At 41.3% G+C, this 72,089-nt stretch overlaps 2 protein-coding genes across 3 annotated transcripts; both read right to left on the bottom strand.

The window, feature by feature from the left end:
• Positions 1–7,485: 7,485 nt before the first annotated feature.
• On the bottom strand, positions 7,486–17,444 carry LOC308336504 (extracellular calcium-sensing receptor-like; the record flags this gene model as incomplete). Its single annotated transcript, XM_080793870.1, has 7 exons — positions 7,486–8,396; positions 8,485–8,608; positions 8,697–8,924; positions 11,240–11,460; positions 12,097–12,313; positions 16,953–17,055; positions 17,332–17,444. 7 exons carry the CDS (start codon positions 17,442–17,444, stop codon positions 7,486–7,488), a joined length of 1,917 nt encoding a protein of 638 aa, XP_080649996.1.
• A 17,585-nt stretch (positions 17,445–35,029) lies between these two features.
• LOC308336677 (myosin heavy chain, fast skeletal muscle-like) lies at positions 35,030–60,958 on the bottom strand. 2 transcript variants are annotated; one of them, XM_080794163.1, is made up of 41 exons: positions 60,901–60,954; positions 60,066–60,111; positions 59,726–59,944; positions 59,495–59,638; positions 58,754–58,910; positions 58,634–58,661; positions 57,842–57,953; positions 57,624–57,716; positions 57,473–57,536; positions 57,197–57,295; positions 56,985–57,088; positions 56,605–56,743; positions 55,275–55,393; positions 53,806–53,955; positions 53,520–53,690; positions 52,557–52,860; positions 52,305–52,369; positions 51,904–51,991; positions 50,906–51,023; positions 50,694–50,817; positions 50,419–50,555; positions 49,449–49,704; positions 48,898–49,140; positions 48,561–48,737; positions 48,333–48,478; positions 42,958–43,048; positions 42,293–42,682; positions 42,026–42,152; positions 41,734–41,852; positions 41,444–41,640; positions 39,310–39,493; positions 38,886–39,051; positions 38,506–38,630; positions 38,095–38,403; positions 37,785–37,988; positions 37,247–37,372; positions 36,847–37,017; positions 36,649–36,753; positions 36,458–36,553; positions 35,234–35,362; positions 35,030–35,125 (listed from the first exon to the last, which is right to left on the bottom strand). In XM_080794163.1, the coding sequence occupies exons 3-41, from the start codon at positions 59,930–59,932 to the stop codon at positions 35,105–35,107; spliced, it is 5,805 nt and encodes a 1,934-aa protein (XP_080650289.1). In that variant the 5' UTR covers positions 59,933–59,944; positions 60,066–60,111; positions 60,901–60,954; the 3' UTR covers positions 35,030–35,104. The 2 variants fall into 2 exon arrangements, with proteins under 2 accessions (XP_080650289.1, XP_080650290.1); XM_080794164.1 differs by lacking the exons at positions 35,030–35,125; positions 35,234–35,362; positions 36,458–36,553; ... (1 more) ...; positions 36,847–37,017; positions 37,247–37,372 and adding an exon at positions 37,639–37,658 and having other exon boundaries at positions 37,703–37,988; positions 60,901–60,958.
• Between the last annotated feature and the right edge of the window lie 11,131 nt (positions 60,959–72,089).

The following is a 72,089-nucleotide window of genomic DNA, read 5'->3' as shown; positions in this document are numbered from 1 at the left end:
GGCTGGCACGGCACATTTGACATTCCAGTGACACGTCAGGTTTATTAAACGAGGAGGAGATTGCATATACCGTAACTCCAGAAAGACATTGTTGGCCTGCTGTAGATTAGGCTACAGTACAGTATATAGGCTACCCATGCATGTTGGGACTCTCCGCAGCTGCATTGCACTATAGGCTACTTTCCAACGTCATGGAAATATTCCAGCACAGACAGCCCAAATCCTCGCATGTATGCGCTCATGCAAAACACTGTTTAAATGGCTTAAATCAAGCGCTATTTTATTTGTAAAGTTGGAAAGGTCATATGACACAAAGACACATCTTGTAGGTCTATTCCTTTTTTGTAGCCCATATACATACAGTTTTATATTAACATTTTAGGAGTGAATACATATGTTTCGATGCCTTTGGCAGCCTCTCAGCTGGTCAAACAATGCTGCTCCGCCGTTCTACGACAGAAAAACAAGTGAGGAAAAAGCGTACGCCAGCTCCTGAGCAGACGTTGAAATTGAACTTTGTCAAGGAAATGGTAAATGTCGAAAATGTCGGTAATTTCGGCGTGCACCCATATTTTGGTGTACGCACGGTTGATAAATGAGGGCCTATCTTTATAGTCATGTGTTCAAGACGGATCTGTCCGATATATCATTTTCCATCCTAATTGGCTAACATTGGCTTTCAATATTTGCAGGATTGGACCGTTTTGAACAAAAAGCCTCAAATCATCCAATTGCCATCCAAGGCAAGAAGAAATGGCACGCTTTTCACATTGGCCTATTATAGCGCCACCAGGAGGCCACAACCTGACCTGCCCTGGTGGAGACCTGTGCCGATGGGCACTTTATCTAGTTGTAGATGTTATCTGCATCGGTCTGAAAGGTGAATTTATTGTCTATGGTCGTTCCCAGATATTTAAAGTCACTGACCTGCTCCACTTCCTCCCCACTCATAGTAACAGGCCTAAAGATGGACCCTGGACCCTCTGCTCCTAATACCCCCCCCCCCCCCCCCCTCCCAAAACAAGCGCAGAGGGCATTGAGAGAGGCCATCGCAGCAGCACAGAACGCCTTCCCAACTGCAAGTATCCATGTCCCTTTAGTCAACTACTCAACTAATTTCTCAATAAAGGATAAGGATAACATGAGAGAGCTAAATCGCAATATTTTTACCTATAATTACCTCCCTAAATTGGATGACAGGGAGTTTAAAGTGGTTCCTGATAACGTACATTGGACAACAGAGACAGGCAAAGCAATGCTTGTAAATTGGCTTACTAGTTTAAACTTATAGACCCCATAAACCCAGAAAGGAGGGGGGGCAAGTCAAACATAATTAATCTGTCCCATTACTTCCAGCCAGATCAACACCAGACCGAACTGCTGGAAAAGGGACTTTCCTTTGTCCCGACACTGGATATCTATAAACAACAAACCAACAGGTTAAAGAAAGACCTTTCTCAGTATCACCGCAGATTGAAACTAGCTACACACTTTGGAATGGACCAAGGAACGGAGATACTGCCTTTTCGACCAAAATCAAGCTGGGAACCGTCTGAGAATTTAATCCCAAGCAGTCTTAAACGACTGATGCAGAAGGACATGAATACGGTAACACGCATACCAGGACACATTAAGGAAAAAGATAATCTCACAATAGAACAAACCAGGGCACTTAGGGAACTAATCAACAACAAACAAATCATTATCAAACCAGCAGACAAAGGCTCCTGCATAGTAATTATGGATCGACACCAATACCTTTTAGAAGGTGAGAGACAGCTCAACAATCAGGACCATTATAGGCAATTAGACCAACCCATTTACATGCAGACAGCTACGAAGGCCATAGCCATCATAAACAGTCTTAAGGACAAAAGGCACATAAACGCCAAACAACACCAATACTTAATAGGACAGGATAGCCCACGGGCTAGGATATTTTATCTTTTACCAAAAATACACAAAAGCCCGGATTCATGGACAATACCATATGAAATTCCACCCGGGAGACCAATTGTGTCGGACTGTGGCAGCGAGACGTATCAGACAGCAGAGTTTATTGAATATTTCCTGAACCCACTGTCGATAAAACACCCCAGTTTTATAAAAGACACTTACGATTTTGTGGACAAAATTAAAGCTATTAAAATAGGAAAGGAGGCCCTTTTATTTTCAATAGATATAGACAGCCTCTACACAAACATTGAAACAGAATCAGGACTCCAAGCAGTCAGGGAAGTCTTTAGTAAATACCCAGACACAAGTCGACCAGAGGAGGAAATACTCCAATTACTAGACTTAAATCTAACCCAGAATGATTTTTCCTTTAACAACAAATTCTATTTACAAATCAAAGGCACGGCCATGGGAAAGAGATTTGCACCATCTTATGCAAACATTTACATGAGCATATGGGAACAGACCGCACTAGAAAAATGCAGACTTAAACCGACACATTACTATAGATTTCTAGATGATATATTTGGAATATGGGAACATAGCCAAGAAGAATTCCAGGAATTTATTGATGTTTTAAATAGCCATCATAGATCCATAACGATAAAATATGTGACACACACAGAAAGGATTGACTTTCTTGATGTAACAATCTTCAAGGGCCCAAACTTTAACACAAATGGGAAACTAGACTTAAAAGTATTCTTTAAAGAAACAGACACTCACGCCCTATTACACAAAACGTCATTCCACCCGACACACTCCTACACAGGAATAGTCAAATCACAACTACTAAGATTCCATAGGATTTGCACGCAAAGAAGTGATTTCAAAATAGCTTGTAAAACTCTATTTAATGCCCTCAGACTAAGAGGATACACTAGGACCTTCCTCCGGAAAGCCCAAAAAACCTTCTTAGAAATAAAAGTGCGAGATACAGGCCCCAAATTGGCCCTGATAACCAGTTATTCAACACAGAGCACACTAGCCAACAACAGAATAAAAAGGAATTTTGAGAACCGAACAGACGATCTTCTAAAAGATTATAAAATTATATCGGCCTACAGAAAAAATAAAAACCTTAAAGATTATCTAGTACACAGCAAGCTAAAAGAAATCAACACACCAGCACGCCAGGGACCAGAATACTTCAAACCCAAACAATTAGTAAAAAATAGAACCACAAAACGCGTCTTGGAGATTAAACAACAAATAACAGCCAGAACCAGCAACTGCATTTATTTAATCACATGTGAAAAATGTGGTTTACAATATGTCGGAGAGACAGGTAAAACAATAGGTACTAGGCTGGGACGACACAGATACAATATTAACAATGCCAAAAAGACAACCACAAGATTGGTGCAACATTTTATGGCGCACGGCATTGGAGCTCTAAAATGCGCTGGACTTCAACACAATCCTAACTGGACAGTAGGACAAAGACGTTTTAATGAAAAACAGTGGATTAAGAACCTCAACACGGATTTTCCTCGAGGCTTAAACATGCCTAAAATTAGATCTTGAACACTAAAAAACTTAAACTCAGGATTAAACTGGAGAAATCTAAAAGTGATTGGATCAGACTTCCTTCGGATACATGGCGAATGCATTTATTCCTTGCATTGTGCCTACACATGTCGCGACCTGCGGTCGCGACATGTGTAGGCACAGTGCACTGAAATCTTTTAATTCCCCCCTCCCAAACACAGCTCCTTGGTCTTAGTGACATTAAGGGCAAACCAGGTGACAATACGGTCGATGTGCTGGGAGTAGGAGGGACTGGAAATGTCCTGGCCAAGGCCATGTCATCAGCGTATGTTATGATAGAGAACTCTTTGTTGGTGTATTTCAACTCATTTGTGTATAGGGAAAATATCAGAGGGGATAAAACGCACCCCTGTGTAACCCTATACAGGATCAGTAAGACACCTGATGGCGTACAAGTGTCTTAATAGGCCTATACAGTACCAGTAAGACACCTGAGGCAGTACAGGTGTGTACAGGGTTTGATGAGGGGGGGGGGGGGGGGCAGTTTAAAGGGCCGGGACTTAATTTTCTGACCTGTTGAGAACTCTAGTTTTCGCCGGCTGCCGGCTGCACTAATTCATTTGGGGCAGGCCCTTCTAGATTTTAAATGGACAGGTATCAGTCAAAAGGGAGACATCGAAGAGGAAGGACGGATGGGCAAGGATCAACATATTGAATGTCAGAACAGGTTCTGACATACAGTATATCCATATATTAATATTGATGACATCAGGGATCTCCATATATGGGCTTATTTGCGACAGAAGGTCGCATTTACTATATCCTGATTTACTATCATACCTGATGATGTCATAGTGATGTCACGAGACCTGGGCAGAATATATGGGGGATTTCATGTATGGGGATTTTGAGTACACTGACAGACAAAAAACGCACAATTCCATAGTTAACTTCGAACCATTGACATCTTTGTTAGGCAGAATTTCTTTTAAACAATACTTTTGATTATTATTATCGTGAGAACGATGGCTTCCATTTTCACATTGCAACTTTTCTCGACTAGAAAGCCTGCAGTTTCTATTAGCTTGGATTCCCCATCGATGATGTCACTGGTGGACGGGTTTCTGAACTGCCCACAGCCCTGCTATGAACACAGACAGAGTAGAAAAACATCATGATTATCAACAAGGATTACAGCTTGTATAAAATAGCCGACACTATCTGGGTACACATATGTAAGAACTCAATGGCTAAGTTATAGAATATAAACACAATAAAAAGCAAGACAAGTACTTGTTCTATACACTATGATTTATTAAGTCATTATAGCCAAACGGCATCAGCATGTGAGTCATGTCAATGTCATTACAAAGCACAAATTAAATTAATGAAAGAGTTCAACAAAAATCACCTATGACCAATGTTCAATCTTCACATTTATGAATTAAATAATTGCCAACACTGTCTCCTACACTGTGTCCTACAAAGTGTCCGACACTGTCTCCTACACTGTGTCCTACACTGTCTCCTACACTGTGTCCTACACTGCCTCCTAAACTGTGTCATACACTGTGTCCCAGTACACTCTCTCATACAATGTCTTCTACACTGTGTCCTACATAGGGTTGCCACCTTTGAGATCTTGAAATAAGGAACACTTATACGACCACGCGGCGAAGCAGCGCCGTTATCGGGTTATCGACTAACTGGCCTTGGAAGGCCTCGGGATCCCCCAGGAGAAAGTTACTAATGTTGCTCTGGAGAGGGAAGTCTGGGGCTCTCTGGTGGAGCTGTTTCCCCCGTGACCCGACTACGGATAAGCGGTTGAATCAGGGACGGATTAACCCCCATGAGGGCTCCTGAGCCGGTAATGTGTTGGGGGGGCCCCATAGCGTGCATGCGTGCACATTCTTTGTGTTTTTATGTTTTTATCATCTTTTTGACCTAAATTTAACAAAATGAATGGCCAATTCCAGGGCCTCAGACCCAGTACCATGCGGTCCAGTTTCCTAAAAGGGCCCCTAACAGCCAAGGACCCCTGGGCCCCGGTCACACTGGCCCAATAGCTAATTTGGCCCTGGGATGGATGATTTCACATACCATATTAGCCTTTGGGGTCACTTGGTGGTCACTGTGGTCAGTAAGAAAGCGGTATACTGCCCTGTATTTGTTATGAAGTAGCCTATTCTGTTTATAACAACATAAGAGTTCTGATTCTGAATCTGAATTCTTTAAATGGGCACAATATTTAATTAAATTGATTCATTTATATTAAAACATTATTTATATTTTTTTAATTGTAATATTTATTAGACTTCATTAATAAACAATCCACCATAATAGTCTACTGAAATAGTTTGGCTATTATTCCCACATCAGCAGCCATTGGCTATTGCATGGGCAGGACAATAGACCAAATCGATCTCAGGGGCAGTTTCAGTCATGAAGAACTGTGACACTTCTTGTTGGGTGTTCTGTGATCATACTGTTGATCCCTGAAGCATGCTGTTTGCTATCAAACAGTTCCCCATGCGCCACAGAAAACATACGCCGACATACTTAATCTCCCGTGACGCTGTCAAGCCAGGGGTTTTCCTCTTCCCTGCACTCACGTCTATATTTTTAAGGCGTTTTCTTTTTTGAGACGGTGGAGAATCTGCTGTTGTAGAACTTCTAGTACTAGACATTTTAAACAGCGTGGTGTGGCCGGCCGGCGAGACACGCACTGGATTCGGCACGTCGCCACAGCGCAATTGAGAGCAGAGCACACCGCACACAAGCAGATCAGCAGCCACGGGGAGGTTTTTGTTTATGCTCGTGGGAGGTCCTGTGTGACCCCCGCGCCAGAACAATCGTGCTGTCTTTAATATTTCCTGTTTTATTTTGTTCATTATTGTTAAATTCAGTGATGACGTTGTGTGACAGATCGCGCAGGGGGCATTTAGGAAAATACGGAACAAACCGCGTTCCGTATTGATTCAATACGGGACGCATCATTTAATGCTCAAATAAAGGACGAATCCGTATTTTACGGAACGGGTGGCAACCCTAGTCCTACACTGTCTCCTACACTGTGTCTGACACTGTCTCCATACACTGTGTCCTACACTGTCTCCTACACTGTGTCCTACACTGTCTCCTACACTGTGTCCTACACTGTCTCCTACACTGTGTCCTACACTGCCTCCTAAACTGTGTCATACACTGTGTCCCAGTACACTCTCTCATACACTGTCTCCTACACTGTCTCCTACACCGTGTCCCTCTCAGCTTGCTCCTGAATACCAATACTCAAAATCTCAGCCACTCGCTCACTCACACTCGGTCACACAGTGTTATGGTGAAATTGGTCACCTGCCGAAATATGTGGCAATCGCACGACTTGCCACACCCAAGCCGCGCTACGCATATGCTGAGTTGACGGTGCCAGTGTTCGACACCAGGGGAAGTATGACTGTTGGCTATGGTTGGATCAGTGGAAGTATGACTGTTGGCTATGGTTGGCTCAGTGGAAGTCCGACTGTTGGCTATGGTTGGCTCAGTGGAAGTCCGACTATTGGCTATGATTGGCTCAGTGGAAGTATGACTGTTGGCTATGGTTGGCTCAGCTGAAGTATGATTGTTGTCTATGGTTGGCTCAGTGGAACTATGACTAGATGTAGTTTAATATGGTAGAAAACAGACCATTAATAACAAGGTTATCAGCAATATATATATATATATATATATATCCAATACACGTATTGTAATATCATCTGTATTCCATGCTTTTTGCGCAGTGTGGAGAGCTCCGTAGATTTCGAGTTAGCTTTTTAGTCAGCCTGTATAAAGGGAGGTGAACGGCAGCGAGGATGCGCGATCCGGTCTAGGATCACTAAAGAAGCAAAGGCCAAGCAAAAAAGAAGAAATCAGCGATCCGGTTTGATATCAATAATTAAGCTTATCAGACGGAACGTTAGGCCAATAGCAGTTGCCGGTTGGATTCCAACTGGCGGAACGTTCCGTCACGAGCAGTTAATTGGTTAAAAATGTCTGCTTCTACGTCTTGGTGGCATGACCCATGATGGACTTCTTAGTGTTTCTCTCAGGTTTCAAAATGATTAGATAACACTTTGGTCCAAACAGAGCCACCAAAATGCCCAAACTAGACGCTAAAATAGCAAACACCTCCACTACATCTGCATATTTGCCTGGAGAGCTGATATATGCTGGTATGAACGCTATCCACACGGCACAGAAGATCAACATGCTGAAAGTAATTAACTTAGCTTCATTGAAGTTGTCTGGAAGATTCCTTACCATGAATGCTAGGAGGAAACTGAGGAGTGCTAGTAAGCCAATATAACCTAGTAACACCGCAAAACCAACTGTTGATCCAACATTACACTCATAGACTATCTTTTCAGAATAGTATTGTGTGTTTTTATGAGGAGTTGGTGAGGCAGACACAAGCCAGGCTGTGCAGATTATTGCCTGGATTGAAGTAAGAATCAGAACTGTTCCTCTCTGCTGCATAGGACCAAACCACTTAATGATGTCTGCACCACCAGGCTTGGAGGCCTTGAACACAGCCAGCACCACCATAGTCTTTACCAGGATGCAGGAGACACACAGCACAAAGCTGATCCCAAATATTGCATGCCTCAGCTGACAAGTCCAGAGTCTGGGACGACCAATGAAAAAGAGTGAGCACAAGAAACATAGTTTGAGTGAAATCAAGAGTTGGAAGCTGAGTTCTGAGTTGTTGGCGCGGACCATTGGCGTCTCTTTATGATAAGCAAAGATCCCCAGGACAATAGCACAGACAAATGTTCCTAGCAATGAGATGGTTGTTAAGGAGATACCCAGGGCCTCATGGTAGGACAGGAACTCAATGCTCTTAGGGACACAGTGGTCACGCCGGGGACTGGACCAGAAGTCCTCTGGACAACTGGTGCACTCTGTAGAGTCTAACAAATAGTACAAGATTAAAGGGACACACACGTATCTTCTTATAACCTTCTGTACATATACTGTAGCTACATTATGTAACCCTACCTGTCTCGTTGCTGATCTCTCCCTCAGAACAAGCAATGCAGTCGTAGCAGCAGACAGGTTCTCCTTTCCTTCTGGCCACACGGGTTCCAGGAGAACAGCTCTCACTGCACACCGACCGAGGAGGCTACAGAGGAAAGTAAAAATGATCAGTTTAAATGTAAATTCAATTCACATCATGAGCTCAATTAAAGATTTTAGATAGCTGAAATTACTTTTGCGGATTGAAAGTTCCAGAAGATTCTGTCTTCATCGAGGGTGAATTCTTCATCTCCGGAGGCTGTCATCTTGACTACACCTACGTTGTGAATATTTGTGCTTCCATCAGGGAGCCACGCCCAGTTCAATATATCGTAGATTGGTAAAGCATCACCATTCTCATCAAAGTATACACGATCACCACCAGATGTGGTGAAGTTGACCTTTTCCAGGTAATAGAGAAGCTAGAAATGGTGATGAGCAGAATCATGAAGAGCAAGAGACTTTAAAAACATACTTAAGGGTCCTATTATGTGCCCAAGTCACGCTACACACTATTTGGAGATTTAAGCATTGTGCAAGGGTGTTCCCGTTGCTGAGTTGCTATCTTCCGCCACCAGCCTCATTACTAAAACATGTGCTCTACCCCTTACATTATGCATTGCCTTTGAACAAAACCAAATTCATAATGTCACCCACATTTGTTGAGAATTAGGAGTGAGGAAGACTTCTGCATCTTGTGTGACTATTGCATAATGAAGAGAGGCATGACCACATTTCTAGACAAGGAGACACAGCAGTAAACGCGTATTTTATTTAACATACCACATTCAGAAGAACATTTACCACCTGTCCCCACAGACCACCTTCAGAAGAACATGTAATTTACCACCTGCTCCCTATACAGACCACCTTCAGAAGAACATGTGATTGCCATCTGCCCCTATACAGACCACCTTTAGAAGAACATGTAATTACCACCTGCCCCTATACAGACCACCTTCAGAAGAACATGTGATTGCCACCTGCCCCTATACAGACCACCTTTAGAAGAACATGTAATTACCACCTGCCCCTATACAGACCACCTTTAGAAGAACATGCAATTACCACCTGCCCCCTATACAGACCACCTTCAGAAGAACATGTGATTGCCACCTGCCCCTATACAGACCACCTTTAGAAGAACATGTAATTACCACCTGCCCCTATACAGACCACCTTTAGAAGAACATGCAATTACCACCTGCCCCCTATACAGACCACCTTGAGAAGAACATGTGATTGCCACCTGCCCCCTATACAGACCACCTTTAGAAGAACATGTGATTGCCACCTGCCCCCTATACAGACCACCTTTAGAAGAACATGTGATTGCCACCTGCCCCCTATACAGACCACCTTTAGAAGAACATGTGATTGCCACCTGCCCCCTATACAGACCACCTTTAGAAGAACATGTGATTGCCACCTGCCCCCTATACAGACCACCTTTAGAAGAACATGTGATTGCCACCTGCCCCCTATACAGACCACCTTCAAAAGCCAGCCTCTTCAATGTAGGAGAGAGTGCGAGTGCATTTTCTGGCAGCGTATCTCCCGCGGAACACCAGCGGCAGTGGGTAGTGTTTCTCGGCGGCATCAGTCTAACACTCTACCCCAAACCTTTACCCTAACCATAACCGCAAGCACGACGCAACGCATGTCGGACCAAACGCACTGCCGTAGAAGCGAGCGGCAGTCGAGTGTCATAATCCCCCCAGTTTCCCTGGCAGCTGCCGCCCCTTCTCCCGGCAGTTTACCGGCAGTTGCTGCTAGAAGCGACGGCCACGAGATGGAGCGGCAGTGGAGTGACATAATCCTCCGGTACATGCTGCTCCTCCACCCCCCCGCTCCCCGGCAGCGCCACGGCTGTTACCGGCAGTTGCGGCGGCTGGACCGCGGCTGCCGAACGGACCAGAGCAGCAGAACGGAGCTGTCCTAATCCATCCACCTACTCCGGCTGCTGCCGGTCTCATGCCGTTGCCGGATTATGCACTCTGCAATGTAGGACCAGAGATGAGGGCATGTCTACACAAAACTGAGCTGGCATCCGGGTTCTGTCAAATGTTTCAATGACATTTTCCTTAATATTATTCTATGAGGAATAATTTCATACAATAGTTTTCCTTATTATTCTACATTTGAAAAAGATATAGGCCTACTGTGATCTCATCAAAGTCTTATTCAATAAATAATTGTAAGCTTAGAATCCATTTGATGATCAAATCTAGCAATTAAATGTCTTCCACTCTTACAACTACGGTCATGTTCCGTGACACGTTCTGTATTACTATTTTCCTATGATTTTGTTATATTGTTTTCCTTGTGTCTTAGTTCCAGCTGGAGTTTCCTTTGCACTTGTGTTCTCCTCGTGTATGGATTTTGATGAACAAACCGCCTGCAATTACGACTGCTCTGCCTTTGTCCTGCGTTTGGGTCCTAACCCTCTTGATTCACACCGTGACACCTACACACTACACATACATATTTTTTATGTTGTATTAATATGTATTTTTTTCATTTATACTGTGTAATTCACGTTTGATTGTTTTGATTGTTATAATTTATTTTAAATATGGTGAGATTAACTTTATAAACTGTTATAAACTAGACTGTCTCACCTGCACAACCCAATAATATGTTTTTTTCAAATGTGGTGTTTTTAAATGCGCATATAAACAATAAATAAAAATAATCCTACAGATAATCCTACAGGTTAACTGAATTAATATCCCACCTGCCATGGCTGTATTGTCTGCAAACTGGCACAGCTGTGTCCAGGGAAAGGCCCTCTTCCTGGCACACACTGCAACATGTCATGGAGGGCGTGGGCCAGAGCATACACAGCCTTGTATATATTATATTCTCCCCTGAGGTCAGACACATCCAACAGGGTAGTTTCTGCCGTTCCCAGGTCCTCTTGTCCAGTACACACCCTTCCACCAGCGTCCACCCACTCTGGTGGAAGTGGTGAAAATTTACACTGAAATGTGCGTTCCCAAAACTGCCTCACCTGAAAGAACACAATTAATTCATAAGTAAACCGGTAAATACAATGAATTGATTCATTTCTTGATTATTCACTTAATTCACAGTTTGCAGATAATACAGTGGTACAATTATACAATGGTGCAAAATGTCATAAAGGCTTGTGTCCATTGTGGTCCTGTCTCTCAATATTCAATTCAATGAGACGTGTAACTATAGACATACAATTAAACAAATACTTACTATGTTATCCTCATGGTAATTGTCAGGACGTATTTTTAACAAGAAGTCCTTCAAACCTGGTATCTCTCCACGACGGATGGCAAAACCCAGGGTGCCTCTCAGGTACGGCAGGTAGTGAGGATACTGGAGAGTGCCTCCCCACCAAACTGAAGTGGCAGGTAAGATCCATAGCAGACCTGTCACATTCTGCTTAACCACCTGTTCATCGTTTCGAAAGAAATGAAAGGCTTGTCAATACATTCTCATTTTAGATTCTTCTAATTACGAATCCCTAAATTAACATCCTCCACAGATGTATCGTAACACAAACCTCATCCAAGACATTAAACATATAGGACCCATATCCAAACATAATGACCACACGAGCTGTGGACGTCTTCATCACAGTGACGATCCTCTGGAGTTTATCCAGGTCATTGTGGAAGGGCAGAGCCTCTGAATAAGCCACACAACCCAGACCAGACTGGTCCAGGCCAGACTGGAACAATCGGGCGGCGTCACGGCCAGCATCATCATCACTGAACAACAGTCCTACCCAGGTCCACTCGAACCACCTCATAGTCTGGAGCATAGCTCGCACCTGAGAAGAATGGACGGAAATGTACTTAGGTTAGATCATACAGAACATGGGCAAACGGTGGCCCAGGGGCCACATACGGCCCCCGTGTTCACTTATGTGGCCTGCGGGTTAATATTGTAATACTGTTATATTATTAATTTCAGCTGTTACAATGTTTACAACATGCAAACATGACCCGCTTTAAAGGTATTGTAGACAAGTTTCCAGTGTTTGTACACAGAATTGATTGAGTGTTTCCAAACAAATTAAAATCTAGCTCCACCCCCCTTCCCCCGTCATTCTATTGGCTGAGCCAGGTCACTTCAGGCTATGGGGTTGTTGTTGCTGCTGGGAGGGACGCTATGGATATTGCGCTCGTATGGCTAAATATGACATTAAAAAATTATGAATTTCTATCGATTACATAGTTACAACAATGACATTGAGTTGACATGTTTTTTTAAGGGTAACTGTAGCGTAATCACAATATCACAAGACTGACACGACGAGTCCCGCAAATGAGGAAGTAGGAAGTAGTGGAGGAGACTCACTGGCTCTCAATTCAATTATCTTTCATTTGTAATCGTGCATATAAAACATATTGCCCCTCAAATGCCCCAGCCACTACAGCATCGTTCATGTGAACTACTTTGTCCACGGTTATGATGATCCGCGACGGCTTGTCACCGTTGGCGAGCACGGGTTGAATGCAAGCTTCAAGCCGGCCGGACCACCCAACCATGCGCTATACATAGCGATTCTCATAATTTCAACAGGCATCATAAACATACTATTTCACATGAACAATGGTGAAACTAAGATATGGGGATAATATTATACTTGCAATGAAATCGCATTGCGTTTTCATTATAATACTGCTGGGTCGAACACACAGTCACAGCCTCGCGCTGCAATTGGCTAAAAGTTTAAATCCCCTCTGACGTCCCGAGTAGTAAACTGTAGTGGATATAAACAGTGCATTCAGCCAGAGGGGGCCAAAGGGAGAGTGTGCTGTTGCAGGAGAACACCTCAGCATCATAATAAAGGGAAAGATAGAGGGGAAAAAGGCCAACAAAATACATTCATATATATTTTAAATCTTGGCTGGAAACTTGTCTACACTACCTTTAAATTATATCTATAATGTTCAATATTAGTAGCATAATTACAATTTCAATTGTCTTTTTATGTCCAATGCATTTGAATTTAAGTATGTTTAATTTAAGTTAACATAAGTATAAATAAATGCATAATTATGAAATTAAATAAAAATGTTAGGCCTACTTTTCAGGATTCCAATTAATCTTAGCAAAAATACCAAATAATAATTCAGGAGTCTGTTAAAAAAATAGCTAAAATAGGAGATCCCAAACTCAAAACGTGTCGCAGTGCAACGCGTGTTGAGCTAGAATGGAAATAGAATATTTCTGCCCAACAATATACGCAATGTGGCCCTCTGGAGTCAGTGTGGAAATATAGTGGCCCTCTGGAGTGAGTGTGGAAATATAGTGGCCCTCTGGAGTGAGTGTGGAAATATAGTGGCCCTCTGGAGTGAGTGTAGAAATATAGTGGCCCTCTGGAGTGAGTGTAGAAACATAGTGGCCCTCTGGAGTGAGTTTGGAAATAATGGTGGCCCTCTGGAGTGAGTGTAGAAATATAGTGGCCCTCTGGAGTGAGTGTAGAAATATAGTGGCCCTCTGGAGTGAGTGTGGAAATATAGTGGCCCTCTCCTACATCAAAGTTGCCCACCCCATGGGTTTGATTATTCCAGTTTGTTAAACATGAACTATTTGATACCAACACATCTATTGTTATAGAAGTTCACCTGGAAGACAAAACTTGGCATTGTTCTGAAGAAGGATGGGAACTGAGTCCGGTCGCTCAGACAGGAACAACCAGCCGAGTAACTTATCTGGAAAAACAGAATAAAAACAAATACAAAATATCTATTCTGTAATGTACTAGATCATAGGTATTCAACAGTACGTCTGGTACCCTCAGGGCAGTGCTAATCAACCCGCGGCCCCTGCTTAATGTATCTGCGGCCAACAATGACAATATAATATTAGTTATTTTCACAAGATTTTAGTTATTGTATTGTAAAAAGTTGTATGGCCTGATGTCAACTTAGTATTAACCACTTACTTTGTCACCTGTGATAATCTGTTCATTATATGTTCTCTTCACATTTTGTGAATGAAGCCTCATTTTGGTCTTCAACCAGCCAAAATTCTTCCACGTCTCCCACCTTCTCCGCTCCCTCCATTGGCTCCCGGTCGAGTACAAAACTCTGATGCTGGCATTCAAAGCAAGCAAAGGTATGGCAACCCCATATCTTGCAAGTCTGATCGAACCCGACAAACCATCCCGAGCGCTCAGATCAGCCAACGCAGGGAAGCTGGAAGTACCTTCACTAAAAACGCCGGGACAACGCTCCACACGTCCCAAACTCTTCTGGCTCCAAAACTATATAATGCACTTCCCATTACAATCAGAACTGCAGCCTCACTCCCAATCTTCCGCCGTGGTCTGAAAACCCACCTCTTCAGACTCCATCATGGCACTTAGCACTTGCCCTAGCCCCGACATTTTCTTTTGTAGACTATAGATAGCATTTTATGTAGACTTATAGCATTTTTATGTAGACAGCACTATAGAGCATACATAGTTCCATTATATAGATATTCCACTGTTACGTTCTTAGCTTACGTATGATTCATGATAAGTACTTTTTATGTATGTGATGTATTGCATAATTGCAATGCTTTTTGTTCTTGCTTAATGGCTAAATTGTAAACTTCATTACAATGTTTTTGTTCATTGAGGTTTGGCCTCATAGATGGAAATGTGGCTTTTTACTCTGTGTTTCCTTCATCTTTAGACTAGTCTTGACTTGTGTAGTATGTTCCAAAATACATTTGTAAATGTTTAAAAATAATACAGATATTTTAGCTTGCAGTCTTTGGACTTTTGGAGTGGCCCCTGAGCCATTTCAAGTTGAGTAGCCCTGCCCTAGGGGATCGTCAGGTTTAATTTAGGCCCCAAAATATTTGGGGAGAAGCAAACAGAGCCTGTGCTGTTTCTACTCTGCCATATGATCACAGTGCAGATTGAATACACCTCTATGTCCTTAATAAGACTATACACCATCACTAAACACAGGTATATTTTACCCAATGTAAAATATTACATAACAAATATTTCTCATCAAAATATATTGAAGTACAGCAATACATGCATGGCAACTTGAGCTACCCTTCTTCAATATTCCATCATGACTTTTCACAAAATAAAACAAGAAATTGATTTCATGGGACGGGCCTATCACTGAAAGATTGTCATGATCATGGCCATAACTTTCAATAGCTGCTTTTAACCCTCCACTGTGTGCATTCAGAATGACCAGGTCATAAGCATACATAAGGAGATTTATGATAGTTACCTATAAGACAGCCTGTATTGCACTTATTTAATTCACTAGATAGATCACCCATGTATATGCACAATGTGCTTAGATATGCCACAACCAGCTTCTGAAACAGTTTGGTTTATCCTGTCAAAAGCTCAATAAGTTTAAATGTAACATAGGAAGATAGTGGAAATAGTGGAAATACTGTAGCTGGCATTTCCTTAATTGCAGAAATGCATAACACTGTGCCGGGTTTCTTTTTTAATCTGAACTGGTTATCTGCAGTAAAGACAAACATTTCCAGATGTACAAACATGATACTTTCCAATACTGTGGAGAGGATGCTGGACAGAGAGATTTGGATGTGCTGTTTGAGAACTTTACATGTCCTGCCATTGGCAATTCAGTAGAATGCAGTGCATTGTCAGAAACAGAACAGTTCAGTAGATTGTTAGTGCATTGTCAGAAACAGAACAGTTCAGTAGATTGTCAGTGCATTGTCTTTGATTTTAGTATCAAAGCAGTAGCATTAACATTAGGCTAATCAGTGAATTAAACCTGCAGGGAATACATGCATTTTCAGAAACCTTCAAGAAAAGATCAGTAAAGTGTGAAGAGTTGGAACGGCACATCTGTAGGTCTGTTTAGTTTACCTGCCTTGACTTTAAGGACAGGCTCTAATTGTACAGAGGTGATTGACTCATGAACCAACAGACCTGTAAAACACAGGTCAAGGGCAGTTACTTACCACTTTCACTTAAAACAAAGGGGGGAAAAATAAAGACAGAATAAGAAAGAAAAATAGCAGCCTACAAGCTCAGAACATGTCACACTGTGACCTTGTTGATCGGCTGTGTTTGATACTTTTCTCTAACACTAGCATAATGAAGAAATAGGGAATTAAAAAACATTACAAGTTGAGATATGGAGACAAGGTTTCTTCTCGACAGCAACGATTATGTTCTATGTCTTTCAAACGGCAAAAAGACATTTAATATTTATCATATTATAGATTTTCAAATAGCCAAGTAAGCAAAATTAAATAAAATAGGCTATGATGAAAGGGGATAGGAAACTTACCATGGGCACTCTGTATACACCTAATATTCTAGAGAGGGTAACAGAACTTTTTGAGGTACTAGGACCCACAATTCCAAGTACTGGCGGAGAGCCAACACAGCTCTGATCCAGTGTAAACTGCTCCTCTCTCCCACTTATCAGTGACAACGCTGCAGGGACTGCAACTCCAACCGTAAAACAGGTGTCATAGCAATGGTATCCCAGGGTCACATTGGGGAGCAGGCTGGGGTCTCTGTTGATCTCAGCGATGGCAAAAGCCATGGTCTGTGCCATTCTGAACACCGACATGAAAAAACTAACACACACAATTACACTGTAGCCTTGAATATCATTGCTGTCGGGCAGAAACCTTGTATCTCCATATTTAATCGTTCTGTTTAATAAATTACTTACTTTTTCATACTACAGTGTGACAAAAAAAATGTAACTATCCTAGATCCATCCAATCACTTTTCCACCCGACAGCCTATATCTTTGTAGAAATATACACATCAACTAATCATGTTTCTATACATCAAAACAAGGTTGGTGTTGTCTTTGTGATACTCACCGACTGCAGGAGGGCTTCTGTTTCTTGGACTGTGTGAACGTCAGCTCAGGGAACACAGAGGAGATGTGGAATGGAAACAAACCACCCAGAAGCACATCTCCAGCCTTGTACATTCCTCCATGTTTTAACAGTGCCTGTAACTCACAAGAAGAGGACGAGGATGATGACAAAAAAGAGAAGGAAGAGAACATCATCAAGTATGAAAACAGTTGTATGTCTAAAGAAGCCCTCATGACTGTCCTCCTCTGTCTAACAACCCCTCCCACCTTCTCCATCCAGTGTCCAGTTGTTAGGTTTTATACCCATGCAGTGCCGTCCCCTGTGCCAGATGACGACATTACGTAATCTTCCACAACACCGATCTGGGCCTTTAGGCCCACACAGAGGCAGGGCTTAACGTACATAGGTATCAGTGGTGGAAAGTAACAAAGTAGAGTTACTGAAGTACTGTACATAAGTTAAATTTTGAGGTATTTGTATTTTTAATTTCCAATGCTTTTACTACTCCACTACATCTCAAATCCCAATATTGCACTTTTACTCCTCTACATTTAATTGGAAACTGTAGTTACTTTGTAGATTTTGATTATTATTACAAAACACACATTAACCACTTCAGCCTTATATCCATTTCGGCCATTTGAAAATAGCCGATTGCGACGCATTGTGAGCTTGTAGATCAGCTATTTTTAAAAGATTTTTTAGACATTTGAAATTTGCCATATTCTATATAATGAGTAGGCTACTTATACTTTTGGTACATTAAGTACATTGTGATGCCAATACTTGTGTATGTTACGAGAGACAATGACTTAAATATCCGCAATGAACTTGCAAATCGGTTCGCAACATGTCGGTGGTTAGTGGCAGGTTGGTGGTTAGTGGCAGGTTGGTGGTCAGTGTCAGGTTGGTGGTCAGTCGTGGTTAGAGGCAGGTTGGTGGTCAGTGGTGGTCAGTGGCAGGTTGATGGTCAGTGTCAGGTTGGTGGTCAGTCGTGGTTAGAGGCAGGTTGGTGGTTAGTGGCAGGTTGGTGGTCAGTGGTGGTCAGTGGCAGGTTGATGGTCAGTGGCAGGTTGGTGGTCAGTGGCAGGTTGATGGTTAGTGGCAGGTTGGTGGTCAGTGGTGGTCAGTGGCAGGTTGGTGGTCAGTGGTAGGTTGGTGGTAAGTGGCACGTTGGTGGTCAGTGTCAAACCAAACTCAGCTTCTTCTACACAACGGTAGAGTCTGTTCTCCTATACGGCAGTGAGTGCTGGACCCTGAAGCCTGAAGCCAACTCTGCAGAAGTCTCTAGACGGGTGCTACACCAGAATGCTTCGTGCAGTACTTAACATCGGTAAGAGCACACATGTTACCAACAAGAATCTGTATGATGGAATGCTAAGGATGAGCCAGAAACTAGCAGCCAGGAGAATGATACTTTAGCAGGACACTGCCATAGACACCAAGAGATGCCAGCCAGTAAACTAGTGCTGTGGGAACCAACACGGGCACCGGTCACGACGACGTCCCACATTAACATGTGGATGTACTCAAGAACGACGCAGGAGCGCAAAGCAACAACTAGCTGGCCTGATGTATGGAGAATCGGGATGACTGGAAGCAACGATGGAGGGATCGTCTGAGGACGACATAGGGAGAGAGGCAGGTTGCCGGTCAGTGGCAGATTGCCGGTCAGTGGCCGGTTGGCAGTCAGTGGCACCCGGAAAATGTCGGCACCATAAAAACTGTTCAGCTCTGAAGTTGTTAATCAGAGCAGTGGTCAGTCCTCCCCACTTCTCAGGTGGCCACTCCTGATTACCCCTGAAGTGTGAGGGAAAACAAGAGTAAAGCCCAAGGCATCTTCAACTCACCAGTTGTGTCCCAAATGACAGTCCCTTAGTTGAGTGATGTCATGCATGCACGCACGCGCGTACACACACACACACACACACGCACGCGCACACACACACACACACACACACACACACACACACACACACACACACAAACAATGATGTTATTTAATTAACCCAGACCTTAGAGGCAAATTAAATGACACAAGGTTGAAATATTGCAATAACACCAATTAAATATCACATGGTTCAGTGCCTTAGCAAGGTAGCTGATCTTATCGTTTATTGTTTATTTGACAAGACTGTTAATAGTCTGTCAGACTGTCAATAAAAAGAAAACAATATCTTAGAGCCAATAAAACAAATAGATATCCTATAGTAGTCGTCTGCATCTCAAATATACAGGGTCCAGGGTCGCAGAAGTTTAATTGTAAATAGTCTCATATAAGCATTGTGGTCCAAAAAGCAATCTCCCAGGACCTCCACAAAGAAGTCGGACATGAACTTGACCTTGAACTTGACCTAGGCGTCTGGACCTTGTTTCCAAGTCCAACACCGTGAAATTAAGGTTGACCTTGTTCTGATTGTAATCGAGAGCAGGTTAACTCTAACTCAGTAATACGATCGCTGTGATCAGACAATGCGACCCGTTAGCTTCTCCGCGTGGGAGGCCGTAGTTGTTTTAATGTCTGCCAGCGTGGCCGAGATCGGCTTCAATGACTGTCTTTTTTAAGGGTTGTGGTTAAACGCTTTGTTCCTCTATTAAAACAGTGCAAGGTTTATCCAAGTCAGGAGGTAGAACCTGAGTTTTGTCTTGTGTTGCAGCTGGTAGCCATGATGAGTCCAGACACGGGTTAAAGTTCACAACCTTAGGTGGTCTTTACACGAGAATGGTGTTCATAGAAAACCGCAAAATAAAGTATCTGTCACGGTTGGCAGAGGATAGAACCCAAATGCAGAGGCAGAGTAGTTTCAAAAACAGTTTATTTAAGCAGAAGGCAGCTTAGTTTACAGCAAAGTAAAAAATGCAAAATGCAAGCAGTAACTCAGGAGAGCCAAACGGGAAACTAGGAAATCCAACAAGGTCAAACTAACCAAAAGCACAAAACATAGGAAGTCAAAAACCTTACGAGAACAAGGAAAATCCAGGTACAGGAAAACACCAACATGGAGCACCGGACAATGGATTATGTTCCGACAGTGTGAGGGTGGTTTGAGTCCAGTCTTATAGTGAGCAGGTTGATTGTGGAAGTGTTCACAGGTTTGTATTGTGGGCGTGGCCCTGCTGGGCTGGGGATGGAGTGGGAACAGGTGTGTGACAATGGCTGAGGGTAGGTATGGAGATATACAGTAGGCATGATCAGGTCTGGATACCGGGCCCTACACTCCCTGTGGGGGTGTGGAACGTGTGTTTCAAATTTGAAGTTGGTGGGGCGAACAGTTCTCTAGTTATGTGGATTACAAATGTACATGCAAATGTACGTAAGTATACGTATACGTACAGAGACTTGGTGCATTTATAGTAGGGCAATGCCAAAATGGTAGCATTTTGGCTGATATCGATACCCGATATAATTAATTGCTGTTAAGACCAATAACCGATATTACCGATGTCGATATGATCTCATTCTGTATTGAAGAAATTTGTCCATTCTGATTCTGAAATTCATGTAACAGGCATTGCAGGTTTAGGCAAGTCAGATTTAACTTAAACGTTATATTTAATATTGTGAGCTTGTAGAACTGTTCAAGCTGTTACTTTGGGCTTTTTATCTGTAAAGACAGACCGATTAATGAATCAATCAAACCGATGCTGATTAATCTAAAAACTCGGCCGAGACCGATGTGTTTGTCGATTAATCTCCCTTCACTAATTTATAGATAAGATTATCTCACCCAAACCCGTCCTCACCTGCAAACTTTTAAACATAGTGAAACAGTATTTATTTTGGTTTGGACATGCAGTCATTGAACGCGACAAAAACAGGTTCCCTGTTCCCAGCTGAGTGGTGAACTATTTGTTTAAGATTGTGACTATATACAGACATACAGACTGACTTGTATGCTGAATGGGGGAAAAAAAGAAGAAAAACAAAACAAAAAACAGAACAAATAAAATAAATGCATGGCTTCTTTCTGAAATAATTGTTGAACACTGTTGCTGAACACGGCATGTCTGTGTTTAACATAACGAGCTTCTTCTTCCCATTAAAGCTGATGGGGATGATGATCAGGCTGCAGGAGTTGAGTCAGGACTAGTCTCGTTATTCTGCCATGGATTCCAGCTGGCAGTCAGTCAGTCAGTCAGGCAGGCAGGCAGGCAGGCAGGCAGTCAGTCAGTCAGGCAGGCAGGCAGGCAGGCAGGCAGAAAGGCAGGCAAACAGGCGGGCAGGCAGGAGAGGCCCTTTTTTCCTGGATGACCGACTCGGTAGTCCTTCATTAGCGAGGCTCAGCAACCATAACCCTGCTGTCAAAGTGCTGCTGTGGCCACGGCTGTCCTCAGACACCTCAGACATGTCTAGACATATGGCCTCTCCTCACCCCTGATTTACATGTTCCATGTGTTAGACACAATACGAGAGAGAGAGAGAGAGAGAGAGAGAGATAATATGTGTGAGTTTGTTTTTGCATGAGCCATCTGTCATTTGTGGAATGTACAGTATGTGTTGAGAAGGACATGATTTACAGGCTAGCACACTGGTCACAGCAGGACGCTGGCACTGCCACTGTTATGTTCAAATATAGCATGGTAGCAGGTATGTGTGTGTGTGTGTGTGCGTGCGTGTGTGCGTGCGCGTGCGACGTGCGTGTGTGAGTTCTCATGTATGAAGCCATTTCAGACATGCTCCTAGGCTTCTGATGTGGCAAATGAAAAATAAATCACACCCATGTGAACCGAGTGGTGCAACTCCCCTCTCTCTCTCTCCCCCCCCTCCTCTCTCTCTCTCTCTCTCAGCAGGCAACAGTGCAGTACTACAGCACCCCTACTGGTATATACTGGTGCTCATTAACGTCACATAGGTGCATGACATTGTACAACACATGGGGCCAAATTCACAATGGCGTTTACGATGATAACATGACGTGAAGCTAGCGGAAAGGCATTTACGTGGATTTCCCACATTAATTTTGGAATGGAATTCATGGAAATGGCCGTGAACTTGACGCTCACGTAGGTTGGTCGGAAACTCCGTCAAATCCTACGGGACGTCTTTAGGTGGCGGAGATATTTGCGGAAGCATACACATGCGTATAGATTTATTCAGAAGGCTTTAGTCTTCATGCTGAATCAATAAATTGTTCCCAAATCTCAGATAAAATATGTAGGCATGTGTCCCCAACATATTGGTCGATCAGCACAAAATAAATGATAGCCTATATAATAAAAGCTGAGTGCACTTGTATGCCTAAATGCATGCATTTCCCATACAGAAACTGCCCCTGCAAGGCCGACACCTTTTTATTTATTTATTAGGATATTACTATAGCATGCGCGATTGCGCTTCTCACTTGACAGCTTTCTACTCGCACGTGCAACGCGTTGTGAGCTTGTCTCGCGCATGTTAAAAAACAAACTCACAATTATAATAAGAACATAGGCTTATCTGCATTCTGCACTGTACGAATCCAACATTGTTTAGTGTAGTAATGCCTGCAGTAGGCGGCAGGCCTGTTAAAATTGTTTTGTTACGGAGCTCCTTGAGTCAGTTGACTGTCGGTCGGTGTGTGTGTGTGTGTGTGTGTGCGTGCAGGGTGTGTGTGTGTGTGTGTGTGGGGGGAAGGGGGGCAGACAGCAGCGTGCTGCCGATCCGATTCACATTGGAAAATGAATAGGGCTATATAGCCCTATATAAAAAATAGAAGACCACATTAGCCTAATGAATGGCATCAGCGTGTTTGAAAGTCGACCAGTCATATCATAGTTTTAAGCCAGCTCACCTCCACTCGCGCTTCACAAACATGACGGACAGACTTTATAATAATGTATATTGATATTGATCACATGCATGGATGCCACACACAGAATAGTTTAACTCACTGGATAAACTCACTGGATTATAATTTCTTCAGACAAGAGGATCCCACTCCCAGGCCTACGAGGTGCCTATAATTATTCACTTATGAATGTATAGGCTACTGTTCTTTATCGCGCAAACAGTGTCGAGGGCCCATGCCCCCCTCCCTCTCTCTCTAGCTCTCTCTCAAAAGACGACTTTTGCATTGACATATATCCGATATTTTAAATATCGGATATGTTTTACCTCTGCAAAGGTGTGAGTGAGCACCCGCCTTGGTCCCGAACTTAATTAAATAAATTATAATTATATTGCTTCAGCGGAGCACGCACCGTTGTAAACTTGGAAATCTTTTAATTTCATTTGGTGTCCATATATAGTAGCCTACAGTGGTAATATACAATGGTGCAAAAACGACATAACATAAAAGCCCTAACTGTCCTGCTCCTACATGTGTAGAATTATTAAATGAATAGAGTGCGGGCTATATTCATAGCAGTGACCGCGGCTTTTATTTCTTTCCAGCAATCATTTTTTGCGTAATTTGTGAAGCCGCTGCCCGCTATATAGTGGTGCAAAGCCTTTTATTTTTTTGACAGACCAAACTGCTGTCTGCTGAGTCATGCTTGAAGCCTTTTATGGTGCGATATGGGGCGTGGATCTATGCAGATGAGGTTGTGCTTTTCCGATCACTTTGCACTCGCTGCATTCAGTATGACATACACCTGCGATACGCCTGCTTACCTGTGGTACACGCCACTCTCTGAATAACACGTCATCTCAACGTAGCTTGATCGGACGGATAAATACAATATCTGTTTCCGCCACAGTGTAACGGTGGCGTATTTCTTTTTAATGAATCAGGCCCATGGACACGGACATTGCTGTTCCTTGGAGTGGTTGCACCACTCAAAAACCCTTCAGAAAATGACCCTGATGGCATTTTTGAGGAAAGTTACTTAATGTGCTGTGTCTATATGATTTTGCTGTGCTGAATCCATTTGTGCCGTATGCCGAGTGATACGTGTAAGAGAAGTTTTGAAATGAGAATACTATCCACCTGTTGGTTGTCCGTCAGAGGACCTATTCTTACAGGAGGCCAATGTCTGACCATGTTTGACCACTACTGACCACACCTTCAATGTATTCTCTGCTCTCATGTGTGTATAAAGGAGAGCAATGTAAAGGGCTCAGGAGGCTTGCCTGAGAGCACCTCCCTGGGCTGGTGATCCCTTGTATTAAACAGTATCATTGTTTCATGCCACTCTCTGCCCTGTGTATTTCTTAATGACTCTGATTTGAGTTCTAAAAATATCTTTGACAATTATGGCGCTGTGTGAGCACGGTTTTTCCACTGTCCGTCAGCATTCTCTTTTTCAGGATATAGCGCTGTAGATATGAATCTGAGTTGCTGATCGACGGGGATAACACCAAAACGGACTTTGGGGTAAGAGTGGTTTGACTCAATGTTTAATTTAGGGTTTCGTATTTTAAAGCTGTGTCATTACAGATACAACCGTACAAGATACTAGCACTCTAAGGTGACATTTCCGTTATCAATTTATTTGGTACACATGTCTTGGCTATAAGGCCATGTGGTAGTAGTAATCCACTCTAAGGTGACATTTCCGTTATCAAGTTATTTGGTACACATGTCTGGCTCAAGGCCGTATGGTATTAATAGTCCATACTAAAAGGGTGACATTTCCCTTATCAATTATATTGGTAAATATGTTTGGTGACATTTCCTTTATCAAGTATTTTGATAATATATGTCTTGGCGATAAGGCCATGTGGTAGTAGTAGTCCACTCCAAGGGTGACATTTCCCTTATCAATTGTATTGGTAAATATGTTTTTGGCTATAAGGCCATGTGGTATTAATAATCCACTCTAGGTTAGAAGTCCTTTATCAGTATATCACTGGCATAAATAAATAGGCTAGAAGTCCTTTATCAGTATATCACTGGCATAAATAAATAGGCTAGAAGTCCTTTATCAGTATGTCACTGGCATAAATAAATAGGCTAGAAGTCCTTTATCAGCATATCACTGGGATAAGTAAGCAGGTTATAATCCTTTATCGGTATATGGCTGGTATAAATCAACTGAAGTCCATAGTTATATGTTGCGCATATAATCGATATGCCGATGTAACATCTCGATCATTAAAACAGGGACACAGGAAAATAGGCGTGATATTGAACTACACGTTTAAATAATTATCTTCACATTACAGACGATATAATTAATACGTTAGCAGTAATGTAAAGTGAATATAATTGCAGATGTCGGAGCCCGTAAAATAGAACAGGATCAAAAACGTTGTCCAGTAGCAAGCGAAAAATGAAGCCCGTATAGTTAGGCATTTATATAAAAGAAAACTAGATAAAATGTCAATGGGATGGAGCAAGTATAGGAATATCATACAAATAGCGTCCACTGAAATTCTCTTTCATTTCTCTCCGTGTGGGAACGACAAGCTCACCGGGGAGGTCAAAGGAGAATTGTGAGACAGCAAATTGTATGAGATTAATTCATAGGTTCTGTGCGTAAGACTCGAGCAGCTGAGTATGAATGTGCAATGTAGAATGTACACCTACATATGGATGAACGGAAATACTATTTTGTAAAAATCAATCATGATCTTATAGTATTGGTTGTGGCATTTTGAACAAAATAGTATAAAGAATGTATTCCTGGTAGTCAGCCAGGAATAGCACTTTCCATGGTGTCACCACGAAGAGTGAAGGGACAGCAGTGTAACCTTGTTGACATGTGTCAAGCAGGATAGCAGAGCAGTAGGTAGGAAATGGTTAAAATTCAAGTATTCAAAGTAATTGACTAACAGCAACATGATTAACTAATTATTTTGGCCATATAGTATGCTATTAGTCTTATCATAAATGTAATGACAGTATAGCAATGTTCCAGTGCTATGGCAAGGGGAAAAAAATAATAATAATATATATGTATATGTATATATATATGTATGTATATATAGAGTAATTGTGCTTTGTCGCTTCCTATATTTGGACTAAATCGATAGGCAAGATTATACTCTAAGCATAAAAAAATATATATATAGGTAGATTATAGTATTCCATATAGAATAAGGTAATGTGTGTAACTATCATCATATTTTTTACCTAGTCAAGACAGGAACCCATGTGTGTTTTTCCTGGGAGATTTCCCGTTTTGTTTTGTTACTATACAGAATATATCATTGTGCATTTTTGAGAAATACTAGAAGGTCCTCAGGGAACCTAAGGTCAGATTTAGCTAAATGGACATTAGTCAGGATAGGCAGTGTTCACCCCCATCCTCCATAGCAGCTGTCCTGAGTGGCCACACACCAGATGAGATGAGGCAAGCAAGGAGGATTTTTGGGTGAGTGTTAATGAGTCTAGTATTAAGTTCAGTGTTACAGTATTACAGGAGAAAGTTTCTAAAAATGTATTACGTAATCGCTATAGGTATACTCTGTAACAAGTGATTGTAGAATTCAAACATGGGCTTACTTGAGTAAATTGATATTAGTTGTGGCTATATTTAAGAAACCTTTTCAATTTAGCAAATCAACAAGCTCACAAAAGTGTGCCCATGTAGGACAGATATTCCGACATGGCTAAAATGTATGAAGGGCTGAAGTATGTGGGTTGGGACTATTTAATTGAGCGCGAGACGCAGTCCCACCTAAATATACTAATAGGTCCATCCATTAGGGATAATGAAATTGGAATTGTGTTGGTCATATATGAACAAGCAGAAACTTGAGTTACCACATTGGAGCATTGAGTAATGGTATTATATGGACCTAAAGTGAAACGTGTGGAACTCTTACATGAGTCTTATTAGCAGAGTTGATTTACCAAACATAGAAATGAATAGTACTGTGTTTTTGCGTAACCTGTTTATTGTTGAACCACTGATAACACTACCTATCACATCGCACAGTTGCTAAAGAGAGGTCAATACGAGCCACATGCACAGTCAGTAGACTGTCCGGTACTCGGATTTCTGAACAATGTCTGCACTCTGCATGTGTTGGTTTGGGGCCCAACACGGCAGGAAATGGCAGGAAATGACATTTTGGGAACAAGGACATGTGAGTGACAGCGAGCACTCGGACAGATGAACAATGGACCATGGGCTTGATGAACTAATGATTTTCTTTTTCTTTTCATGTGATTGAACACTGGGCATCTCTGAGGCGATGTGCTGATTGTGATGGTGGGGTGTCGGATGATTTCACAATGAGTGGGTGAGTAAAAGTGGCTTATGAGCTTGAGTACTAGGCCTAAATTAAGCAGTTTCGAGACACAGGTAACAAGACACTCTCCTTCAAGGGGGGGGGGTCATTGAGCTTGTGAGCTGAGGTGACCGTATAGTTTTATATACTGGTACTTCTGGTAGTAGGCTTACACTAGCTGGGCATTTGACATTTTTAGGGAATATACTTTTGATTCAATGTGGAGTATGTAGTACTGGCTTGTAAATATGACCATACCATTTTCCTATAGTCAATAATCTAATCAGACAATGGAATTAAAGTTTTAGGACTCACTAGTCTCATAGTGAATTGATCCTGATGTGAATGAATATCAAGGAACAAATAGTTTTAAAAGGCATAATGATTTCTTGAGAGGAACCAAAAATGTAGGGGCCTATATAAGATTACGCTCAAATCAGGAACCCCTACAGCCCAAAAGGGGATGTAATTTTGTACAGAGTGGTCAATTGCCACTCAGATGTAACATGCAAATAGTGGTCTGTAGTCAGAGGCAAGTTCGACTCTACAGATTGACTTGAGTATAGGTAGAGTAGAAATGCGTAAACAATATTGTACCCTTAAATAAAATAGATAATGTACAACGGTATAGATTAAGAGATATGTCATTTGTGGGATACGAAAGATTTAAAATCGTCTGCAGACTAGAGTATTCCTATTTAAGTGGCCTTGCCGAGCCATGAGGCCCATAGAAGAGCCCATCTCCTGTTTCTGTAGCGTGAGGCAACTTGATGTATAAGTACACCCCCTGGACATGACACTAGTATGTCGCAGGGATTGAACCCCAGTCCAGCCCTTGATGCTGAGTGTCAAGCAGGGCGGCACTGGGTCCCATTTTTAGAATCTTTGATTGACCTGGCCGGGGGTCGACGAGCTGCGACCTCCCAGTCTCAGGGCGGTCAGCCGGACACTTTGTCCACAAGGCCACTGAGCTGGTCATTGTTTTAGTTTTTAGGTAACTGGTTTTAAATTACGTGAGAGGCTCATAGCATGTCACTTAAGTAACAGGTGTCCGTGCTGGACACCCCGGTGATTCAGTCTGTAAGATGCGACTCCTTATAAGTCAAAGGGATTTATGAGTCCCACTTCAACAACAAGGCGTTCTAGAAGTCACCTCAGGTGTTAGATTTAACAGTCGCTGTTGCATTGCAATCAGTCTGTGACTGTCATGTTGATCAGTTCATTAAGACACATACACATTTGTAGGATAAGCTATGAGGCTCAATTTGAATTGGGTGTCTAGCTGATCAGATAATTTGTCCCAGGAGGCCAAAGGTTTAGTTATGGATAATATCACTTATATTATCTATATAGAAAGCAGTAAATGGCCATTTATGATGATGTACAATAGAACACCCCTCATTTCGCAGGTGTGGTTTTTGTATTTTCTACTTGCTAGTTGGAAGTTATGGTTTATGCAAGTTACGAGTCATGTAAATACTAGCATTTATTTTATCAATGAGAACATTAGAGGTGCCAACTTTCACAACCCACATGAGTGTGTGCAAAGTCTTTTGGTGTCATTAACGGTGTCAATTTTATAACTTTCGTTGTGACATTGTGACAGCATTGACCAGGTTGTTGACCATGGCTCCCTGTAGGCCTCAAACTCAAGGCCCGGGGCCAAATTAGGCCCATGAAGGAATTATCTTTGGGCCGTAGGATGATATTTAATTAGTATTAGAACTGGGCCTGTGGTATATTGCATGGACCACCATAATATTACAAGTCCCACAATGCACTGCGAGTGCATTGTCACGTATCGAGGGCCCACAAGCGCAATCATGCGTCTTCTCTTCACTATTGATCAGCAGTGAAAGTATATCACTTGTGGTCAACTTTCAGCTACCCCTCTCCCCAAAGATGGGCCGTGTGTTGAAACACAGTCCGGCCCTCGACTTGTACCAATTTTACCAATTTTGGGCCCACTGTGTCAAGCTGTGAGGTTGCAATCTTGTAGATTTGTAAAGTCTTGTAAAGTTGATGATCTTGAGTGAGTTGATGATTTACGCAAATGAGGGGGGTGGAGGCAATCCGGTTTTAGTAAGTATTTTGTATTTTGGCCTGCAGGTCTGATCTACGGGAGGGAACTGGCAGATCAGCTATTTTCAATAAGCGAGTTTTAACGGTTAAAAAAACCACCAAATCTACATTGTATTATATTTTGTTGATTTTTCTGAATTTATTCCTAGATGTTATCTTTCCGATTTGTTATTTTCTAGATAATGTGAGATGAGTTTATTTGAAGTTAGGGAAAGAATTATGTAAATTAACAGTATCGGCTTAACGGCAGTCCTAAATATGTTTTAACATCCCATTAAAGTGGGATGACCAGATCCTGGGCATGCCATTAGAGGCGGATAAGGCCGCACCTTTCCAGCATGATGTATAATCTAGGAATGGCCCATTTTAGCTTATTAAAACTCGCTCAGAATTGAGTGCGTCGGTAGAAAGGACAGGATTTTTAGAAAAAGCAGATCCCAACTACAGGGCCAGATACGTTTGTGCATTATTGTGTATATATTATATATATCCATTGAGTGTCTTTCCTCACCAATGTGTTTAGTCATGCAGCTGTCAATCAAACAGCTGACTTGACTCCTTCACACTGTCATGTAAACTGACACTTTGAGGGCATTCCCAGAGTGGAGAATAAGGAGAAAGTTACAGTTAGTGGTAATAGGTTGGTGGTGTTTTAAATAGCTTGATAATATTATCCCTAGCGATTGTGAGCAGTTCTCTCTGTCTGAATCAGAAATAAATGCTCACAAGGGGGGAACGCATAGGCTAATTTAATTCATTGCATAGGCTAGGTAATTTGAGTCAACGCATAGGCTAATTTAATTCATTGCATAGGCTAGGTAATTTGAGTCATTTGATAGGTATTGGAACATATAGGTAATTTAATTAATTTGATAGGCAGTGGAACATTTAAATTTAATTCATTTTAAGTATTTGTAAATATTTTAATTATTTGTAAGTAAATTGGAGTGACTAGTGAAATAATTCATCATGTTTGATTTATTTGTAGCTTTGTACATGAGTAATTAGTAAACAGCAACATTAACTTGGGGAGTTGGTTTTGGTGGTGTCAATGGCACCTGGCCAAAAAGTAAGCTGAGTCTGTGACTGAGGTCATGTCCTATTGGTTAGGCCACATGAGTTAGCTATGAGTGTGATCAAGGATGAATGACCCGGGTATGTTTGTGTGGTGTGTGATGTTTATTGAATAGGCTTATAAGTGTTAAAATGTAAAATGTATCACTATGTATAACATGTTATCTTTAGATAAAATCATTGTAATGTAATGAAAATTGTTCTTTCCTACTTTCCAGGAAGTCACTGTTAATTCAATTGTTCCTGGGTGGCGAGGATGGCTGATGTAACAATCAGAGATGGCTCTAAATGTGTGACAATTTAATGAATATTATCTTTTTCCCATTGTGCACGGCATGGTTAATATGGTAATATTGACTAACTCACTAAAACCTTAGATTAACTTGTCTAGGAAGAGTTTGTGGTATTGTGATAAAAAAATGCAATTGCAGGAGGACATTACAAGGGAGAAATGAGTATCTGTCTAACACATTACGTCGACAAGGTAAGAAACCAATCCCACAAAAGAGACACGAATGTGTTACAGATCTCAGACATTATTGAAATATTCGGATTGGCATACTGAACTAGAAGTATAGTGTAATAATCTGATGAAATACTGTGTAAAGATTCAACAATGTGCAACATGTCTATAAAGTTAATAACTATAAAGGAGAGTTTTAACCAGAAATTGGACAACCATGATCAAGATAGGTCTTAAATAATTAGGAATTACCATCCGAGAAATTTATAGAACAAATGTTTTAGTATAGAGTGTAGGGTTTGTTTTGTTTTTTCCAGCTCTGAAATCCAGAGAAACATATCAGGAGATGTGTTTAAAAAAGGGAAAAAAACCCAAATGGAAACAAGGAGAACGCAATATGGGTTTGTATGTTGGGTAAATATACACATACATTGACATTAGTCTACTGTTTTATGAAAACAATTAATGTAAAAATAAAGAATAATAATGAAATGAATTCTATATAACCACCTTTTTAATCATGGTGGAAATAATTCAAGTGAACAAATAATGTGCACAAGGTGTTTTTTTCCCCTCTATAGTTCTGAGGTACCTGACAGATATAAATATGGCACATGGGCTAGTGACACCCATGCGTGAAGTCACATCATCATGTCCATCCTACAAGGCTCCCAAGGCCGAAGGCCCACTCACATTCAACCCCGGTCACCCCCCAGTGACAGATGTGAGGAGAGCCAGATAAAGAAGGGATGCTGTGCCAACCATGGGGAAAAAGACTAGATGCCATGAAGCTACAACTTGTGACACAACGAACATTTGTGTGGAGGAAAACCATGCAACCACTATACACTTGAAGTGCTGGCTATATGAAGTGATCGCTCACAAAAGACAAATCGAGGATCGTAGGATTGGAATTTTCGCCCAAGAGAATGGGTTTTCGCCCCTACCAGCCATCAGAAGTGTCCTGAGTGTAATAAAACAAATGATCGTGTGACATTGGATACACTTGAATGTAAACCTTGCTCATTCCAGGATATAGTCCATATATGAAAGTCATCTTTTTGTAGTAAATTTGCATAGAGTATAGTATTTCATGTTCTTTGGTGTCAATTAATATTCATATTCATATAAATTAATATTCAAATTCATTGACAAAAAACTAAAAGGATGGAATGTAAGAGAAGTTTTGAAATGAGAATACTATCCACCTGTTGGTTGTCCGTCAGAGGACCTATTCTTACAGGAGGCCAATGTCTGACCATGTTTGACCACTACTGACCACACCTTCAATGTATTCTCTGCTCTCATGTGTGTATAAAGGAGAGCAATGTAAAGGGCTCAGGAGGCTTGCCTGAGAGCACCTCCCTGGGCTGGTGATCCCTTGTATTAAACAGTATCATTGTTTCATGCCACTCTCTGCCCTGTGTATTTCTTAATGACTCTGATTTGAGTTCTAAAAATATCTTTGACATACGTCACACACCGTTTAGTCAGAAATTGAGTAATTAGCATAATTAATCACTATGAAAACTGGAAATGGCTATAATTCTGATAAATAATTGTACATAATGTGTTGTTTCTATATGATTTGTATGTGCTGAATCCATTTCTGCCGTATGCCGAGTGGTACAACTTACAAGTCACCATTTCGTATTAAGTAATTAGCATAATGAAATGCTAAAAACTGGAAATAGATATCATTTTGATAAATAAATCTTATAAAGGCCCTGTGCGCCGGGTTTCCAGAGTAATTTGCAGCGTTCCATGATTTATTTTGTCACGGAACACATCAGGCTGGGAAACATAGAGCCCTGGGGCTCTGGTGGAGATTGTTGCTGTCCATCGACAAACTGAAACCCTCAGCCCAGTGCTCTTGTGGAGAGAGTCCAGACACACATGCAGCTGTTGTGGTTCCAAAGAACTGGAACCCTCACTAGAGCCCTGGCACTCTGTTGGAGAGTAGACTCCAGCCACACATACTGTACGGTAATGTTGTTGTTGTGCTTCTCAGGAGCCATGACGTTCTGTTGACTCCTGCCATTCACACAGAGTGAGAAATAGACCTCGAAGACACGTCAATTCATCTAAAGGTAGCCATCTCTCTCTCTCTCTGTTTCTGGCAAACAGCGCCCCTACTGTTACTCAGTTATACTCGTGCTCATTAATACATACATACATAGGTGAACACATAGGTGTACACGGACATTGCTGTTCCTTGGAGTGGTTGCACCACTCAAAAACTGGGACCCTTATTTCACCGGCATACAGTGAGTGGATTCTTATTTGGGATACATTAACCTTTAAAAAAATGCTAAATACTAAATGCAAATTACTACATTTTTGACTAAACAGTGACTCGTAGCACTCAGCATAGGCCTACAGCATAAATGGATTCAGTACATAAAAATCTTATAAAAACAACAAATTAAGTACAATCTATCAGAATTATAGCCAATTGACACAATACGTTTTAAGATGGGGGTCTGCAGCCAAATGCATATGAATTTGGTGGTCCTTGACATGAAAAAGGTTACTGAGCATCACTGTTATAAACTTGTATAGGCTTTAGATTGACCTTATTATTATTTCTGAGGGGTTTTTTCCACTATTGTTCCGTGGAAAAGGGAATAGGAACTTTCCAGCAGATGAAGCCAGATGGTCAGATTCCACGTTGCTCACACACACCGTTCTCATTCTGCTTGGCACAACATTTAGGAGGAGTGGTAACTGGAAAGATACATTAGGAACTATAGTGAAGAAACAAGGCCAGGTAGCACAACATTTAGATACTAATACTATAGGAACCATAGTGAAGAAACAAGGCCAGCTAGCACAACATTTAGATACTATAGAGCGTCGCAGTCCCTCCCCCTTTCAGAACAACGAGTGGCCCAGGAAATTAATCGCAATGCATTTTGACCATAGGCATTTCTTAAATTATTCATTTAAAGACCTTTTAAGCGTCGTACGAAGCCAACTCTTGTCGTGACAAATCATGACAACACACACAATATTTTGGACCAAACAAAGAATTAGAAAGTAGAAAAAAACGGCATGTTACAACACTTTTTTTGTTGTTGTTCTTCTTTGTAATTATTACCTTCAACCAAGGTTCATGTTTTAGATTATTAGAGAAAGTAAAAGATAAGTGTTCCTTTTTTTTTTCATTTGCTGCTTGCTTTCATTTAGTGATTTTTGACAGGGGGATCACAGGATCTACTTGTGTGGAGGTAGAGGTACGTACTGGGGCTCCCAAAAAGGTTTGTCACCTCCTCCTTCACACCAATAGTTCCCATAATCTTTTGTGGCCAGATGTAATTTCCTGGGGTCTAGTAGGACTATAGTAAATAAAAAAAGAAATCGACATACAATGTTGTATTTATCACCATGTTCGAATGCCCCTGCCCCCCTGTCAAAAATAGTTAAGATCGCTAAAACTAAAGTAGCAAATGGAGAATTTTTTTTTAACGCTCCAATTACTTTCTCTAATAACTTAAAACATAGACCTTGGTTGAACACCCCCCCCCCCCCCCCCGCCCCCCACACCACCACCACCCCACAAATGGGTCCTAACCCAGTAGGGAACCAGTGCTCTAGTCTAGATATGCAATCGTAAATCTAAATCTGAGCATTTCAATGTGTTTCTAATGACTAAAAAAAAAGAAATAGACACCAAGTTTGCCATAAATGACAAAAGTTAAAGGACCTATTATATGATATGATATATAAGATAGGTTGAAAAGTGGTGAAGTGGTCCTTTAATTTGTTTTCACATTGAAAATTAGGCTTCCAGACACACCCAATCATAATAAGCATTCCAATGTGTTTGTAATGGTCAAATAGCATACAATAGACACACCATTGACAATAACAAGTGATTGTTGAAGTAATGAATACAAGAAACTACACAATTATTTTGTTGCTACCTTTATTGAATATGATTTGGCCCTATTATGCATGTCTTAAGTACTATAGGTCTTAGACCTGGTACTTAAGACAATAGGGCCCAATGGGTCATATTTTATGACTTTTTATGGTGACTTCAATTGGAGAACTTATTCAGCAGCTTCCTTTCCCTGTAAAAAAAATAGGAATATACTATTAGATATTCAACATATTTTTTGTTTTGCTAGTTAAAGATAATCATCTTAATAAACCTTGGCATTGCACATGTATGTATTTACCTTGGAGTCACGAGTTTTAGCTCTCATCTTGTTGACCTGGGATTCAGCAATGTCAGCACGCTCCTCTGCCTCCTCAAGCTCATGTTGAACCTTTCTGCACTTGGTCAAGTTAGAGTTGGCAGCTTCCTCCTATAATATGATAGAGATGGTTTAAACTTAAAGCTTCAATATGTGAAAAGAGCATCTTAAAAATATAGTCCAAAAAGACAATTTTAGGAAATTGTAAAGGGTGTTTGTGGCTAATGCAGTAGCCCATGCATCATGTTCATATGTTCACGAATGCCTTGGATGAATGAGCCTTGACAGGTCCTCATTGGAATGGCACAATCATGACCGTGTTCTTGTTCGGCGCTTTGAGCGAAAACTCCCAAATAAAGCCCTAACCACACCAAAGGTTCTCCATGCAACTCCTTAGGTCCAAACGGTTGCAAGCAGTTGCATGGTGACCCTTTGGTGTGGTTTGGGCCATTGAATTCCATGTGTTGAATCACTTGGGACGACATGCGTCAACGTGCAACAGGACATATCGCACCGCTGGGACAACGCTAAAACCGTCTAGACCCTTTGGTGTGGTTAGGGCTTTAGAGGGAATACAATCTATAGCTTTCCGTAGTCCATTTGGGAAACGTTCTACCATTATGCCTGAAACACACTGCCTACGTCTGCAGCATCTGTGCATTGCTGTGGAACAGGTTGCCCTTTTCAGAACCTGTGTTGTAGTGCTTCTGCGTGTGTGCGGTGCAGTGCCGCTGTGTGTGTTTCATACTGCAGAAGCATGGCAAGCTTGTGCAAGCATGTGCTGATCTGGGAAAGCAGCAAGATGGACACTGAACAATACTCTGCATAATTGCATTACATAACTGATTCCTATTATTCCTTTAGTTATTCCATTATCATACTATAATTCAGTCAATGTCTGTCTGAATGTGTGTCTGTCTGTCTGTCTGTGTGTCAGAAACACCGCCGTAGCTCCTCACTGCCTGCACCAATCGCTCCCACTTTTCACACATGTATTGACCATAATAATATGGAGGTCTTAACGAAGCCCTTTTTCCAATTTAACACATTATAAATTATTAATGAATTTAAATGCGAAAACGCACCCAGGGCGCAGTACCCCCCGCGGCCACAAGGGGGGAATATCTTACAACGGGTAAGGGCTAGTTAGTAAATCTATGACAACAAGCCCATGGCAACCACAACTAAAGATAATTTTTGTCTTACCGCTTCCTCAGATTGCCTCTTGTAGCCCTTGACCTTCATCTGTAGCTTGTCCACCAGATCCTGAAGCCTGGCAAGATTCTTCTTGTCCTCTTCAGTCTGAAGTGACAGTGAATTTATTTTGTTAGTTGTATGCAATCTGTTCATTTTGTCAGAGGCATATTGGTTATTAGAGTGAACATGGTATACGTTACCTGGTATGTCAGCTCCTTCACTCTCCTCTCGTACTTGCGGACACCTTTAATTGCATCTACTCCACCTCTCTGTGCAGATTCAACCTCTGCCTCCAGCTCACGCACCTTCACAGTTGAATTATTCATTATGAGGTTATTTCTTCTTATATCATAAATTGTCTAGTACTGTAGCCTGTGTTAAAGTAAATTACATCTTACCCTAGACTCCAGTTTCTGGAGCTGCTTCTTGCCTCCCTTCATAGCCAGGTTCTCAGCCTCATCCAGACGGTGCTGCAGGTCCTTCACTGTGACCTCCAGGTTCTTCTTCATCCTCTCCAGGTGAGAGCTGGTGTCCTGCTCTTTCTTCAGCTCCTCGGCCATCATAGCAGCCTGGAAAGTCATTTGTGTATTATATGTTAATATGGTTGCTATTTTTGAAATTCAATCCTGAAAGGTAAATAGTTTTGGACATATGAGGTTACCACCCGACATAGACGTTATGAAGCATGACATGAAGATATCTAATAGATAAGGTTATTGTGTGTTAATATGAATGACATGAGGATATAGCATATTATGCTAATAGTAGTCTAGATAAGGGTATGGCATCCTAACTTACATCAGTGATGGCCTTCTTTGCCTTGTCTTCAGCATTCCTTGCTTCTTGAATACTGTCGTCCACTTCACCTTGGACTTGGGTCAGGTCAGCCTCAAGCTTCTTCTTGCTGTTCAAAAGGCTTGTGTTCTAAAATCAACATTCAGTTTGTAAATATACATTACTGGTGAATATTATTTTATTCTACATATTGAAAGTTTGTATTGACTTACCTGCAGTGGTCTGAAGGAACTAAGTATACATTTACTATTTTCAATCATTTTGCTTTCTGCAAATTATTTTCTTTCTATTATTATTTTTATTACAAAACAGCTTCAGACCTACCATATAATTTGGCAATTTGAAAATAGCTGCTCTACCAGCTCACAACACATTTTATACATATATGAAAACTTCTGCATAATGTGTATTTATACTTTAGGTACTTATAAGTATATTCTGATACCAATTATTTGGTACTTTTACTCAAGTAAATGTTTAATAATTTTCTATTGATACTTTTAATTAAGTAAAATGGAGTACTTCTTCCATCAGTGCTTACCTGAGAGTGCAACAGTGAACCTCGTTCACTGGCATCCACCAGCTCCTGTTCAGCCACTTTGCGGCCTCTCTCTGTCTGTTCCAGAGCCACTCTCAGCTCTTCAATCTCTGCCACCATGAGGCCGTTCCTACGCTCCACCATGGCCGCTTGTTCCTTCAGGTCTTCTTGACCTCTGAGAGCATCATCAAGGTGCAGTTGAGCATCCTAAAAATAAACACACATTTCAGGTGGTCATGTCGAGAGAAACATCATAATGTGACTTAGAGCAGTTCCTCTGTTTGGATATGTGCCTAACTACTATGTCCTGCACCTTAAGCTGTCCCTGGATGTTCCTCAGTTGCTTCTGGGACTCAGAAGCCTGGCGGTTGGCGTGGCTCAGCTGAACCTCCATCTCGTTCAGGTCTGACTCCATCTTCTTCTTGATCCTCAGGGCATCATTTCTGCTCCTGACCTCAGCGTCCAGAGTGTTCTGCATGGAGTCCATCACCCTCTGGCTGTTCCTTTTGATCTGCTCCATCTCTTCATCCTTCTCTGCCAGCTTCCTGTCCACCTCACCCTTGATCTGGTTGAGTTCCAGCTGGACACGAAGAATCTTGGACTCCTCGTGCTCCAGAGTACCCTAAAATGTAACGCAGGATCAAAAGGTAGAACGGACCTATGCATGTAATATGTATTACTCCAGTTTTTTAATGTCATTGGATGTACAAGCTAATAGTCTTACCTCGGCTTCCTCAAGGGCGGTCTGGATCTCTGCCTTCTCTGTCTCCACAAGCTTCTTGTTCTTCTCCAGCTCATGGATGTTCTTTCCAGTCTCACCGATCTGTTCAGTCAGGTCTGAGATCTCCTCTGCAATTGATTGAAAATAAAGGTTCAATTAGAAGAAAAAAATATTTTACATTTGAAAAAACAAAATAAATAAATGGGTGTAGCCTAATCCACAATCAATCTTGAACTTGAGAAATGTAAAGGCATATTTATATTTACTTTGAATATTACACACATGAAGCCTTCCCATTAAACACACGTGAACTTTGAGATTAAACATTGGCAAAAACCATTGAAGCAAAAACGTATATTGAATGTATGTAGAGAAAGACTCACGTTGCAGGTTCTTGTTCTCACGCTTCATGGTCTCCAGTTGGTCAAGAGACTCCTCGTAGGAGTTCTTCATCTTAAACACCTCAGTGCTGAGAGAGCGAGCCTCTTTCTGTGCTCCTTCCAACTCTGCCTGTCCCTCTTCAAATTTCTGCTTCCATTCTGCCAGGATCTGCACAGCATTTGTAATAACATGTGTAATTTACCTCACTTTATGGAGGCTAAAATGATTATGTTTCAAAGTAATCAGGATTCACTTGTAATTCCGACGCCCATTAGTTCGACAACGTGGCTCTGTGTGAGGTTAGGGACAGGGCTAGTAATGGGGCGAGTCGGACCAACACGTTGTCAAAATAAGGCGCCGTCGGATTAATATGACGTCGTAATAATGACGCAAATGACACAAATGATCAACTGTATGTCAAAGCACCTTATCAAAGTTCCTCTGTTTCTTGTCAAGGTTGGCAGCCAAACCATTGGCCCTCTCTACATCAACCATGAGGTCTTCCACTTCACCTTGGAGTCTCTGTTTGGTCTTCTCCAGAGAGGCGCACTTGGAATTCACAGCCTCAATTTGTTCCTCAGCATCCTGAAGACGCTGGGCGAGCTTCTTCCTGTTTATCATTGTTGAATGGAATCAAATCATTGTGGGTAGTGTGTGTGTGTATATATTAGGGCCGGGACTTTAACGCGTTAATCGAGATTAATTAACTACAGAAAAATGTATCGTGATTAACTACAGATAAATGAATCGCACCTTTTTGTTTCCCCCATAATAAAGTTGTTTTTATTTGTTTTCTCATGCCCAGCCATGTAAAGCACATTTGAGTATTCATATACACACTGAAGACACTTTATATAGGCACTTACTGCCTATATATCACTGTTGGGATAAAACGCATTTTTCTATGGAGATGTGTGCACTGGAAATAATAAAAAGTCCCCCCATTCTGTGTTGCCTATAGAACTGGAGGTCTGAAAAAAAACAGTAACATTATGAAGTAAATTTTTGTGATGTCACTGAGATGTACTTCATAATGTTACTGATTTTTTTTCAGACCTCCAGTTCTAGGCAACACAGAATGGGGGGGACTTTCTTATTATATCCACACAACAACTCTAAGGTATATTAATGACAGTAAAATGTTGAAAATGAGTGGAATCCCGTAGTCACTATTCACTGGGATACCAAAAACATTTGAAAAAAAGGTTTCTCACTGTTCTCAGGTTAAATATTGATATGCGATTAAAATGCGATTAATCGAGATTAATTAACTCCAAAGCCTCTGATTAATTAGATTTTTTTTAATCGAGTCCCAGCTCTAGTATATATATATATATATATATATATATATGTATATGTGTATATATATATATATATATATGTATATGTGTATATATATATATATATATAGGCCTATATATATATATTGTGGGGTCTCGAGAGCGACACCCCGCGATGGTAAGTGCGTTGCCAGGGCAACCAGACACGCTGTCAGACAGAAGAAGCCTCGGGCCGTTAGGAACGCCCTCGGCCGTGTGATAGGGAATGTATACGTCCCGAATCTCCTCCTCCGCCAGCTGGAGCTGATGGATCGACCGCACCCAAATCAGCAAGCGGCCACACCCGTCATATAAAAAGGAAGACTCAGTCTACGTCTGACAGCGGCTGGTTCACACATATGCTCACGGAGGCACGCACGGCACACCGTCGGGGGGTAAGACGACACACACACCTCCACCGAACACACATTCATGTGAATAGCTCTGCATGTCTTAACTGTCATTCTCCTCTCATCACAGGCTTTTAGGAACGGTCCAGGGAATGTCCGAGGGACAGAGACAATCGGACTGTATGACTAAAATATAGAGACGGGAGTTCCAAGTCCGCGTATCGCGCGGCGGGAGGGTGGCAGCCCCGCCACAGTGACAGCGACAAGGACACTACCCAAAATAAGGTCGGAAAGAAACCTATCATTCTTGATAATCCATTGAGTCCTGTCTGGCAAACAGGCGCTCATTATATACGCCGGAGTGGCTGACGGCTAGTGCTCTCTCGGAGCTGGACAACGCTAGGGGAGAAGACCCACTACAGTTAAAGATAAAGACCGATGACGTCACGAAGCAAGGCAGCGCCGTCACATCTTATCGTTATTAAAACCACAGCCCTCCAGGGAGGAGCGAGCTATCATAGACTGTACAAACCTGAGTTGAAATCTAATCTTCTGTTCTCATCCTTCTCCAGGCTGGCGACGACGCCTGTGAAACTTAAATTGTATGGAATATAATGTATGCTGAACCTATGTGGGGTTTCTCCTGCATGCATCTGTATACTTTGCTGCTAAACAAATAAAGAGCCGTTTGAAACTGCTGCAATCCCCTGTTCCGCCTGCTCCTTGACCACTGAGACTCCACAATATATATATGTCTTAAAAGTCCTTAAATTGACACTTCACTATAGTTCACTGTCATGTGGAAGTAAGTTTTAGCGTTAACTCCTTGCAACCGTTTGGACCCAAGGAGTTGCATGGTGACCCATTAGTGTGGTTAAGTCTAAAACTTACTTAGCTTCCTCCAGCTCCTCGGTGCGTTGGACAGCATCAGTCTCATACTTGCTCCTCCACTGACACACCTCAGCGTTGGCCTTGGACATTCCTCGCTGCAGCTCCGCCTTTGCCTCTTGCTCCTCTTCAAACTGCTCTCTCAGAAGGTCACAGTCATGGCGAGCTGATTGCACAGCATGGGCAAGAGCATTCTTTGCCTGTAAAAATAAAATTGCCAAAATAATGTCAACTGAATATGACACAAAAATATAATCCAAGGACTATTTGTCTAAATAAGAAATCCTCCTCACCTTGACCTCCTCTTCAACGTGTCTCTTCAACTCCTCAATCTGTTGGGTGAAGGCCTGCTTGCCTCTGGTAAGCTGTGAGACAAGAGCTTCCTTCTCCTCCAGTTGACGAGTAAACTCACCTAGTTAGAAAGTGAAATATTGTTCAAAAATGTTCTATCATCTTTCTTTGATACATATTCGTAAAATGCCTGGGATAACTGTTAATCAAAACTTCATCTCTAAATATGGAATTAGGTGAGGTACCTTTTTATAAACCATGTCAACTCAAGTATACTTTACAAAGCACATTTACCATTTTCTGTCAACAGTCGTGCTCTCTGAGCTCCAACATCATTAATCTGACGAACATTCTCATCATTCTTGGCCTTGATTTCACTAAGTTGGTCCTCAAGGGTGCGGCACATCTTCTCAAGATTTCCCTGTTGATTAACAATAGACATGGTCAATTAACTGTGTGAACGACATTTATTATGTCATGTTCCTTTTTACAGTAGTTCAATATTCTAATTGTCAAGTACTTTAGTATTATCTCAAGAACTATCCACAGACATTCTATTACCTTTGCCTTAGCAACAGCTTCCATGTTGCTGGACAGGTCATCGATCTCCATCTTGTATTCACTTTTCTCCTTTTCAAGTTTCTGCTTGACACGCTGGAGGTTGTCGATCTGCTCGCCCAGCTCTGCGACGCTGTCGGCCTGTTTCTTACGGAGAGCAGAAGCGGTGGCCTCGTGCTGCAGCGTGGACTCTTCGAGGTCACGACGAAGCTTCTGGAACTCAGCCTCCCGCTTCTTGTTCATCTCCAGCTGAGCAGCGGTCGCTCCACCGGCCTCCTCCAGCCTCTCGCTGATCTCCTCCAGTTCCCTGGAAAGATCGGCTCGCTGCTTCTCAACCTTGGCACGAGCAGCACGCTCCGCCTCAATCTCTTCCTCCAGTTCTTCAATACGAGCCTTTTCAAATGAATTATATTTATTTCAATCAACATTTACTCTTATTTAGAAGATGTATCCACATCAATACCAATCACCTCGCACCAGGCAAACCAGGCATACTTGAAATGGTGGGCGTGTCCACACAAAAACGACATTTTAACAAATACTGTACACTTATTTTTTTGGAAAAAGATCTTCCTCCTTATATAATAATAATACCTGATCATGTTTTACGGTGGGGAAAAATCACAGCACTCAATCTTTAAACTTTAGATTTGAAAGAAATTAAATACCTGGAGTTCTTTGATCTTCTTCTGCAGCTGAGCCCCCATAGATTGTTCATCCTCAATCTTACTAAGAAGCTGGCTTACTTCAAATTCCTTCCTGTTTTGATAAATGATAATGAATGTATTTAAATTAAAAATGTCAGACATACCGTAGTCACAAAGTGCTTTACAGAACATGATACATGCATCGTATTTTAATGTCATTCTGCAGGTGGTTTTCATATTGTTGATATTATTTGTTTCTCCTTCTTCTTAATATTATTATTATTATTATTATTATTAATGAGCATTTGTGCCTGTCGTAGACATGCGCAGAGCAAGTTCAGTCAGGGAACCTCACTCAGCCAATCACAGCTCACCCCATCTCTCATACCGGCTACTTGAACCAGAGGTTTGCATTCCTCTGCCTTCTTGCTTGCCCACTGCCGATGTATCAGCGTGCTGCTGTACATCCTTTGCCGTCTTGCTGGCTGCGCTCAATTCTGCTTGCTGCTTTCTATTGTATACTCTACGCTGCGGTATACAAGTGCGCAATTCTACTGCTGCTAATGCCACCATGCAGTCTCGCCGTCTGGGCGATTATGCACTAAACGTTGCTTTCACGTTTTTATTACAATCCTGGTAAGCCAGTAAGTTTAATTGTTTGGAAGAACGTGCACTGCTTTTGTTCATCGACGGAAATAACCTAGATCAAGTTGAAGCTGCTGCTTAAATGTTCTCTTCTGTTGACATTCTATCGTCGTGCCTCGATCACACCGAGATCGCTTTTGTTAGCCAATGAATTTCACGTCGGGTCCTGTCCTGCTCACAACACTAGTCAAGGAAGCAGCTTACCTGCCGTCCGCCCTGCTTTCCGCCGTTCTTCTCATGTAAATCCAGGCCAAGTTTTATAATCAGTTTATGACAGTGGTCACGCTTGGTGCGCATTCTTGTTTTGGCTGCGTAGTAGTAGGCTACTGTCAATATGTGGACGTAATATAGAGTCAAGGCAGCAGGATTAAAAGTATACACTGCGACTAGTTTGTCCACAGTGTAGAGTAGGAGAGTGGTGACACGCTGGTATAGTTCCAAACATTGTTCCTGGCTGGAACTATCCCATTGAGATAGAACTAGCACTTCCGCATTCCATTGTTGCCAAGGGAGTCAAACACTAGTGTCGCCACCATTACTAGATTGCTCTGAGAGTATGTCCGCATCGCGTCTGTCAGGCATGTTGCCACGTCTGCACATTATAAGCGTCTTGGGCTTGTTATTTAAGTCACTTGCCAGGTGAACGTTGTTGTTTAAACCCGCGGTTCATTTGAAGCACCCTCAGTTTAATGATGATAAACTTATTTGACGTTGTTGGCTTGTTTTCATAATGATTCAAGATAGATTTTGTGGCTTGTTTTCGCGGACCTGGCTGCTTGTCTCTTCCAATATGGCAACACAAGTTCTCTGATCAGAAATGAAAACGTCCAATGCAGCATCAGTCAGAATTAAATGGAGTTGACCAGAGCAACTGAGGGAGCAGTGAGGTTGCTCTTGGTTGCATAGGCCCACATGGCACCTGGGTCCCAAGGAATATTTCAGGGTGAATTGTACCGTATCATGCATCTAGTGTTGGGCAGAGCTATGCTGGATATTTATTTTTGGCTGGAGGAATCAATATCATGTAAATTGATTCATGCTAACTATCTATAAACTAATTGATCCTGCTGTTTAAGTAAATGATTTACCCGGCTATAAGGTGGATGCTTGCACATTCAGGAATCTCAACAATTATTTTAAGTGGTAGGCTATTATGACAGCACAGTGCGCTCAGTGCGCTATTTCCGAACGTGCCATTGTGTCAATGGGTGCTTCAGGCCTCAAGCTCGCCCGACTCGATGTGGAGTTTGAATACATTGTTTTCAACGAGGGCGGTGCAAATAAGAGCTATTTAGGCATGTGTGCAACATGACAAATGTTTTAAAAGTATTATTCAGTGACTATACTAAAGTCTCTGTAATGTGTTTGTCGTACGATTACTGCAAACAATCTAAACTAATGGATTTAAGAATACTAAAGCTGGGCTGTTGCCTGGGTCCATGCATTTCTGCCTACTTCTGTCCTTCTACCCATTTGTAGAAGAAGAGCCGCGCCATTGAACTGGCCCCATGAAGTGAACGGAGTTTTCGTAACTCTGTCTTACTCTATGGGTCTGTTTTACAGGTAAGTACATATGGTGCGCCAGGGAAGTGTTTAACATTAAATAAAACGCACAGTCTGTCTTTAAAGATAGGCATTGGCTCATTGCTAATATTTCTGCATGCTTAGCCCAGGAACAGAGGCGTGGTGTTTCTCCTATGCTCAGCCCAGGAAAGAGGTATGGTGTTACTGCGTTGCTAACACTGCTACTAAATGATTGATTTGAATTATATCAACGTACGGCTTAGATGATACTATAATGTGACTGAAGCTAACTCGCTTAAACGTCAACTTTAGCTATATCCATGTCATTTTAAAGCGATTCATAGCCTGTTCTCATACTGCTTCTGTTTCCATTTCCTGAGTGACAGCCCTTCATAGTGATCATACTGACGAGATGAACCTTGGATGCTGGGAAGGTCCTCCCTGTGGTTTGCCGCATAGTCACATAGTCTTCATCGCAGCTGCAGCCATTATCGGATACGCTCACATTGGTGGCATACGTGGATCTGCTGCTACTGAAACCACGAGGCAGGTCCTCAGTTAATCAATCTGCATCTTCACCTAGGCTGCATTTGTTTCTTTAAGTTCTTAATTCTATATTCACATGCAGTCGCTCAGCCACTTAAGTAGTGTTTTGGTTTGCCAAATCATCTTAAAACCTACAACTCTGCAGGGTCCTATTCATCTTCTAAGTGCTTCTGTGTATCCTATCATAGTAGTGCTTTTAGTTAACTGTTTTAAATCTCAAGGCATTATAACTGGCGTTCAGCTGCACTCCAGATCCTTCAGTGAGTAATCTACTGGCAATCTATAATCGTGTTTCGTACTTTCTATGTGGTAAATCCTATGCATGACATTTCCACTTCTGACTTTGCTTGGTTGCCCACCATAAAATCACTCAAAACAACTAATTTCATTAAGGTATATCTGTGACAGCAACTAACACTGGTCTTTGTCCTTTCTCTTCCATGCCTCGTTTTCTGCCATGCTGTCCATCCGCAAATGTCATGAGCCCCTATTCACGGCGGATTCCGGAAGCATTGGCCAGTTCTTGGTTCTGCAAAAGCTGCTTCTTCTGTGTCAAGGCTGTGGGCTGCCTCCTAATCGCTACACGTCACACTCTTTAGGATCGGCACAGCAGCACCAAAAGTTCCAAATGCTACACTCTACAAGCTCTGGGCCGGTGGTCTTCTGCAGCTGTTGGAAGCTACGCTCTGCTAAACTCGGATGCATTTTTTCAGGCTCAGAACTAATGAGCTCTGAATTATGTTGGTTACCTTGCTGCTGCTACATATATTCATTATTTTGCTCTTTTGCTGCAGGATATTATCAATACTCTTAAAACTGTTTTCTGCATGTTCTTTCTGTTTCTCAGGCCGGCGGTCCTCTGCAGCTGACGAAAGCTATGCTCCGCTAAACACGGATGCATTTTTCAGGCTCAGAACTAATGAGCTCTGAATTATGTTGGTTAAAAAAAAAAAAAAAAAAATGCACTGTGGCAGAACTTGCAGCAGCAGCGTTGCCGCATCATGATCATGCATGCGATCATGTTGCAGCTAAAAGCTCCAGGTGGTAGACTACTGGGTACTGATTTCAGATATTAATGATAATGATAGAATGTCCTTTTCGGTATGTCCTGGTTGGGTTGGTATAGTACAGGTGGCATCTGTACAGTTGGTATTGCATTGCAGCAAGCAAACCAGGACACCATTTAGGACTCCTGAATAATGAATTTCAGGGATCAACAGGCGCTGTACTGTTGAACACATTGACTAGTCATCACATAATTCTAGCATGACCTATGTCTGATCCAAGCCCACACTTTTCCCTGTGGAAGGATATCGGTATGGTTGTCCTGTTTCAGGAAACAACAGGTGCTCTGGTTGTACACATTGACTATAGTCATCACATAATTCTAGCATGTCCTTTTCGGTATGTCCTGGTTGGGTTGGTATAGTACAGGTGGCATCTGTACAGTTGGTATTGCATTGCAGCAAGCAAACCAGGACACCATTTAGGACTCCTGAATAATGAATTTCAGGGATCAACAGGCGCTGTACTGTTGAACACATTGACTAGTCATCACATAATTCTAGCATGACCTATGTCTGATCCAAGCCCACACTTTTCCCTGTGGAAGGATATCGGTATGGTTGTCCTGTTTCAGGAAACAACAGGTGCTCTGGTTGTACACATTGACTATAGTCATCACATAATTCTAGCATGTCCTTTTCGGTATGTCCTGGTTGGGTTGGTATAGTACAGGTGGCATCTGTACAGTTGGTATTGCATTGCAGCAAGCAAACCAGGACACCATTTAGGACTCCTGAATAATGAATTTCAGGGATCAACAGGCGCTGTACTGTTGAACACATTGACTAGTCATCACATAATTCTAGCATGACCTATGTCTGATCCAAGCCCACACTTTTCCCTGTGGAAGGATATCGGTATGGTTTTCCTGTTTCAGGAAACAACAGGTGCTCTGTTGTACACATAGCTTAAAGTTTGGTGTTGGATGATCTGCTTTTTGGGGGATTCGGATGTTTTGCGCTGTTGGGGGATTCAGAGTCCCTATGGTCGGGACTGATGCGCTTGATCCTGAGTACCTAAAAAGCAGATCCAATACATCGCCAAACCATAATAAATATATTGCATTGATTATCTTATATTCAATAAATATATATATTACATCCTCCTTGAGTTGTCTGACTGAAATGAGCATTTGTGCCTGTCGTAGACATGCGCAGAGCAAGTTCAGTCAGGGAACCTCACTCAGCCAATCACAGCTCACCCCATCTCTCATACCGGCTACTTGAACCAGAGGTTTGCATTCCTCTGCCTTCTTGCTTGCCCACTGCCGATGTATCAGCGTGCTGCTGTACATCCTTTGCCGTCTTGCTGGCTGCGCTCAATTCTGCTTGCTGCTTTCTATTGTATACTCTACGCTGCGGTATACAAGTGCGCACCCACCTCCACCCCAGCTACCACCTGTCATTTTGGATCTACTGTTTTAGGTACGGGGGGATTCAGAGTCCCTATGGTCGGGACTGATGCGCTTGATCCTGAGTACCTAAAAAGCAGATCCAATACATCGCCAAACCATAATAAATATATTGCATTGATTATCTTATATTCAATAAATATATATATTACATCCTCCTTGAGTTGTCTGACTGAATTATTATTATTATTATTTTCCACATTACTTTTTTATCTTTTCGTCTGACTGCTGCTTGTCATTTTCCAGGTCCATGATGGATTCCTGGGCCAGTTTCAGATCACCCTCAAGCTTTCTCTTGGCTCTCTCCAGGTCCATGCGGAGCTTCTTCTCTTGCTCCAGAGACCCCTCCAGCTGCACAATGATTCATTATTTGTACACCATTGTTCAGTGAAACAATAAACAGAACATCCCGATACACTTTTGTAAAACTCACGTCGTCAACTTGCTGCTCCAGCTTGGTCTTGGCCTTGGTCAGAGTGTTGACTTTGTCCTCCTCTGCCTGCAGGTCATCCAGGGTCTGCTGGTGGGCCTCCTGGAGCGCCTTCTTCTCCTTGGTCAGCTTAGCAAGACCCTCGTCCATAGAGGCCATCTCCTCGGTCAGGTTCTTCACCTGATATGCAGTAAGCAGAACAAGCAGAGCAGGAATGGATCAGTGCTTTACAAAGTGAATTCCAGGGACTAGGGTGTATTAATCTTGAATTACAGTAGAATCGATAGTATATAGATTATAGAAACGTGCCACTGAAAACAGTATACAGTATATTCTATACCTTGTTTTCAGTGGCATGTTTCTCCTTCTCCACTTTGGCCAAGGTGAGCTCCAGGTCATCAATGTCCTTCTTAAGCTCAGAACATTCATCCTCCAGCTTCCTCTTCTTGGCAGTCAGTTCAGCATTGATCTCCTCCTCGTCCTCCAGTCTCTCAGTCGTCTCTTTGAGCTTCGCCTCCAACTGGATCTTACTTTTAATAAGACCTTCACATCTCTCCTCTGCATCATTCAGAGCCTCGTCTCCCTGGTTGTCAATGAAGAAGAAAAAAACTTAAGGGAGCAAACATTTGTTCTGGTCGAAATATACTTTTGCAGTTGCCTGTTGGGGGAGCACAGACTTCTTTTTTAAAGATTTGTTTTTGGGGCAATAGTCAGACAGGAAAGGGGGAGAGAGATGGGGAGTGACTTGCGGCAAAGGCCGTCAGGCTCGGGAGTTGAACCCGTGGCACGCCATACGGCTGGTTTGGCAGCCTAGGTGCCCAGACGGTTGAGCTAACCGTTCAGGCCAGAGCACAGTCTTTTAGGGATCAGAGGGAGTTAAAATGTACTTACTGATGCTGCTGACATGGCAAGGTTATTTTTCTCCTGCACCAGAGCCACCAGCTTCTCCTCTAGTTCCTTCTTCTTGGCCAAGGCAGTAGCAAGGTCAATCTTCATCTTCTCGTAATTTTCCTTCATGTTCATCAGCTCCTTCTCAGTCTCAGCACTCTGCAGGAGAGGCTTGATCTTGTAGTACAGCTTCATCCATGGCCAGTGTTTCACATTGCAGAATGCGCGCACGTTGAACTGGATGGTGAAAACGGCATCTCTGAGGGAACACAGTTGCAGTCATGATTGATTTGATTTTGGTCACAGTATAAATTAAAACCAGGATATACACATACAAGCCACACCAATGTGGTCCTGCAACATAAATAAAAATAGCTAATTTAAATTACATGGCACCAATAAATTGCATAAGTCGAATAAAATTACATAGCACCAATAAATTACATAGCACACGTCACATGAAGTCACAAAATTCAAAACCACTGAAAACCTAAAATCCCCAGCACAGCCTGTGTAACAGTATTTTCACGCTGTTGTATAGGAGAGTTTAGAATGAGACTGCTTGATATACAGCTCATTCCAGACAATAATATCTGTGAATATAAAATAACACTTTCCACAACCTTGACTCATAATGTATGGTTCGCCCCTAGTTTCATACTCATGTACAATCAACTTAGCATTACTTTTTGTGGATTGTGAACCCCCAGCTGCAGATCGAGGGTTTCCTTGCAGGTTGTTATAGCTGCTTTTATAATGTTATTATGTCCGTTATTATTGCTGTTGGTATTATTGTCCCCCTGACAAGGCAGATGGCGGCAACCCACAATGGAGCCTGGTTCTGCTCGAGGGTTCTTCCCTCGTTTATATACGCTACGAAGCTTTTATTATAGTGAATTGACACTATAAAAATGTGTGTTGAACAGCAATGAAAATTGTACTAAATATTGAATAAAGTGTGTTTTCAAAGTACCTTCTTGCCATCATCTGGACAAACTCCCGCCTCATGAGGAAACCTCGTGAGAGAGCCTGAGTCATGGTGACCAGAGCAAACAGCTTTTCATCTCGCATCTCCTCCAGTGTCCCCAGCAGACCAGCTTTGAAGAACACCTGAATACAGTGTTACAAACACTGTAACAACACTGTAACAACTGAATACAACTTAATACAATGTTACCAACACTGTAATATAACAACTGTAAACATAAACCTTTATAGTCCTCTGTCCATAATGTTAAGCAAGATTACCTTGGTGTGTCCAAACTTGTACTCAGCAACAGGGACATCAATGGACCCAAGCAGCTTCTCAGAGGCTTTCTTGTTGTCCATGAACGCACCTTCGGGACATGCGCTGGCATTCAGTACTTTGTACCTGTTTTGTGGAAGTTCATGGTCATTTTGCATACTTCTTGTTAAATAGAGGTGGAACTAAAAGCTGCTGGAAAAAGGAATGGGTATACCTCTGCTTGAAGTCAGCATAAGGGATTCTGCTGGGATAGCCCTTTCTACAGATTCTGATGCCCTCCAGAACACCGTTACACCTCAGCTGGTGGATGACCAGGAAGTTCTCCATCAAACCTGTAAAGATTATTATTATTATTAGGACACATTAGTGGCAATCATTGTTTAAATGTGTATGGTCTGTTTCAAATATTTGTATTGAGGACAGGTAAATGGAAAATGGTGCATTTATATAGCGCATTTATCCAAGGCGCTTTACATAGATTGTGCATTACATTCACCCATTCACACACACATTCATACACCGATTGCAGAGGAAGCCATGCAAGGTACCAACCAGCACATCGGGAGCAATTTGGGGTTCAGTGTCTTGCCCAAGGACACTTTGACATGTAGACAGATTTGAACCGCCGACCCATGGATCATTGGACAACCTGCTCTACCTCTTGAGCCACAGTCGCCAAGCCAAATAAGTATTTGAAGAAAAAAAAGAAAAACCCCTGATAACACGCACCCCACCACCTCAGCCATATATATTCCTTATTCAATTACAAAAAATCAGAAAGCCTTTTCCAAATCCAGGCTTAGCACTACAAGGTCTACACTACAACCTTCCCCGTGTTTCTTCACTCGTCCGATCCAGAAGAATGCAGTTTGCCGGCCACTGCTACAGAGCTGACAATGAGGTTATATCTTCCCTTCTTCTCTAGAGTCCTGCCTCAGGGCAGACCAGAGGTAGAAAGCTGTCGTTCCCTGATGTCATCGCTAGGGACACATGCTTCAGTAGACAGGAACTGGGGGTGGCAATAAAGGACCGGTGCTTCAGTAGGCAGGAACTGGGGGTGGCAATGAAGGACCAGGAAGTCTGGCGTAGCATTGTGGAATCCATGATCTCGACCGTGGTCGAAAAATGATGATGATGACTAGGTCTTAGTTAGGGCCTCTAGGAGAGCGTATTACATTGAAATGGCGCCAAATGTTTATGTTCTGTGTTTACCTGGAGTCTTGGACTCGTTGGGAATCAGGCAACGCACAAAGTGTGGATGAGTGCTTCTCAAGTTGGTCATCAGCACCCCCAAGTTCGCCTATTGAGAATAAGACTTATTAGTAGTAAGAAGTGATACAATATTGTACTTTTTTCCTCCACTACAATTATTTGAAATCTTTACTAGTTACTTTGCAGATTTAGATTTTTCTAAAACATTCATTAACCACTTAAGCCCAATTTAAAACTTCAGCCATTTGATCTACAAGCTCATATGTGATACAGTCAGAAATTGTTTAACTCCAACATGACATGCCGTGCATGCCTATTTATTACATGTGGATATAATGTTGATAATAATAATGCCTCATTTTTAGAGGAATATAATGTTGATAATGAATAAATATTCTTACCCTGAAAGCACTAGACACAGTCTGCATGGAACCACCCTTCTTCTTTCCTCCCTTCTTTGTGTTATCTGTTTATATGAGTTAGAATCATTAGTTATACAGAATGAAAATGCTTCCCTTATAGATTCGGAAGTGTTTATAGTATTAATAAACATACCTTCAGGCTCAGGTGGGGATACAACATTATATTATATTTTATTATATGATCTAGCATACCTTCAGTGGGGATACAACACATTATATTAATAAACATACCTTCAGGCTCAGGTGCGGGATATAACTCATGGAGCAGTTTAACTGAAGACTTCTGGTACAATTGCACCACAGAGTCGTTCAACGGGTCTTTATTCTTCTCCAGCCAGCCTGTGATACTGTAATCCACAGTTCCAGCGTAGTGGACCAGGGAGAAGTGGGCCTCACCCTTGCCTTTGGCAGGCTTGGGCTTCTCAAAGGCTTTACACTTTCCAAGATGCGTGCCCATCAACTTGTCAATGAACGTTTTGTCTGAAGCCTTTGGGAACATGCACTCCTCTTCAAGGATGGAGAAGATGCCCAAGGGCTTTGTGGAGCAGACACAAGAAACAAGTCACCAAAAGCAAAAACATAATGTAAAACACAAAATAAAAATAATTATACTCTTTTTTTATTATCTTTTATCCCACAATTTTGTAACCCATTTTTCCACCCCTGTGTCAATGTTCTAATGTGATCCTGGGCTCTACACACCCTCCGCCAACCTGGGGAGAGCAACGGACTTGAACTCATGCTTCCTTCATGCATGAGTGTCCAAGTCGCTCCTTTACACCTGACGGGGGAGTTTCCCTAGTTGGACGTAGCACGTGGAAGGAACGCACTATTCCAACCAGTTCCTTTCCCCTTCATCAGGCGCCTCGGCTGGCCAGGGGGAGGCAGTTTAGAGACCAGGATTACTGCATGCTTTTTGTGAGGGTACATACCCTAGGGGACACGGGGAGAACATGCAAACTCCACACAGAAAGGCCCTTTCGCCAACCCTGCCTCGGGTATGGCCACTGATGATGCAGAGGAGGGAACACGCCCACAGCGTCCCCAGCGGGAATCAAACCCAGGACCTTCTAGCAGGCGACAACACTACCGACTGTGCCACCGTGCCCCCATAATTATACATTTTCAATGAGCTCAATGCAGACAGCCAAGTCCATGATAATATATTAATATAATATAATAAGAATTGTATACCTTCTCAATGAGCTCAATGCAGACAGCCAGGTCCATGCCGAAGTCAATAGTATCCCAGGGTATGCCTTCTTTTTTGTATTCCTCTTGTTCCAGAACAAACATGGTGTGATTGAAAAACTGTTGCAGTTTCTCATTGGTGAAGTTGATGCACAGCTGCTCCAGGGTGTTGAACTGTGAGTGGAAATATCATTAGCCTGCAGTTTCTTAAAATCTCTGTTACAAAAATGCACTGTATCCCACTTAAAACAAGTCCAATACCACTTAAAACAATTAAGTTCATGCTTACATTAAATATTTCAAAACCAGCAATGTCCAGCACACCAATGTAGTAGTTTCTCTGCTGCTTGGTGTCCAGCATCTCGTTGATCCTAATGACCATCCACAAGAACTCTTTCTCATATATGGACTTGGCCAAGGCACCGACAGAGTTCATTACCTAAGGAAATAGTTATTTGTAGCGTTATTAGTATGGGCGTGTGAATTACACAATTTACAATTTAGGCACTAAACATAGCAATTTACAATAAGCAATGAAAAAAGCCAAATGTCATTGGAATTTTGTCCTCAGCCTAATATGAATGTGCGTGCAGAATTTCATGGAAATTGCACACTCTTGCAGCATTTTGTACAAAACGGAGCACTCTTGCAAACTTTGGAAGTCAATCATAGCCAATCAGGGCGGAATATGACACATCTGTTTAGTTTAATAACTAGACAGATCTACTGTACTGATTTGTGTGATGTTTGGACAAAACCTTTTTGTGCAAAAGTCAACCTCCTGGTGGCGAGCCATTAGGCCTGGCTGAGACAATAATGTTGGAGGATCATTTTAATTACAGAAGATACGTGGCAGCCTTAAATGTGTTGATTTTTAGCAATATAAACAAGAAATTCTCAAAGAAAAACCTAGAATTGTAATCAATGGCTCTGAAATTTGCCAGGTTCCACATACTAAATTATTGGGTGTCATTAGATGAACATTTAAATTGGAAACATATTGATACTGTATGTATGAAGTCTATGAAGATGCTTGGTATATTGAGAACAATCTGCCCATTTGTTCTTCCTTCATGTCATTTAACACAGCTTAATTTTCCCTCATATTAATTACTGTAATATTGTCTGGGCTGCTACATATTCTTCAACATACAGTATCTCACTAAATTACTGATCATTCAAAAAAGTTTACTGAGAATGATTTCACATTCAAATAGGTATGAGCCATCGCTCTTTATTAAATATTCAATATTACCCATTGACAAAGTAAACATGATTTTGAATTACCCTATTGTCGCACTTCCAAACATCAATCATTCATCAAATTTAGAGGCCCTCATCTATGGAATTACCTGGATGCTACACTTAAATCCTCACTATCCTTGCCAATATTCAAGAAATATCTGATTTATTCCTCTGTAGATTACATGATTTACTTTTGTGTGTTTGTTGTTGTATTGTTTATGTCCCCTTTTTGTGCAGTCTCTGTGTTTCTATTTCTTTATTGCACAGCTTTGCCAACTTTTAGACTTCTGTAATGTTCTTGATGATGAACTTTTAATCTGCTTTATCAATGACCTCTTCCATACAGGAAAGTATTCCAAATAAGCCAGCTGGATTCTTCCTTTCCTTGCATTGTGTTTTTTTTTCTTTGATATGTATTGTCTATTTTTTTTGTTATATTTTTATGTGCTAAATAAATAAACCTAAAAACCTAAAACCTTAAATCAGATCATGGAAATAATGGAATTTACTCACCTGTGGCACAGTTTGGCCCTTCGTGACGTACTCGTTTCCGACTTTCACTTTGGGGTAGCAATATGCATTAAGCATCGCTGCTGAGTTTATGCCCAACAGGTAGGCAATCTTGTCAGCCACTGAAATCATGATACAATTTGTACATTTACAATTTAGGCAATTAGCACATGCTCGTAATCCAGAGAGTGACTTAAACTCTGACAATAAGCAAGGTAACACAAGGTAATATGTCAAATGCATAGAGATGGTAATCTAGGATCATAGTTTAGACCAGTCTTTGGTAAGACAGTCATTATTCCGACATCGACAACATATCTCTACCCCAGGGTTCCACAATAGAATTTCCTCAAGGGCCATATTTTGACTAGCGTACCAGGCTGGGGGCCAAGTCCGCACGCGCGAGGTCGAGGTCTTGCCCTAAAATCCCATTAAACCAAATAACTAGAGTCTAAATTATGAAAATAAATATTGGAAATAGCTTAGTTCACTCAGAATATAGATAAGTCACAATAATGAAAAGTAACTGCAATACTTATGACAAAGAGTGCATTATTTTCCTTAATTCCTTAATTGAAGATGCCTTGATCCTAACCCGACATGTGTTGCCAACTTGCCAGTTAGTTAAAAATCACCCGTGGCTTCCCTGTGAGGTTATTGTCCCGACCCCATCGCGTGATCTGAAATTGAGGCCGATCACGTCATTCTCTACTGATTAGAATCTGATTGGGAGCAAAAAAACATGAATATTATATCCATATCATTAGACTGGATATTGTCTGTCATTTTGGATATTGTTCTATAAAAAATATCAATCTCAGATAACGAACAATCGGTATCGGCAGACACTCAAATTCAAATGATCGGAATCGGATCGGGAGTAAAAAAGTGTGATCGGGACATCCCTAGTTTAGGTTTAGGGTGTTGCATTAATGTGGAAACATGGCTGACGCCGGTGCCTGAAAATGCACTCGCTTTCTCTCACAGCTCACCCTCCGTGATAATGACAAGTAAGACACACGAACGCGGGAAGCGAACACCGCTTGTAAATTGCAATAACAACAATTAGAATAAATTACGTACTTTTTTTTTTTTTTACGTTTCCTTTTTTTTTAAGTTTTCTACTGTGTGTGTGTGTGTGTGTGTGTGTGTGTGTGTGTGTGTGTGTGTGTGTGTGTTTGTGTGTGTGTGTGATACAGCTGCGCCCTCTGGTGGCGGGCGGGTGATGTCACAGCGTGACACACGTACAGACAGACAGACAGTTTTGCCTAGCTTCCATAGTAAGCTGCTCATTGCATTCGCAATAAATAATAATAGTAAAGATGCAGCTCACCCTCCGTGCTGTCTGGCTCCGCCTGTTCCTCACGTTGCTTCTGTTTGAACGTCAGGACCCCATGATGCATCACTGCACCGGTTAACTTGTAGATTAACTGTTTCTCCTCACCGTTGAAGCCCAGGATGTCAATAGCTTCCTGATGTCAATAAGATGTGTTCAAAATATTGAGATTAAGCATAACAAACATCCCTTAAAACTGGGTACAACTCAACAGTAAACCAACATACAGTAATTTATATATATATATATATATATATATATATATATATATATATATCTGCCCATTTCTAAAGTGACTTTTAAGACCTTTTAATACCTATACAAAAGATATACGGGTTAGAAAGTAAAATAGTATAAATAGTTAAATAGTAACTGACGTCGGTGGCGTCCAACTCGGCATTGTCGTCAATGCTGGCCACAACGATCACACCCATGCTGATCAGCGGGAAGTCGTAGGGGTTGTTGGTGATCAGACACATTTCTGAAAAGGGATTAAACAAAGGGTGAACCTTTGTTTTCATTCATTCATGTTTGTTCTTCTCACTGAATCATCAGTACCAATTTAACAATAATAATAATAACCAATTACCAATAATCTCAGGTTTGTGGTTGGTCATCATCTGGAAAAAGATGTGGTAACCTCTCTCTGCGGAAAGCTGGTAGGTTACTCTGGACTTCTCCAGCAGATCTAGAGTATATGGGTTGAACATAACTCATAATATTAATAATAATTATGATCTATATGGGAATCTGGGATGTGCATAACTATTATTATTATTATTATTTATATTGGTTGTACGGAACTCAAAATGTAATCCTCAAATTAATGCCTGTATAATGTATTATCTGTGGACCTCATACTTACATGTCTCAATATCAGCACTGGACAGTTTACCCGATGTGTTGAAATGGATTCTGATGAATTTACCCTGTTTGATATAGCACAATTTGTTGCATCCCTCTACATTGTGGAATTATTGCGGGTATTCTCATAAAATGCCATTATTTACACTTACAAAGCGAGAGGAGTTGTCATTCCTCACAGTCTTGGCATTACCATAGGCCTCCAGCAAGGGATTGGCTGCAATAATCTGATCCTCCAGTGACCCCTGAATGTTTTAGACATCGCCCAATTTAAAACTTGGTTAGAATGATTTTAAAATGAATTGCTACATTTCATATAAATGCTTTATGTTCAAAAACATGTATTTGTTAAAAAACCTGCACATTATACCTGGATTTTGCCACTACTGCCTGAGGGTTTTTCTCCAGTAGAAGAAGCAGCTGTTGCAAAGTACTGGATGACACGTTTGGTGTTCACAGTCTTCCCGGCACCGGATTCTCCACTGGTTATAAATGCATACATTCAGAGAAATGCAATTTGTGAATTTGTGTACAACGTAGGACAGGAATTTCAGGGATGCCACAAAGGCTATCCACACTTTTCCTGGGCTGTGTGTGCTCCAGTTCCTGTCGATTTGATCCAATGAAAGCCAATGAAACTGGTCAGATGACCAATGGTATCCAATGAAATCAACAGGAACTGGAGCACACACAGCCCAGGAAATGTGTCGATAGCCGTCGTTGCCCATCAGTTTGGCCTTGTGCCCCTCAAAACATGCCATGCCCTGAAGCCTATAATTCCCCAGCTGACTGTACCACTTTCTCCATGTCTGTTTCTTGTCATGTAGACACCAGTGTCTTTTGTTGAGATTCTAAATTCTTAGCTTCCCTGATTCCCCATCTTTAAACCAATCCAGTGACTTTGGTGCAGGGCTGAGCATGGATCAGATTGTAAATGCCATTATTTATTTCACTGCAGATAGTCTACATATAATCAAAATCCGTAACACTTACATTCAATTAATTATTTCAATGGACTAAAATCGTTTTATTTGATGGCCTTCCTGCCCTGGCATTTGACCTTAATTTGTGCAACAAAGGCCAAGTGGCCTTGCCCCTAAAATGACAAAATTCCAGGCCTGGTACAATATTCTTTTTTAATGCCTAGTAATGGGTAACGTACGTGATCAGGACAGACTGGTTCTCTCTATCTGTAAAAAAGTAAAACAAATATTTAAGTCTTGGATACAGCATAAAACAATTATAGTTAAATATTGTTTACGTTGTCCTGACTAGTACGTACCCATCAGCATGAACTGAAAGGCGTTGTCAGAGACAGAGAAGATGTGGGGTGGAGCTTCAATACGCTTCTTGCCTCTGTAGGCATTTACAACCTCCTGGTCGTACACTGGGAGCCACTTATAGGGGTTCACAGTTGCACAGAACAAGCCAGAGTAGGTCTGCAGGGGAGAAGAGAGAGAACATTAACATCATACAACACATAGACATACTGTAGAGTAGACATTAAAAGGTAGACGCCTCCTCCGGATCTGGGGTATGTGTATCGTATGGTGGCCGACATATTGAGCTCCAAAATGGCGAAGGCACAGCACGCTGCCACTCAAAGTGACTACTGGCCAAACACACACGCAACTAAGTGGCATCAACTAATGGGAAAGTTCGCCCGGGCCGCTGTTGTAGCGATTCATGGCACCATAGGCACCAGCCTGACAGCGGGTTCGAGTTCCGATCCCAGTGACCTTTGCTGCGTGTCACTGCCCATCTCTCTCCCCATTTCCTGTCAGTCTACTATCCTATAAATAAATGCATACCCCCCCACCACCACCCCCCCCCCCCCCCACACACACACACACACAAACACAACTAATGAACAAGTTAACATCAGAACCATGAGTTTGTTTGAATTTGTTATTCTATGCCATGGTTTTCACTTGATGTTATCATTGCATTTTTTCATCATATTTTTCTTTCTCTGCCATCGAGAGGTGCAATACTGTACTGCTCTGTGTGTAGAAAAGCTTACATAGATCATCCATGCTGCATAACGCTCTTTGAGGTTATACAGGACAGTGGCTTCACTGAGGTGGGTCATCATGGCCATGTCCTCAATTTTGTCATACTTGGGAGGGTTCATAGGGTGGATGAGATCCTCCTTTACAGTTCTTTCCTAAAAATAAAAACAACTTCAGAATGTCTTTCGATTACAGTTGTACTGTGTCACTATTTCAATTTAGATCCACCTCCACCTACGTACCTCCTTTGTGTCAAGCACTTCCACAGTGACTTTGTCACCGTCCTTCTTTGTAATTTTACACTTGAGGTACAGCTCCTTAACGTCGGCCACATATGCTGCAGTTTTGGCATCAAAGGGCGCAGCTTGTGCTTCCATTCTCTCCCTCTCTGGTTTACGGAGGTAAATGGCGGCCTTGCCGTACTGCTCCATCTCTGCGTCCGTACTCATGGTGGCGACTGTCTGTAGACCGACAAATAGATGGTGTTAATGCTTTTGCTGACTTGAGATCTGAGCCGATACCTGTAGTACTATTATGTTTGTAGCTTAGTGTAAGTTTAATAGAAAAAATATGAACACTCACTTTTCCCCTCTACCAGTAGCTGTGGAACCTTGTGCAACCCTCAAGTCTTTAAGAAACACATTGGGAGGACATTAACATGAGTTGAACGATTTTATACAATTTCTAATCATTAACTAAATTAGCTTATGTGAATCATAATGTCCGTTCTTGCCACACACCACTTCATAAGACATTTTATATTATGACCTGCATTGCATTTAAATTAAATTATGCTTGCCCATTAAGTTATCTTCATTTCTTTGTTCATTTGCTTATTCCTAACTTCATCAAGTTATTTTTGTCATTACAGCCATGTTTCTTTTTTTGTTTGTTTGTTTGTTTGTTATTCCTTCTTTTTTCTTTTTTTAAATACTGAAGCAGTGCTAGATTAACTGTTTTCCTTCTTTCGAATACACTTTAAGGTTACAAGAATGAAGGTTACATTCAGAGGTAAAACATATTGCTACTTTAAAATAATAATAACTCTAGTAGATGTAAAAGTACATGCAATGCTAAGTATGATTTAAACAATCATTACATAATTGACATATCTAAATAGAAATGAATGGACAAAATCAAGTTCCAATCTATTATTAATAAAAATAATAAGAATGAGAATGCACAATCAATCATTTTAGTCTGTAGCCTCCAATATAACAACTACAGTATGCTGTCCACTCATTATTCTGCCTTGGGCCATGTAAGTATCTATGTGGCACTATGTACGGAGCCATGTTAAAGATTAATAGCCAGCATGTCTAATAGATTTATATCACTATGATTAGCTAACGTCTCTAAAACATTTATATGATGTCATATAAATGTGACTATGAAGGACAGATGAAGTCTCACTCACCAATGCAACTCTGAACTCCTCAGCAATGGGTGTCTGTCTCAGCATGCTTATATCAGTTGATAATTGCATGCTATGCAGAAAGTAAAAGTAGGAATGTCCTTCCAATGTCCTTTCCTTCATATTGACATTGCAATAGCATCCTTATTGCCAAATCATTCCATGATACTTGATAGCCAGTGCTTGTGGTTTATGTACATGCCATATCTATGGTAGATAAAAATAGCATAATTGGCTGGCATCACAGCATGTTTTGCCAAATAAAGTATTTTAATATTGAGTGAGGAAAATAAATAAGTAAATAGTGTACTTGAGTATAATTGTCATTTTACTTGAGTATTTCCCTACAGAAGGGGATTCACATTTTTTACTTAAATAAAAGTATCAATAACACAATGTAGAAATACGTGTAGATCTATTTTCCAAGGATTTGAATACATACCTTGTTAAATGGGACCTTCTGCATAATGAATACTTTTGATGCCAAAACTTTTGGACTTTTATTCAAGCAACTTTTGAATACCGAACTTGTACTTGTATTCCTACAATAGGTCATTGATACTTGGAACAAACACTTTCTACAATAGGGTATTGACATTTACAATGCAATGCAAATTAGCATCTCTGTCTAAATAAATAAATAAATAGTAGAATCACTGATCAACTCTATAACATTATAATGTACAGTACATTTACTTTAGTACTGTAGTACTGTATACTAAAGTAAAATGTTCAGGTGTCTTTTATTGTCTTATTCCCCATTTTAAAATGTCCCTTTATACTCCATCTCAGAGGCAAATATTGTACTTTTACTACGCAACAATAATTTGACGTCTTTATTACTAGGTACTTTGCATTTGGATTATTATTACATAACATACATTCACCACTTCAGCAGATCCACAGATACATATTGTGAAAATAGCTGATACACAAGCTCACAACGCCTCACGTTTATTGTCTCTTTCATATCATTTGACAATTTGGCCAATGTTTGACCAGTTTTTTTGTTTTGTTTGTTGATTACTTTTGACACAGTTTCCGTTTTATTTATTGTTTAGGTATTAAAGTCTTAAAAGTCCTTAATTGTCAATGCACTGTCACCTGGGGACCCCCCCAAAAATGTGGGGATCTCTCCGGGGGTCCTGCAGGCTGAGATCCACTGAATTAGACACAGCTGTGGGCAAAACCAGAGGATGTAAAAGTAACATTGCAGGTTCCAGATCCGGTCTGTGTGCCTGAACGTGTTAATGTTTGCAAATTACAGAGCCAGTAAAGTGGGCTCCTTCAGACCGGATCTGAGCACCGATATACCACCCTATGGTGCATTATGGTCCGGGAGTGGATGCTAATTCCCGGGAGACTTCCAGAGGCGGGATATCAGCAGTATAGTTAATGCACGGCTATTTACCTGTTACACTGAATCTCAAACAAAGCACGATATTTATTCATTCATTGATTTAATATTGTATTAGTCAGAAATGTAGACAGCACGTATACAGGATAATACAAATTAGTCCTGGGGATTGTTTCCATTGTGGTCCTATGTACTGTAACACAGTTGAAGGCAACAGGCAATTGGCTTCGTAAAGGTCCATATAGTCATTAGCACAGATTCGGCCTCTCTTCTTGCAGTGTGTTAAATTGTTTACGTGATTCATTACCATTCAAGAAGTACTTTTCCCATGAATTTACTTTACGGTAGATGTTTCAAGAAATCTGGTAACACTTAATCCCATGAAGCTCATTTCTACAATAACAATGTATAATAGGGCATGCAAACCTCACACTTTTGGTATTCGGGGCGTGCGCCATTTTGAAGGTGATAAGTCACTATACCTGGCCAACGGATAGGCATATATATAGCAGAATAGCAGAACAACAGTGCATCAAGCCAACAATGTTACGAGCAAGCATCAAAAACATTTGAAAGTGTATTTTATTTGAAGACAAGGCACATTTATATGTTACTGTACAAGGAACACGCCCTAATATTTATTATATAAAACTAGTCGCTACAGCTAGAGCATAACCTCATTGTCTGTTATGCTGTATGCAGGGGAAAAAGCAGCCGGTTCAATCATCATAGCACATGGATTCTGAGATGTGCACACCATAGGCTACCTTAAGATCTTAATGATAACCAATATAACATTTTAACTCTTCTGTGCTAAAATATGTATAAAAGAGTCACTTTCACTCTCTTACAAGTGGATGTATATGACCATTATGACTTCCAGTGCTGTATTTAACCTTTTGATCACTTTTGCAAAGTAATTAGTACATTTACTCAAGTAAACTATACAATAGTGCTTAAAATGCACAGTACAATGAGGCACTTTTACTTTAATTTCATTCGTGTTACTTCTATTCTACTACAATTACAGAATTTGACAGCTTTAGTTAAGTGTTACGTTGCAGGTTGTATATTTTTAATTCAAAACCTAGATTGATCACTTTGGCTATTTGTAAAAAGCTCATCTACATTGTGTTGTGAGTTTGTAGATCTTCTGTTTTCTTGGGGGCTCTTTTTTGTTCTTTTTTAAAGCTTAACGATATTTGGAAAACATGAGTACTTTTACCTTGGTACTCTTATAAGTATATTTTAATGACAATAACGCCCTTCACCCCATACCGCCTCTCACCCACCACCCCACCTCATGACTTGACACTGCACTATAGTATCAATTTAGCCATGAAACTATTTAAAGTCTAATAATAAGACACATCAAGGAACTGTAATTGATACTACCAATGTTCACCCCTTACTTGGTATGACGTGAATGAGGTGAACTTGCTCCTTGGTAATGTCAGCCAATAAAAAAGTGTCCCACATAATGTTATTTTCATCCCTTGTACTCATGCACATTTCATTTCAGATTTATAGGCCTGTCAGTGTGAAATGATTAATTAACAGACTATATTTATTGCACACTCAGCCTCTCTCACACAGTCCAAGAAGCTTTCATGAATATACACTATTGTCAGGCATAACCTCTGACTGTACTGTACTGTTAATTGTGTTAAAGTATTAAATCAATCAAAAAGGGCTGAGCACAAGCTGTACTATACGTTCATAGGTTCGGCATTTGTGGAAACTCCCACCAAACCATTGCGTGTTATGTCTGAAGCTGTCCTAATCCGGGCGCGCACGCACGCACGCACGCACGCACGCACGCACGCACACACACACACACACACACACACACACGTACAGTTCTGCCATATCTTTTATTGCCATTTTGACCAGGCTCCTTATGTATATATTTGACATTGCTTGTAGTTGAGGTCTTTGGGTAAACCCCAGTCCCGAAAATACCCGGGATCCAAGTCATCCAACCCATACACAAGAAGTGACTCCGGGTCGGGTAATAACCGATCAATAATATCAATAATAATCCACCACTCAATGGAGGGGGGAGAGAGAGCTACAGATCTCGCATGGAAGAGAGTTTGTGACTGGAGTGAAGGGACTTTTTTCTTTCTTTTTTTACCCACTTGACCTGTGCAACCAAAGTGAAGCGTTGACGCAACTGGAAACAAATACTGTACATGATCTTCAGGTCTGAACTCATATAGAGCGCCGCAGTCCCTCCCCCTTTCAGAAAAACGAGTGGCCCAGGAAATGAAAACCCAATGCATTCTCCCATCAGCACTTCTTATTTAATTTATTTAAAGACGGTTACGCCGCGGACAAAGCCAACTCGGATCGTGACAAATCATGACAATGAACACAATGTTTTGGGCCGATCAAATAATTTATAAGACGAAAAACAAAACAAATAGTGTTGTCTCCTGACTTTCTTTTCTTCTTTCTAATGATTTGATCGGCCCAAAACATTGTGTTCATTGTCATGATTTGTCAAGATCCGAGTTGGCTTTGTCCGCGGCATAACCGTCTTTAAATAAATTAAATAAGAAGTGCCGATGGGAGAATGCATTGGGTTTTCATTTCCTGGGCCACTCGTTTTTCTGAAAGGGGGAGGGACTGCGGCGCTCTATAGTCGGGATACGTTAGGCTCCGGTATCTGACCTTTCTTTCTTTCGTTCTCGCCATGCTGGCTTGTGGTGGACATTTTTGTCAAAATTCAGTGACAAATCGATGGGACCAAGCTAATAGAAACAGCAGGATTTGTATTCCTGGAAATTTAGCATGCTATAATGGAAGCCATTATTCTCGTGGTAATAAAAATCTATAAAATAAATGTAATGAAAATAGCTGGTCTGCAAGCTCACAACGCGTCACGTCAGCAACACGTGAGCTTGTAGATCAACTATTTTCAGCACGCGGAAATATGCAGGATGTGAGACGTTCCGAAACTTTTGCCTTTACAATAAAAGCTGATCTGATAAAATCAGATTTCACAAGTTCATTTTCACATGGCAAATATAAAGACAGAAGCAAAGTGGATTAGGCCTACTGAGTCGGTGGAATTTCACATTGCAAAAGGGTGCAGGAGGAGTGGGCACCTAAACGTTGTGGGTACCTCAGTGTTAAATTGGCTATTTTTTACAAAATGTAAAAGAATAAGGAATTTATTTGGTTGATGGTAATGGACATATTGTAAAAGTTGTCACTTTATTAAAGTGTTTTTTAAGGTTTGGACTTTATTCCCAGGAGGCAATCATTTTGAAAATACCTCGCAGCAATGTATTGGGGGGGAAAATGAACTAAAAATAACTAAAGTTCATTTTTGGAAACATGAACTTTAAAATATATATAATGAACTATGAACTGAACTAGTTCGTTTTTACATTTGTGAACTATGAACTGAACTATAGAAAGTGAACTTTCCCAAGACTGGGGTTAACATACAGTATATTAATATGGACCCTATAAACAATTTAAGATAGGTATGGCTTTTTGTAATTATGAAATCTTGTCTGGCTCATGCCTGCAGTCTTTGTATTTGTTTTAAGGCATGGTTGACATGACTGGCTGGCGATAAAGGTTTGGCCTTGGCCCCGATAAATGTCATCCCATAATAAAACGGCTCAAATAATGTTATTGTAATCCCTTGTAGTCTACTCATCACATTTCATTTCAGCATTACATGTCAGCATGAAATGATTAATTAACTATTAACTATTAACTATTAACTATATTTATTGCACACTCAGCCCCTCTCACACAGCTGATACAGTCCAAGATTGTCACAGCTAGCTTGCATATCAATTGGGTCAATACATAACTAAATCAATCAAAAGGGGCTTAGCACAGAGCTTTGACCATTGTCCAAGATTACCCTCAGGACAGCTGCCATTTTATGGCCCTAGCTCCCTCTACGCAGGCATGCGCGCACACATACACATACACATACGCACGCATGCACGCACACACGTACACATGCGCAGTTTTGCGCGCACACACACACACACACACACACACACACACACACACACACACACACACACACACAATATGACATATAAATATGTCATATTTATATATATATATATTTATATATATCCCATATTCCGTTTGTCCGGACATTTATGACCCATATGTTAACTCACATGGGAGAGAAGCCATACTCTTGTCCCATATGCCTTCGCAGGTGGCTCGTTCCCACCACCTCTCTGGTCACATGGCCAGATGTCGCTGAGTTATTGCTGGAGTACAGAGTCAGGCCTGAGTTCTACATGATGTATGTAGGAGCTCATGTTAGTCAATGACTTTCCCATGTTTTACTGACTGCCATGAGTTGGTGAAAGTTGTGCTCACTGCTTAGCGCTGGAAATAATGGTTCAACATGACAACAAAGACTTTCTTAAGCTGTAATACTCTACGGAATTAATGGAAATAATAATTGAATTACCTCTTATTTATGCATGGCCATTTGTGTCACCCATTATCCCATGGCCTTTACAGTATGTGTATTCAGGGCAGTGGTGAGGGCCTCATGACACGAGGCAGAGTATGATTGAGACTTGAGGAGATGGTACACTGTAGCTAAATAAACATTACAACATTATATTGTATGTTGTTTTTTATATGTAACCTTGTGTAACATAATTATTTGATTAATGCATGGAACTGAATGCACTGTGCGCCGAAATTATTCCACTTGTTAAAGTCATCACTATAGATGCAAAATGTTTTGAATTTATGCATTATAATTAACAGCAATTCTACATTACCTGTTCTAACAGTTGGCTGGCTGACTGTATCAATGATGAATGATAAGAAATGGTATTAACAGGGATTGCCGTTTCAGTTCCACTGCAGATTAATCTTAAATGTCCAATTTGTCTCATGAAGAAAGTGAAATAGTACTTAAGGCAGGCATGTATTCAGTGTTTTATTTGTCCCCAAGTAAATAAATATAAATGTATGAAGGATATATTTTGATTGATATTGGTGAATTTGTTCTATTTTGTATTATAATAAGATAATGTAGGTAATGTCTACAGTTTAGGGATGAGATTACATGCCCTACTACTCATTGAACATTTAGAATCCATCAAGTTGGATTTGTTTAGTTATACAGAAAAGTATTGTCTGATAGTATAGCCAATTGCAGACACCCGGGTAGCTCAGATTATAAACATAGACACAGCTACAGTTAATGAGGGATATTATATTGTGGTCTATAGCTGGCTCCATGCTTCCTGGATAGACCAATGAGAGAACTTTGATGTCTGTAACTACACAGTCAAATGCAGTGTTAATCGATATTCTGAGAGTATAAACAATTACCTTTATGGGTCCATGCACTCTCACGGTTAAATCTCTGTGGAGTTTACTGGGTATAGGTGGGTTTGACAGGTATACTGTAGCTCTGTTTATTGTACAGTGACAATACCAGCCACAATATGAGTTGAGCTGTCCGTGGTGCTGAATGACTCAAACATTCCATTATAAATGATGCCTTGTCTGCTAATAAAGTCTGTGTATTTTTTTGAAAATAAAGAATCATCACGATATAGATTCATAAAGCTGTAGTAAATTGTGACCCTACCCATGTTCTGCGGGCATAATATTATGTACCGATCAGTCTGCACAGAAGTGAACCCCTGCTATCTGTTGTATTATAGTGTTCTGATACTTGGTACTGTGTTCGGATATGTACTTGTATGTATGGTGTACTGCCTGCCTGAATGGTAACATAAGAGTGGAGCTGTGTTAGAGCTGAAGGCCGCTGCTGGCAGGCAATGATTGTGATGTCTAGTCTGTGACGTCATTAGGACATGAAGTATCCAAACTATATATGCTGCTGTAAGGGTAATAAACCTTGTGAACGTTTTGATGTGACCAAGTCTCGTGTCATGTTAATCTTCTCCCGGGCCGGCCTGTCTGTCTGTCCGCCGCCGAACCATGGAAATGCCAACCGGGTCGTCACACACCAGAACCAGACGAGGGTCCAATACGTAGAATACAGTTGATCATAACACTATCCATCCAAGTAATTAATATAGGAAAAAAACGTTCACCACAAGCACAAGTGTTTCTCTTTGCAGATGAAAAAGGCTAAGATGCATCCTGAGTAGTAGGCTATCTTGTAAAATCCATGAATGTCTCGATTCCATTGGAATACATTTATTTGGTGATAAAAGTGAAGTGCACATCAGCAACAAATGTCCTATGACATGTGTTTATTAGGCCTACACTTTGGTATTGAGTTATAATAATAATAATAAAGTACTACAGATGAAAAACAGTTTTAAGTCCAAATGTTATTCTGATCTCTCCACGAAAAGCCCTCGTTTTCCTGACCCCTTAATCCATAATTTATACATTATGGATAATTAGTGTGGACTTAAACTGTTTTTCGTCTGTAGTACAGTAGTACTCTTACTGTAGCACATTCAGAATGTCAAATCCTGTATTATCAGCTTCCTGTAAAGTATCAAATGTGGGTATACAGTACATTTATTATCAATTTGGGGATCCTATTCCTGAAAACATTCTACCCATTAAATTCACATTGTAACATGAACGGTCGCACACCAACAATATATTTTCAAAAGATTTATTGTCTACATCACTCCAATACAACAATGTATATTCTTTCAGAGCGAATGTTTTTAACTAAAATCTTTGCTTCTGGGGGGTCCCTGGAACAACATATTTTCAGATGGGGGTCGGGGGCCAATTACATATATTTTTGGGGGTCCTTTACATGAAAGGTTTTGAGAATGACTGACATGGGGTTTTCAGAAAACTGTCAGGATTTAGAAGGCATTTGTAGAATCGTACTCAGGTCTAAATGGGTTAAAGATTACTCATTGTGCAGAATGTCCCATTTCTAGTTTTCAAGTGTATAAATCATAAAAAGTTTTAGAACCCTGGAATTACAAATCCCAGTCTTATCCAAAATGGTTAAGTTTTCAACATCGAGGTCAAACTCTTCCATGCTAGTATCCTCACTGTCCATGTCTTGAAAGACTTCATCAAGAACCTTTAAAAAACTCTCAATCTGGCTTGGTTTTCCATCACACGTGGTATTGCATTCACATGAGGAAGCACAGAAATCACAGCATGAATGACTGGGTTTAATGACTTTGCATTTCTCTTCATCAAAGAGATGCATCAATTTAGCCCGCCGGCAGGTATTTGTATCGGACAAATACTCTTTCATCTGTTTAGACACACCAACTAATTGCCGACCATGGTACAGTATTAATGAGTGAGCATTTGAGCCATCCCTGCCAGCTCTACCCAAGGCCTGCATGTAAGCCTCTATGTCCCTTGGTGGACCATAGTTAAAGACCATATTAAATCCTGTGAAATCCACACCCATACCCAAGGCAGAAAGTGGCGATAACCACTCTCAGAGTTGATGAGGGGTCTTTCAATGAGTTGGTAATGTCAGCCTGTACATCTTTAGACGTGTCGGAGTGAAACATGTCAACCAGTCTATTGCCTGACATGTCTGCTGCGCCCTCTGGGAGACGGAACTTACTCCCAAGTGTCTGTTTGAACACATCTGTTTAGAGCAGAGAGCAGTCAGCAATGCTGTAGCAATAGATCAAGACCTTCTCTGTGCTGGTTGCTTTCAGCTCCAGTTCTTTGCACAGCCATGATAATGTCTTGACGAGATCTTAAGCCTTGACCTTCTTTGATGCCAACCGGATGTTGGGGTCGATCTGGAGACTGGACAATCTCAACACAGTTGGTCAGTCCCATGTGTTTTATGATGTCCTGCCTGGTCTCTTGTGATGCTGTAGCAGTCACTGCAAACTACTGGCACAGACTTTGGGATGATTGAGCGAAGTTCCCCAACCAGGCCACACCATTTTCGGAATGGAGCAGAATGTTTTCCTCCCTCACCCCTGTTGGAAGAGAGAACTATTAAGCATTGATTTGATCATTTAGAGCATTATTCCCTGAAGAAAGGCCGAAACGTTGGATACTAATAAATATACAGCATCGTGGCTACGAGTGTGCGGCCTTTTTGCTTATTTACTGCCTTAGGCCAGCACCTTGAGGCAGCGGTGGCCGAACGGTTTGCGGAGCGGTCTTGATATCGGAAGGTCGCTAGTTCGTATCCCCGAACCGGCACATTAAAATTACCACCGTTGAAGTGCCCTTGGACAAGGCATTGAACCTCTACCATGAAATGTTCTATGAGCAGGGCCTGGCTGTAAACAAGTTCTTGAGCTTAGTCCAGTTACCCTGGGTAAACATAGTACCTTTCCTTTCCTTTTACCTCACCAACACTGGTGTGCGCCATTTCCGGTTTTGTCTACTTGATTTGATCATTTAGCACAAAATGTTAAAAAAACACACAAATAAAACACACTACACCTAATATAACAGAAAAGTGCCAGAAGGAGGCAAAAATCCCAAAAAACTTACCTTATACAATATTTAAACATTAAACATATTAAAAACATTAATAGAACAAACATGATTGGTAAAATTCCCTGTACACGCTTGGTTGGGTAATATATTTTTGTCTATACCTGTCTGCTTTGTAGTGGTTGCACTATGGTAATTTTTACATGGATAATATTAATCAGGTATTCCATTTTGTTGTAGATTTTTATACTGCAAGCATGTCATTTGTAAATTCTATATTCACATTTTGTTGTTTACAAATCAGTATTCATGTAAAAATCTACAACATAATTGAAATACCTGTGATTATATTATAGATAGTGGATTTAAGCACAGGGGATAGACAAATATACCTAACAAAAAGTTATCAGGGAATGTGTGATGATGAATATGACAACTGTGATCTTAGTGTAAAGTACCTCATGTAAGGCATACTATATAGCCCAGTGGTCCTCAACTGGTGGACCGCGGTCCGACCACCTCTCTGCAGACCCTAGGCAAATTATTTAAAAAAACAATAATAAAATAAACTTTTATATTTTTCCCCCCAGTATATGTGTGGACTGTGGACTATAATCTGCGAGTTACCGCGATCCCTTGTTAAAATTATCCGTTGTATCCTTTGCATGCATTAATAGATGCATTCGTTTGCAGAGCAGAGCAGCTGAATGTGTGTGTGTGTGTGTGTGATGTCAGCGAGAACGATGCGCTGATTGGCTGTTACTAGCTGTGGTCGGAGTCACACATGCGCAGCGTTGCGCGACGCGACTGTGGGCACGTTCGGAAATACCGCACTGGAGCGCACTCACCTATTAGTTTGCATTGCACAGTGCGCTCAGTGCACTATTTCCGAACACACCCACTGTGATCACGGCTTCAGTTTAGGACAGCTGAGCAGCCGCCCACTAGCAGCACAGAGCACACACACAACTACGACTCGCGGGAGATTTCGTTTCGATTTAAGCAGTTTTGTTCCCAGCTTGTACCGGCACTTCGGCAGCTGTTTAACAGTAGAATTAGAATACGACTACAATACATGTTGAATGAAAGACCATGGCCTGTTCTAAATTTTCTCTAGTCAGAGAAAGGTGGACAGTGAAAATCGGCGATTCAATGAAGAATGAACTGACAAATATGCGTTCATTTTACCCCTGTTGAGCACCAAACCAATGTGTCAATTATGCCTAAAGACAGTAGCTCTGGTGAAGAGTCAAAATGTGAAACGCCATTATGTGACAGAGCACAGCTATTTTGAACGGAACTTTCCTCCTAATTCAGAGCTAAGAACAAAATAAATCAAGAAGTTGAAAATGTCATATCAAGATTCAAGCAGGAAGCTTGTTCCATGTATGACACAACAACAAAAAGCAACAGAGTGCTCACTGAAAGTCGCGTGGGTTTTGGGTAA

The sequence above is a fragment of the Protomyctophum bolini genome (assembly GCF_963924005.1).
Source record: "Protomyctophum bolini genome assembly, chromosome: 21".
Classification (NCBI taxonomy): domain Eukaryota; kingdom Metazoa; phylum Chordata; class Actinopteri; order Myctophiformes; family Myctophidae; genus Protomyctophum; species Protomyctophum bolini.
The sequence above is the reverse complement of the archived record's forward strand: the minus strand, read 5'-3'. Positions and strand labels throughout refer to the sequence as shown.

Excerpts from the sequence above, each read along its gene's own strand:
- LOC308336677 (XM_080794163.1), bottom strand. The coding sequence starts at position 59,932 with ATGAGTACGGACGCAGAGATGGAGCAGTACGGCAAGGCCGCCATTTAC. Across the intron at positions 58,662-58,753 it reads CTTTCAGTTCATGCTGATGG|ATAGAGAGAACCAGTCTGTC; the intron begins GTACGTACTAGT and ends ACTTTTTTACAG. Across the intron at positions 53,691-53,805 it reads CTGGTTTTGAAATATTTAAT|TTCAACACCCTGGAGCAGCT; the intron begins GTAAGCATGAAC and ends TTCCACTCACAG.